General features: G+C 40.7%; 4 protein-coding genes across 6 annotated transcripts; 3 read left to right on the top strand and 1 right to left on the bottom strand.

Annotated features, from left to right (window-relative positions):
- The first annotated feature begins 16,850 nt into the window (after window positions 1–16,850).
- pnoca (prepronociceptin a) lies at window positions 16,851–31,069 on the top strand. The gene is made up of 3 exons (XM_018697433.2): window positions 16,851–17,064; window positions 27,470–27,600; window positions 29,393–31,069. Exons 2-3 carry the CDS (start codon window positions 27,481–27,483, stop codon window positions 30,008–30,010), a joined length of 738 nt encoding a protein of 245 aa, XP_018552949.1. The 5' UTR covers window positions 16,851–17,064; window positions 27,470–27,480; the 3' UTR covers window positions 30,011–31,069.
- A 1,284-nt stretch (window positions 31,070–32,353) lies between these two features.
- On the top strand, window positions 32,354–46,086 carry pdpr (pyruvate dehydrogenase phosphatase regulatory subunit). The gene is made up of 18 exons (XM_018697428.2): window positions 32,354–32,489; window positions 33,164–33,437; window positions 33,765–33,898; window positions 34,372–34,465; window positions 34,740–34,903; window positions 35,092–35,213; window positions 35,402–35,519; window positions 35,830–35,979; window positions 37,572–37,764; window positions 37,996–38,120; window positions 38,494–38,649; window positions 39,578–39,711; window positions 39,917–40,065; window positions 40,150–40,262; window positions 40,904–40,998; window positions 41,126–41,215; window positions 41,345–41,527; window positions 42,300–46,086. The coding sequence occupies exons 2-18, from the start codon at window positions 33,175–33,177 to the stop codon at window positions 42,705–42,707; spliced, it is 2,691 nt and encodes an 896-aa protein (XP_018552944.1). The 5' UTR covers window positions 32,354–32,489; window positions 33,164–33,174; the 3' UTR covers window positions 42,708–46,086.
- A 373-nt stretch (window positions 46,087–46,459) lies between these two features.
- Window positions 46,460–49,137, bottom strand: mrps11 (mitochondrial ribosomal protein S11). 2 transcript variants are annotated; one of them, XM_018697432.2, is made up of 6 exons: window positions 48,965–49,137; window positions 48,664–48,768; window positions 48,477–48,575; window positions 47,934–48,063; window positions 47,123–47,188; window positions 46,460–46,646 (listed from the first exon to the last, which is right to left on the bottom strand). In XM_018697432.2, the coding sequence occupies exons 1-6, from the start codon at window positions 49,051–49,053 to the stop codon at window positions 46,539–46,541; spliced, it is 597 nt and encodes a 198-aa protein (XP_018552948.1). In that variant the 5' UTR covers window positions 49,054–49,137; the 3' UTR covers window positions 46,460–46,538. The 2 variants fall into 2 exon arrangements, with proteins under 2 accessions (XP_018552948.1, XP_050932606.1); XM_051076649.1 differs by lacking the exon at window positions 48,664–48,768.
- A 509-nt stretch (window positions 49,138–49,646) lies between these two features.
- mrpl46 (mitochondrial ribosomal protein L46) lies at window positions 49,647–54,470 on the top strand. 2 transcript variants are annotated; one of them, XM_018697431.2, is made up of 4 exons: window positions 49,647–49,933; window positions 51,031–51,232; window positions 51,587–51,757; window positions 54,067–54,470. In XM_018697431.2, exons 1-4 carry the CDS (start codon window positions 49,673–49,675, stop codon window positions 54,309–54,311), a joined length of 879 nt encoding a protein of 292 aa, XP_018552947.1. In that variant the 5' UTR covers window positions 49,647–49,672; the 3' UTR covers window positions 54,312–54,470. The 2 variants fall into 2 exon arrangements, with proteins under 2 accessions (XP_018552947.1, XP_018552946.1); XM_018697430.2 differs by having other exon boundaries at window positions 49,648–49,933; window positions 54,064–54,470.
- The last annotated feature ends 16,890 nt before the right edge of the window (window positions 54,471–71,360 follow it).

Raw genomic sequence — 71,360 nt, 5'->3', positions numbered from 1 at the left:
TTGTCATGTGACAAGAACTGCATGGAAAAGGCCTGTAAGAGGTACACTGGTTGTGTCCTTCAAATTCTGGCCAATGAAGGCTGCACTTGCAACTGCCTTTGGAAGTGACTTGTAATGGGACAGCTCTTGTCTCTTCAGTGTAGTATATCTGGTTTTGGCATGCAAACTTCCCACCATCCAGCCCCTGGAATGGGGTGCAGAATGGCCCATGGGGGAGCGAGTGAACAGGCAGGAGGTGGGATCAGGTGGCTGGCAGAGTGGGAAACTTGCTGAAGGCGATCCGAAGACAGGTGATGGCAATCTCCATCGCCATCTGATGTTTCATTATCTGAAAAGACAAATGGACTTCAGTGAGACTGACTTACTGAGGCTGAAGGAGTGAACAATGAATGCTCTCAAAGGGCACACGTTACACAGAATACACTTTTTTTTATACATCATTTTCTGTGCACGGTGTAAAATCAAGTATTATAAACATTTAATGATGTATCAATGAAGGTATCCCATCTGTTAGAGCTTACCATTATTTAATATTCTCACTTAATAGGCCTGCTTAAGGTCAAGTTTATTTCATTTTCAGTCCTCTGTGTCCCTACACTGTCCCCTCGCTACCTAAGTGCTGAACAGAAGTAAATGAGGGGGTGTCAAACGATTACTGAAACTCACTGTTCTTATACATAGGAGAACTGAAAATAGCAGGTTTAAACAGAAGACGTGGGTGGGCAGCAGGGTAGAGAGGAGGGAAGGATGTCACAGCTGTCCCCATGACACATTGTAAGTGACTGGATAAAAAATCAGGTAAATGCCCAACAGGACTGTTTACTTTCCTTCAAGCTGGTTAATTTAAAGTAAATGTTTGCTCCCCACAACTGAAGGAGACCTGGAGGGCTGCGAGTGATTAAGAAGAACCCATGGGGTTTTCCTACGTAAAGGGCAAGGGCTTTGAAGAATATTAAGAACACTCCTACTGTTTATATTATTCAATTTCAATCAGCATCTTTCACTCTAGGTAATGAGGAATTAGCCTCTTGTTATCTCTCTCACACAGATACATACAGTAAATACATGGTAAATGAGAGGTCAGTGGTCAACAGGGCAGAGCACCCAGGAAGGGAAGACATGGAACAGTTAAAGGATAATTCTGTCTTATTAGGACTTGACTCAAGTTTTTGTAGTTTTGCAGGAAGAATTATTTGTTATGATATAATTTTACTTACTTTAAGTAATTGCTGAGATCTTGGAACTCAGCTTTATTGCTATTGCAAAGCCTATTGGGACAAAAACAGTGTGCTCAGATGATGAGAAAGGTTGTGATTAAGCAAACAGTTTTGCCAGATTATCTAAACCTGAAAAGATTAGATATCATTGTATGGTTGTACAGGTAAACCACTGTACAAGGTTTTTCAGCTATCCCAAAAATTCAAGGTATTATTAGCCCAACATACAAAACCCCCACTGTGTAAATGTCATCAAATATGCTGCTGTGGAATGAAACAGATTTTTCTGCATTCAGCCTTGTGTGTGTACTTCAGCCAGACATGATGGACCCAGGCCTGGTTGGATGTCTGAAGGATCGCCTATTATCTTCAACCTTCCACTTATTCTGCGTGTCCCCACAGTGTTCGATTGGTCTCACACACTGGAAAGGACAATTTTGTCTTTCTGCTCTGATTTGTAATTCGCTTGTTTGACAGCAAGAATACTGTTAGCAGCTGTGAGGAGACTGTATGTCTGTCCATGTGAACACAGACAACGAAGTTCAAAAAATGTTTTTTAAACTGAGGGCTAATTTTGTTTATAGACACAATCAACATGTTACAACCTTGTTCACTATGCAGTAATGCCATGGATGTGGCACTTTTTTCATTAAGTAACTACTGGATGCTTTTTACATAAATCACACAACCTGGGGTTCATCAATCTCTATTACTATTTCTATTTCTAGATGTATATTTTTCTAATGATTGACTGATTAGTGTGAAAGTGGTGGTGGACATCTTTAAATAGAGCTTTCTCCTACTCTGTATTTATTTTTGCCTTGCTGTGTGTGTGTGTGTGTGTGTGTGTATGTGTGTGTGTGTGTGTGTGTGGATGTTGGCATGGCGATATGATTGATAACGGAGGAGGGGTGGAGGGGAAGGTCTGACTCCTTATCTGCTGCTTCTTTGAGATGACACGATTACAGTAATTGTTCCGGCCACTAATCAGACCAAAGCAGGAGATGGGGTGTGTGTGTGTGTGTGTGTGTGTGTGTGTGTGTATGTGCACATGTGCATGCGTGTGTGCGCTTGTATATGTGTGTTTGTGTGTGGGCTCTTTTTACCATATTCGTGGGGTCTGAAAATCCGTAGCCCACTAAATTTGTGAGATTGTAAGGAGCCAAACGCTGGACCCTACAAGTTTAAAGGACTGTTTGAGGACTAAGATGTGGCTTTAGGGTTCAGGTTAAAATTAGGTTTAGGAATGCATAATGTCAATGAGGGGACCCTACAAACACAGGGTTACAAGAACGCGTGTGTGTTTGTGCTTTGTGTGTGATGATTAGCTAAGAGATTTATCTATGCTGGTCTACAGCCTGGCATCCACAACAGGTAGTTTCATTTAAGCAACCTGATTGTTTGCAGCCTTAGTCCATGCTTTCCATTTGTATGCACAAGTGTGTATGCGCTTTTCAATGCTTGCAAGATCACACGTGCTGAGTTGTCAATAATCTCTCTTACAGATGCATAGTTCCATGGCTTCTCATTAAAGGCCAATTGTATATTTTTGTGTTTTCCATTATTGTAGAGCAAGTGGAACTTGGGTGCCTTGCTCAGAGTCATGCTGAGAGTTGTTACTGAGGATCAGGAGGGCACTGCACACACTTTCTCCCTGGGCAGGTAGTGATAATGTGATATATTAAATGTTCCACATACTGTGGACATTAAGCAGCTTTTCTTGTTTCCTGGTCTGTCTGCAGCAGACAGTCCACAGTCGCAACAGGTTACAGGAGCCAGTTGGTGATTGGAGCACTGCTCGGTTGAATTCCCAGAAGGCTTTGGGAGATCCAGACGGGATGGAAGCATAATTGAGTGATGCTACCCTCCAGCAGTGCACAGTTCCAATGCTTTTTTTTTTTTTTTGATAATGATGTCTGCTACTGAAGACTGCCTTTACTTTTTAGCCCCCAGGTTGGACATTCTCCCTGTCTGTAGCCACTCAGCCCAGGTTAAAAACAAGGCTGTGTGAGACTAATGTTGTCAATCAGATAGACTTGTTGATTCCAGAACTTATCCTCTAGTATTTTACCTGACAGTTAAATGTTTATTGTAAAATAAATCCCCAAACTGGAGACCAACGTCATTCAGTGATGTTTAGCATCTGAACATGATCTGAGAGCAGTCCACTTGAGGACATAGTCACGACCTGAGGGACGTGATGTCATCCTGTCCATTACACAAGGCTAAGCAATGCATCAAACCTCCCTCATCGCCCAAACCTGAACCAAAACGCACCAGCCAACCAAACCCTAATGGGATCTCAAATGGTTGCTTAATATAATTGTCTTTATTGCCTATTGCCTCTGTTGAAGGCATTGTGCCGGTTAGGGCTGCAGTTAGTGTTGGGTGTGTGCTGGGAGACAGGGGGTGGGGGGGTATGAGGTATGACGCTAAAAGCAGAGCCTTGGTCAAGAGACAGTGGAGATTGCTCTTTATGGCCTCAGTGGCAGAGGTCCATGCCAAAATATGGCCGTCCATTACGGCGGGCTCTATTAGGTTAATGACTTTAGCAGCTTTATGGCCATGAGCTCATTACTTAGACAGGCCAATCTAATCAGCATCCGCAACGGAGACCACCGACAGAGCAAACTGGTTGGTGGGTAAAAGCGGACCCGAGGGTGTTCCCTGTACAGCCCGGGAGATACTCATGGTATGTCTCATACTCATCTGTCTAGTGTAGACAGGAATGACTTACCAAGACCAGCACACATTTACATTTACGTACAATGACTCCTGACCACACAGTGTGCATGAGTTTTGATCGATTTCAGTGGTAGACTTTATTTCCAAATGATGTCACATGCTCGTAAGACATACATACACCAACAGAATCATAAAGGTTGTTGAAACATCTGTTTTTCCTGTCTGTCTGGTGTACATTTGTGCATAAACAGTATACAATTGCGTGTGTGTGTGCGCATGTTTTTGCAGACGGCCTCCAACAGACATGCAGGCGGTGACGAAAAACAGCAGCATCGACTGCTCCTGCATCGACTCACCAGCCTGGTTCTTCCTGAGTTGGCAGTGTTCAATACGGAGCTGCAGGAGTTTGTTTGGCTCATCTCACACATCAGCCACTGACAGGGTTATTTTAAACCCAGGGTCTGATGGTACACAGTGGTCTAGAATTTAGGCATGTGGCCTGTGGTGGCCAGAGTAAAATGTATATCACATGCTCAGGGCAACTGATATTCCCCACTTGCCTGATCTATTTCAGTTGCTGATTTCCTGTCTCATAGAGAAACAGAACCTGTTGCAGTTCAACCTTATTGCCAGAAAGAATATTTGTAGTGAACATTCCTTTTGAAGGTTCAATGAAGGTTAAATTTTTAAATATTCAATTTGTTGGGTTCCCCTCTGTCACCGTTCTAGTTTCTCTGTGCTCCTCTCCCTGTGTCTTTGTCCTGTGTGTGTGTGCGTGTGTGTGTGCTTCCCGGCAGGGGCATGGCCCAGCACGGGCTACCTGGCACACCTGTTACTCATCAGCCTCATCAGCCACAGTACATCTACCCTGGTTCTTCCTCCTCTCTTTGCCAGATAGTCAACCTGATTCTACATTTCTGTCTCCATGTTCCAGTTCGCCTGTGCCGATGCTGCAGCCATCAACCTGCTGTGGAGCCTCCCACTCACCCAGACCCACCTGCAAGCAAGTCTCCATTCCCCTTTCCCTCCTGGATCCCCCTGTGAGTCTGAAGCTACTATACTCTACTGTCATTATTATCTCTGTGCCTCTAGTCTGTAGTAGAGACCTACAACCTGCCTCCTTGTGTGAATCTCCTCTTGTTTCATATAGATGGTGTCTCTGAACACAACATTAGTTACGAGTATAAAGAAGCTTAACAGGATGAGGACAAATGTTTGGAAGTGACTGGAAATAAAGATGCACTCACTGATTCAGTTCATCGATTAATTCACAGAGACACACTCACATGGAGGCCAGTCTTTTCTCCAAGTCAATGTCTAAGCCACATGAACTTAAGTGCACGCCTTCATGTTGCCTGTTGTTATAACGGATTTCTCTGATGAACATAAACTTAAAATGTTAGGCTGGCCTCACGAGGAGAGTAAAAAGACTCACTGGTGCTTGCTGCAGTCACAGCGGGAGGAAAAGACTAATTGAGCAGGTCATTCAACACTGATTCAGATTACTGCAAAGTGAACATGAGTCCTGAGTAACAGTCAGCAGATCAAACTGCCAAAATCAGGCTCAGAACTGTAGATCAGTTAAAAAGCCTTAAACACAGAGTTCATCTATGATGTTCAGTTTGTGTTTGTCACAGCGACAGCACTTCAGGTTCAGGAAGCCAGGGATCATGAGGAATATACAACGTTCAGCTGTGTTTCAGTTCAGTGAGTGGGACTAGTCTGAGCCCTGGTCAAGCACAACAATTTGGTGAGCAAGTCCTGTTTAATGAACTGATTCTAGTGATTCAGGACACAGAAGAGAACTACTTTGAATATTACGACTCCACTGTGTAGTCCAATGAAATGTGAAGACTGTTTTCACACTTTAAAGAGGATTTAACCTTAAATTAAGCTCTCGGTGCGACTCACCAAACTGCTACTGGGTGTGTGTGCTCCCATCTGCGTGCGAGCTGTGCATGAGTGTAAGTCAGTTAGAGTTCTGTGTGTGTGTGAAAAAGAGAGAGACAGAGACATGGTGAAGCGTCCAGGGAACACTGGTAGATAACAGAGTGTTTCTGTTCTCCGCTCTGCTGAACACCAATCACTTCCTTTTTCAGATAAAGCCCCGAGGAATGAGAATAGACTAGTGAGTGTGCATGTGTATGTGAGTGTTTTTAGTCTATGCTGGGGTGTGTGACAATGAACCATTTACTGTTTTTAAAGTCCGGTATTAAATATTTCTGCGGTTTTGCTGATCCAGCTGTCCTTGAGTCACTTTTCTCATCTTGGTTTGGACTCACGCTCTGACCAACCTACAACCACTGGGTTGGGCATTTCTCAGTCCCTGATGCTTTGGCCTGCTGTCCACATCCAGATTTCTTAGCTAATGGTTCTGACCTCTATTAGTGCCCTTTTCCATCACAGACCCACCTCCTCCATCCTCCTCCATATATTGGTCTCCTCCTGTTCTATTTCTGACTCCTCCTGGTCCTTAAATGCACAGTTGTCTTTTCAACTATCCTCTCCTCCTCCGAATCTGAGAAGGATGCTGCTGACCGTTACATTAGCAACGTCCGGGCCAGATTACGACACTGGGGTTAAACCATTAGTGTGACACAAAGAATATGAAGTTTGATTAACATAATCTTAAAAATTAACCACTAAAAATTCAACTTCCTTGAAGTGTTGACTAATGTCTTTATGGTGAGGATATGACCTGAAAGGAGGCTTCAGGCTGCAGTTCCCAAGACATGAAGATCTGTACATATGTTACCTGTGTTTTCAAGAAATGTTTTGAAATAAGGGGTCACAAGTGTGCGTGTGTGTGTGTGTGTGTGTGTAGACATGAAAATGAAATCATTTTAAAACAACACTTGATAAGCAGTTGCCTGATTAGATGAATGCATTTGCATATTAATGAGAAAAGCTGTCTTTTTTTTTTTAAAGCCAACAATGCTTTAAAATTGTACAACATCCTTTTATTGTCACTAGTAACGATCAAAGAAAGTTTTGGAGGCATTTGGCGATCACTTTCCTTAATCATCTTTGTAAGTCATCTCTCTTTCTCTTTGTCTCTCTCTTTGTCTCATCCTTCACTCTTCCTCCGCCTACATGTAGCCTAACTCCAAACTTGTGAACAAAAAAGTTTCAACACTCACTGTACAGCACACACTTTTGCACATTTACGAAATTAACATTTTGTCAATACAACTGTTGATTGAGTTGATGCAGTCTCTTCTACATTTGATTTGATTTGAATCCATTTAATATATCATGTTTATATTCACTGTGTTTTGTTGACTTCTCCCTTTTTCATTTTAAATCCCCATCCTGTGGTGTTGCAATGACTATATACATTTGAATGAAGTGTTTTCAGTTTTTTCAGAAGATAACTTATCTTGCTATTCCCTAGTTGCCCCCCCCCCAGGTTGAAGAGTGTTGCTACTGGTCAATCTGCCACCCCAAACCTCCACCTCAGCCTATTAATAGAGACCTTCAGCTCAATCACTGATCTGTCTCTATCTAGATAAGGAGCACTGTGGGCTGGGGAGGGGGAGGGGGAGGGAGCACATCAGTCCATTTGATATAAAAATCCCAGATGTGTCACTGTGGCCTTTTTTATCTTGAAATTGAGGTGCGTGTTAAATTCCGTTTCACCTTCTTTTACTCATCTTGTTTTCTCCATCACTGTTCTATTGAACAACTGATGGCTGATGATTATTGACGCCCTCGCCAATGACCAGCTGATGACTCCCCGCTATGACTTACGGGTATTGCATTGAATTTACAGTGCCATCCTGGCTCTTTGTCATCATTAAAGTCAATGGATGCAACGGGCCGTCACAAGACAGTGATGGGGAAATATATTTATTCAATCATTTGCTCATGAGTTCTGACTGATGTGGCCATCATGGTGTGGCTTTTAGTGGCTGATAAATCAGCCATCTTTGTGGAGGTGGGATTAAAGCCTAATTGGCTCTAGCCTTAATATCTTCTGCTAAAGGAAGCCAGTCACAGTAAGGAGAACAACAAAAACTAGCGGTGATCCCACTGTCGTCATGACAAGCACAAGTCAAGGCCATAAGGATGGAGCACAATTTGTGCTCTCCTGTGAAGACTGACAAGATGACGTGATCAGGACCACAGCAGTACTTTTTAAAATATATTGATTGCAGAGGAGAAAATTGGAATCATTAAATTCAGTGTCAAAGTAAATAAAATCAATAAAATCCTTAAATTCCTCCTTCAAATTTTGTCCAATCATAGCTTGGCAACTGTAACTATGGCAGGCCTGTTAAGCCTAAGATTTCTTCACACTTGTTTGTGTCTAGCATGTCCACTCTATATTATTTCCTGTCTGAAAAAGCCAGATGCTACTAGAGTTAACAGTAACGCTAACTAACAGCTTTGTCCTGCTCTGTATTGGTTTTGGGGAAGTTTACAGTCTAGCAACCTTAGCCAGATTTGTATCTAACAAAGCCTCACAATTGCTTACCACACTGCCAAGCAGCTTTTATTCATGTAATGTTGAATATGAAATATTATGTTGAAGTTAGCTTAATTAGGTAGCTAGCTGAGAAAATCTGCTGGCTGTAGTTGTCATTTTAGCTGACAAAACTGACAGTTGCCAACTAGAAATGAGAAGCTGTTTTGCCTGTCTCTGTCTGAAGTCAAACAAAGATTATTTTACAAATTACTACAAATTTTGATTGGTGAGTCTGTCATCATGCCTCTTGCCCAGTGTCAGCTGATCCCCCCCAGGGGGACTTTTATGTTATAGTTTCTATAGTATTTTAAAGAATCTAAAATGCAGCAGTAAATTCTGATACATTTACTCAGTTTACTCAAATCAAAAAAGATTAATAAGTGGATTTACTTTAGCTGGAATGTTGTTTCTCATAATGATAGCATGCTATAAATAATGCACAAAGGTGCTGTAATGTCTCAGTGGAGGACAAACAGCAGCACATCTTTACATCATCATGAGATGTGACAGTGGTAGTGGCGGGAGGATGACCATTAAGCTTAATCGACAGGACCTCAATTAGATAGGAAAGAATGGCAGCAGTCTGCAGTGGAGAGGAAAGGGGCAGTCACAGTAACCTTTTTCGCATCTTGGTGGGTAGGAAAATGACATGGTCTGACGCCTTCTGAATGAATCACATCTGTGACATTTGGTCCATAGAGAGGTTTTCACACATGGTCTGGTGGCTAGCAACACCCCCACACTGGCAACTAAACAACAACCACAAGGCACAAAGAAGAAAAGTTCAAGATTGTTGAGTTATATACTTTCTTGAACACTTGGTTTAGTAAGTTGTGTCATGCTAACTCTGTGGGCTCAGTTATATTTAAGGGACCAGCTTAAATCTTTTTCACCTAATATGTGCTTTCAAACACATTAACTCATGACAGTGTTGCCTCTGTTTAGATGGTTTTCTTTTGAAATCAGCCGCAAAACTTTGTTCTACCTCTTCCACAAAAAAATCTCGAACTTAAATTAGCGCAACATTCCTTTGAGACAATGTGGAATTTAACAAAAAGAGCCCCCCACCCCTCCATCAGCATCTTTGTTTTCCCCTGAACCTACTTCTTATTGAGGCTTGGGTGTAAAAGTCAATGAATTCTTTTAACCAGGTCTCGATTGGATCAGGCCTCTCAGCGTCTGGCGGGGAGAAGATAAGACCTGTTATCTCTTTCTGACAAACCTGCAACCTCCCTCTGTCCTCCCCATGACTGGACCAAAGGAAGGGGAAAAGAGAATGAAAGAGAGAAAAAACAAAAAAATACATCTATGCACACAACCCATTCATACACACACACACACACACTAACACACTAACACATATAGGTTTAAAAATGGTAGTAATGGTGCTGCAAATTGTACAAAAAATATACTTAAGCAAGAAAATAACGAGAACATTACTACCAGCATGCAATGAATAAAGATAAAATGGAACTTAATGAAAATGGGCTAGGTGCTGCAGCAAACAGAACAGAGCACAGGGGGTGGCATACTAAATTAACAATTGCTGACTTTAACCTCCTGGAATAGAAACTATACTAACTTTCCAACCAAAAATTATAGGCAGAATAATAGAGAAACTGTACAGCTCAGTTCTTGACAGCTGCTCACAAAAAGTTGTATCTTGCAATAAGAAGTTAATTCGCTGGTTGTTGACTTTTTGTGGGTTCAAGCTCTGGTTTCAGATCAGCTAACCATGCTAACAGCCCGGCCAGGAATAAAGGGAGTGAGTAGGTTCTGTAACATATCACAGGTGGTCTTTTCCATTTCTCTTGCAAGTTCCGTAACTTTGTGGAAGTCTAAAACAAAATAACTGGAATGCTCATTTAAAAGTTGCCCTCTGTTAAGACACAGGCCTGAAGGTTATAAAAGGGAGTTTGTTAGGTTGAGGTATCCTTTGGCAAGGCCATTTACTTCTTCAGATAAAGCATGATAATTTCATGATAATAAAAGAGAGAAAGAGAGAGGAGGAAGAAAATGTCTTATGCGTGACAATTAAATGAAGCAAAGAAAAAAAATGATGCTATAGTTATGTTATAGGACTGTTATAGGTGGTTGATGTCATGTAATCCCAGCATGCAACAGTTGAGTTGATCAACAGTTGATCAAAATACCACCATATTGGCAGGAAAGTGTGCTGTTCAGCTACAGACATACCACTGCTAGCAGCTAACTGCTGTTTTTATAAAGACTGAAAAGGGTGGATAGCTGTTGTGCTCCAAGATGCCAGAATAGTCTAGGACAAGCAAAGGGGAGAGCATTTCATCAGATTCCTGAAAGATGACAGGTACAGAATCCAAAGCTTCCTAACTTTGTTATCTTGTTTTCCAACAGTTCTATTTTCATAAAAGGCATTGCTGACAAATGCATTGTGGCATGGGGCTAACTTGTTGCTCACACAGCAACTAGCAATGAGCAACAAGCAACTCACAACATGAATGAATGCTTATATTTGTAAAACTTATAATCTTCCTTAAATTTCTTCTTGAATTCTTCTTCGGCTGTCTAAATACTCGATCACAAAGCACTCTGGAGGCATTGTAAATGTCAGTAATGATTTTATCTATTAAGTTTTGCAAGATATCGTGTCCGTGGATTTTAACTGTGAAATGAACTCGGACGACTTGAAATCAGTGCTGGTGCCCTTCATTTTTGCTCAGGCTTTTCCTGCCAACATGGCGGTGTAAACAAGTTCTATTGTATCAATTCTGTCCTGAATTGAAGTTTTCAAGTGGACATTTGATACATTTTGGCAAGTCAGCATGATAAAATAACAAATGCTAGTGGGTTTAGTCACAAAGAACAGCAAGACACAATGTCTGTGCTTAAATTTTGGCTGCTCTTGTTCAAACGTAAATCATGGTTGTGCTTTAAATTATATTGTTTTTGTCTTCTCGTTGTTTTGGAGCAGACTAAAATTAGCATCTGTTGTGGTTCTGTCTAATTTACTGTTTAGCTATCAGCCATTTCCCACAGGAAAAGTCTTAACGAGTATTTAATTAATGACATTGATTCATTTGGTGGAGGAAAATCTGCTTCATGCATCAGACACTGAGATCAGACACAGTGATGTTGCTCATTGTTCCTCAGTCCTTGATTCAGTTACTCACTTTGTGTTTTACACACACACTATATTTTGTTTATGTCTCTTTATTGTCTTAGACTGCTTTCAGATGGACCTGTGTGTTGCCTCTGCAAAAAGTACATTTCTCTGTGGTGTTGTTTGGCTTAATTAGTGGCCAGCTAGATGCAGTCAGCTCCACAATACAAGCTAATTGCTCACTTAGCATTTTGTGTCTCTTTTCAGAATGCCAAAACACCAGAATGTTTAATCAGGGATGAGCACTCAATGAGGCGAGGCAAATAAGTCAGCATTGTAGACCATCATTACTGTGTGGCTGATCGTGTGATGTCGCTGAGGTTTATTTCTTCCGCTTACTTTGGTCTCTTTAGATGGAGGAGAGAGTAACTTTGAACTGAAGGAGATATGCATCTGATGACTCTGTCTCTGCTCTCATTATTACACATTCTCTGCTCACTGTTAATTTGATTTGTGTGTACGCTGATTATTTGATCTTAGCTAATTTGGGCTGAGTTGAGTTGAGTTCAATTATTTAATTATTTTAGCTCATTTCTGACTGGCAAGCCACCGTCACTGCCCATCAGTTAATTACCACAGTGCATCATCTTTTTAAAACCGACTAAAATGTATCATTCACCTCACTTACTTAAAAAGTAATAGCAGACACTGACAAGGCATTAACAAGCTTACTCTTTACAGTGAACTTTAGGTGATCATAATTCATGAGGTTGCTCATCGTGAGCACTCTGCATTTCATTTTCTTTCAGCAGTGACGGGTGATAGAGTTTCAAGTTTCAATGTGTCTGACATTTCACAAATGTTTATTAAGTGTTTTGAGGTGTATCAAGATATGACATGCTGTGTGGACACTGGGCTGGACAGAAATGAACCTGAGAAGTCTTGAATATAGGACAGTCTTTTGGATTACTTGACCAAGCTGCTGTCTGTCCTCTGATGGCTATCTGCTAATGAACCACTGACAAACACAATAATAGCCTATTGACCTCCAGAGGGCTGTCTTTACTGCTGCAACAACCGCTCTGTCTCAACAATAGTTCCTTGGTTTGGTAGTAGTAAGGTAACATTTTTGACTACACGACTACACAGACACCTCTACCTCATCATTTATAACCTGCTTTTAATAAGAACAAATAACAGAAAGGAATAGTTAAACATGAACCTGGAACCAAGAGACTCTGTTCAAAGACAACACAATCTGCCTACGGGGTTATGTGCGTGACTATTTCTTAAGCAGTGACTTTGTGGAGTATCTGCTGCAGCGATGGCAAGGTTGATTTTACATTTTTACACTTTGGTTTTTGTATGGTTTAAATGAATGAGATATAACATGTTAATTACTGAGCTTTAGAAGACTTTTTATGTTAAGACAGAACTAGGATAACTGTTTCCCCAGTTTCCAGTCTTCAAGCTAAGCTAAGCTCTTTGCTCTTGAACAGTAGTGATCCTTCATCTAACTCTCTGTAATAGAGTGCATGAGAATTTTTCCCAAAATACCAAACTATTCTTTGAAATTAGCTATTTGTTAGTTTTGCTACAGACAGTTTGCTACAGCTAGCTGTTTATCTGCCAGTCTAGAGGAAACGTTAGCTACCTAGCTACCCCAGGCCACTTTCCAATAGCAACTTAAAGCATCCAGACATTCTGTCCTGAAGAAGTAGGGTTGCTCAGAGGCCCCTTTAAAGATAACAAGACATACCTGTTGGCCTGTCCATTACAAGAGCAGGGCCTATGTGTGCGTCTGTGTGTGTGCAGGTAGACTGAGGAGGCAGACCCGACTCAGTTTTTACATCCCATCTCACAGAGCCTCTGTTGACTTAAGGAAACCAAACATGATGCGCACAACCTGAGGCAGGAAATACTCTAGAAATAGTAAACTACGCCAACAGGTTGACAAGAATCCTCATGAGGATTGACCACTTGAAAACCTTATTTTAGGTCGTGCCAGCTCCTCTAACTTGAGCTGTGGGTGAAATACATTTAGACAGCCCAGAATTCTGGTCTGAGGTCTCAATATCATTAACAGCTCCTTCCTTCCTTTTCAAGACTTGTGATTGTAGTCCATTCCACTTCAGATCCCATAGATACCCCATCTTTTTGAATTCTATAGCAGAAGAGTATTGTTTTAGTATATGCATCCTAAGTGAGCTTTTCTGTGTTTTTAGGTTTTACAGGGGCTCTCTCATCCTGGCTCAAGGTAAGGACAAACACACACACACACACACACACACACACACACACACATATATATATAGAGAGAGAGACTGGAAAAAACAGATCCTGAAAACATCTCTCTAAAAATTAAGAATAATTCAAGGAGATATAGTTCATAAATATGAGACTCTAAGAGGATTTCTTATTGTATAGCCACTGAGGATCCTACACCTAAAGTGTTCAAACATGCTGTTGTATAACACTTCTACTGTTCTAACTGTACTGCTGTGTGTAGTGTGTCATCATCAGCCTAACTGATGCACCTGAGCAATCAGCAGACACACCTGGAATTCATATGCTGCTCTTAATCACCTCTGGCTGCTCCTGATGACCTTTTTAAAGTAAAACCATTGAGTAACTTGAATCTTAAAATGCAGACTGATGTCACATTAAAGGAATGACCTGAATTAATTAGTGGAGAAGCATAGTGTAAATCATTTGCTATGGCCTTGACAGTGAGAAAAGCTCATCCCAAGTGAACACAAATGGCAAGTTGAACACATGATGTGTCTGATGTGCACTGTTGCCTGTAAAATTGTGGTAGATGACAGTCAGGCTTTCCTGTGATCAATTCAAAGCTTCCTCTATGCTTTTCGTGTAGGCAGTAACAATTGTGCCGGTAGTATAATGGCAGTGTCACAACACTGTGCCATTAAGCGCAAGCAGCTCATTTTATTACAAAAAAAAAATAATTACAGAAAGATACTATTTTGTCAAACAAATGTTGCCAAAAATGAAAGCAGCAACAGAGGAGTCAGATTTGTCAATTTAGTGAATTGGGACTCAGTGAATGGATTTTTGAAAAATCACAGAATTAAGTGTTTAGTCTAATTTCAAACTTATATTAAGACTGACTGTGGTTTAAATACTGTAGGGAGCTACTGTAGAGATTCCCTGTTTACTTGAAGGATAAGTTGCCATTGAAAGACGAAGTAGACAGAAATATGAATACTGGATTTTAGGGTTCCTCGCAGCTGCTAATGTGAATAGTATAAAAATAAACACTGCACCGTCAATTAATGTGTGCAGAATGTCTATATGTTATCAATACAGTCTGACATTCTTATCATTACGGGTCAGAGTGGCAACCTGCTGAAGTTATGTCAAATCTCATGATAAAAATTCTACCTCGACATTCTTGTTGCTGCCTGTACAAAGCCCATGACTTTGAATTTGACACCTACCATTAAAGTCGGTGTTCCATTCATCCTAATGGCAATCAGATAATCTTAACGAAGTAGATTCAGTTGCCTACAAACCAGTAAATGTTTCAGTTACTTTTGACAAGGTCATACTGTAGAGATCCTTTCTGAAGGCAAACACAAATGATCTGTTTCGTCATTGAAGAACTCTTTGTAAATCTTAATCTTGTTCTCAGTGTTTAATTTCCACTGAAACACTAACAGTGAGTTAGATGTATTAGATATATGTCTTTTTTTGGAAAGGGATGCTACACTTTACTGTGAGCATTTTTTGAAAGTCCCTGCTCCCAGCACACGATCTGTCTTTCCTCAGAGGTTTGCTTTAGGTGGTAGTAACGTGTATTTCGTTCCATGTGTTTTGTTCCATCCTGCATCAATAGGCATACATGGCTAAAGTAAAGTAACCCTAATCAGAGAGAAACAGGACGCATCCCCCTGATAATGAATGCCGGACAGATGCATAATGGGAAACTCTGGAACGCACGCTCGTCGTGATTCTTTTGTTTCCAGCACTGATTTTTGTTTGTGAGCAGAATGACAGTAATACAGTCCTGCCACCGCCTGAAGAGAGGTTGGAGGACATCTGACTGTCACTCCTCCACCACGTTGTGGGAGTGACAGTCAGATGTCCTCCAACCTCTCCGCAAAGCATCTTCACATTAAATATGACGTTTTCTTTATTTTTATCAGGAGGTACCAGTACAGTATATAGTGAGTGTATTAACATAGGGAGGAATAACTGGTTGCATGTAGTTATAAGGAATAATCAGATAAATGTTCAACAAAAACTAAGTGGTATTAGTACCAAAATTCTGGAGTTTTTTAACTTGTGATTTCAAAGTGTAAAAAAAAAACTCACTAAGAGATTGAGTGTGTATCACCGTTAACGTTTCTCCACATACTAACAGGGTGGGGAAGAAATATTAAAATAATGCTATCACAGGACACTGTGCATACTGTGAATATGTTTTTCCAGTGTAATGAAGGAATATTAAAAAGTTTTCAGCAAGTTAGGGAATAAGGTCAGACCAGATACAAAATATAAGCTATACTATATTGATTCCTGTGGGAAATCTGACAACAAAACAAAAGACAAAAATACAGAAATGCAGAACCTTTACAAAACATTAAAGTCCTTCTTCACTAGAATATGTATTTTGCATATTGTCACTTCACTTGGATGTTTGACCTTCACTGTGCAGAGTTTGACACTAGTTTTCACATCTTCTTCCTCTGCTGAGGGGAGTTTAAGATGTGTAAATACAGACGGGATTTTGTTACATCACAACGTGCTACAATACGCATTTACACAAATGTATTGGGGAAACTTGAAACCTCCAGGTCACATACACTGAGAATGAACTAAGAATCACTGACGCAGGAGACATCTTGCGTCTAGTGGTAAAACTTTTCAACTGAAAAATATGCACATTTATAGATTCTGGGTCTTCAAGTGGTGAAACACAAATTATTAATCAAAGCAGAGTATTTTCTCAGTTATGTATTTGATTTGTATGTCGTGTTTGTTTTTAATTTGATTTGTTAATGTTGTTTCCATCACGTAACTCGACCAGAAATACTGAAAAATGAAACTATTTTAACACCCACCAACATAGATGGATAGATCCTCCCTCCTCTTTTCTTCTCCCACTTTCATTTTTTCACCTCTCAATCTCTGTCCTCTCTCTCCCTTCCTCTTTTCTCCATCCTCCCTTCTCCCCTGTTTTTTTTTTAACTCTTTAGAGCCCGTCTCTCTTTTTCTCCTCCCTCCCTTTGCTGTTTACTTTCCCTCCTATCCTAACTCCTCTCTCTCTTTCCCCCTTGCCACTCTCCTTCTCTCCCTTCCACCTTCCTTGCCATGCTCTCTCCCCCATCTTCTCTCTCCTTCCTGATTTCAGTCCCTCCCTCCCGCCCTCCCTGTGATGAAAGAAGGAGTTTTGAAAGAGAGAGAGAGAGAGAGAGAGAGAATCAGAGGAGGAGGTTGAAGGGGAGGGGTGGGACCCTATAAGAGCAGCTGACTCCAGTCTCCACGTAGCCAGAAAGACCACGCTGAGACCAAAAGAGGGAAACATACACTGACGAACCTCAACCTGCACCCGAGGGACCCCTACAGGCACCCACAATCTCACGCCAACACAGGTAAGAAGACTCTGAGGAAGGAGTAAAGAGGCGGAGTAGCGGGAAAAGATATGGCTTGACCTCTGACCTTTGATACAGAGGCTTTTGCATTTTTTAAAGATATTAATGATAACTGATATTTTATTTTGTCGTTAGCAGATTCACAGTCAGGAAGAAATGACCATGTGTAGTATAAAAAAACCCTACTGGCGTCACACTTTGCAGAGCGCGAGGGAACAGTTTTAAATCCCTTTTCCTCCTCACTAATGTGCTTCTAATGTTGATGATGTAGCAGAGCCAATTAAATTTAGAGAGCCCAGTAAATGACTACAATTCAAATGTGAATTCCCTTAAATCAGAATTTGACAAAAACAATTGAACACAAGGGAGGGAAATGAATGACATGTTTGTAAGCTTTATTATGCCCAGTGTATCACTGTCTTCATCACTCCATCATCCACAACTGCTGTGGGATAATTGCTGCAGCTATTGTCACTGAATGTCATTGGGACCCTCTGACCTTTGAGCTCCTTACAGCCGAGTGTCTGTAACAATGCTGATCAGAGACTTAAAAGCTTCATCAGTTGTTGAGCTTGTAGCAGACAGGTGGATAAATCACACGGAGCAGGTTAGGACACAGTCTCAAGTCACCAACAAACCACTAATTCTGTGTTTCATGTAGAATCAATGCACCACCTCTAAAGGAGCAGCTACAGACTCTTAACATCCTGCAAGGTTAACTATGTGTTTGAGAGGGTTAAAAGCATAAGGCAGCAACGATACACATTACAGAGAGCATGAGGTGATGAAGCTCCATCTGTGGATTACACATGCAGTTTGTCACTGCGCTGGTATTTAGTAAAGATGGAAAAGGTCATAAATCACTGGTCCTGATTAGTCATTAATCGTTAAGGCCTGATTTACTGCTGCGCTCCGGTGGCTTTCGTGAATGGAGGGGCAGAAAGCTGTTTGTGTTTACACTGTAGTTCAAGACACAGGGTAATGAAAGGTAATTTAGGTGAGTGCATGTCGGTTAATCAGGGTCAGATTTTCCTATGCTCCCTCCATCAGAGGACTATTTTTAGGTTTTCAATAGTATTTGTCTGAAGGGAACTGAGTCAATATTTTTGATGCAATGTGTTTTTTATCAGCAATTCCTTGTCAAATGATTCAAAATACGTAAATTCCTGAAGTCAACTTATGACTAATTTTTACATGAATAATAAATGATGTGAGCTTTCATACAACGAGGTTCTGATTTCAGTTTGAGTTTAACTTAATTTTAATTAGTTACATTTAGCACCTGGAACCTAAACTAAATAAAGAATCCTCAGAACAGGTAAAAAGACATCTGGCCACATCTGGTCCATAATTTTGCCACAGATTTTCTATGCCCTTTATGAGCCTGAACCGTTCTAACTGTTCATAAGACTGGAGTATTAGACTAAGATCAGACGAAATGTGTGTGATTCAGATCTTTTGTCAAATTTATTTATAGAAATATAAAATATATTCATCATATAGGGTGGCTGTGGCTCAGGAGGTAGAGTGGGTTGTCCAGTGGTTTGATCCCCAGCTAGTCTAGACTGCATGTCGAAGTTTCCTTGGGCAAGATATTGAATGCCATATTGCCCCCAACGCATCATGAATGGGTGTGTTTGTGTTAGATCGTCTCCTGCATAGAACATGGCGCTTTATGAATGTTTGTGTGAATGGGTGAATGTGGCTTGTAGTGCAAAGTGGTTTGAGTGGTCAACATGACTAGAACAGTGCTATATAACCGTAGACCATTTACCATATTTTCAATGTTATAGGTAGCTTATATAAAATGTAAACCACTACATAAAAGATAGAAGTTGCTTTGTTGCAGTAGTAGTAGTAGCAGCAATAGTAGTATAGGTGGCATTAATGGTGTAGCAGCCTATTTCTGTGGTAGATCTGCTAATATTCTTATTCTTATGCCTTCAGGCATTTATATGTAAAACTCATTATAGAGGTACATGCTTTTTTTTCAAGCTGTCAGGAAACATTTAAAAAGTTAGCAACAAACTTTAAGATTGAGTGTCACCTTTTAATTTATTTATTTTACATTGGATAATTAACATAGTGTTTTTGTTTAGCTTGGGGCTCACTTTTCATTTGACCTTGGAAGAAATTCCTTAAACAAAGGCAAGGTTCAAAATGGATGATATTTGAAGTAAGCTACAACAAACTGGCTCTTTCAACAACTACTGATAAAAACTTATTTTGAAAGTCTTGCATATCATCATAAAGAGGCTGATGTAGATCTACAGATAATGTTTAGACTGAAACAAAATCCTTTTTAAGTGATTTCAGAGAAATCTGGAGGCTGCTTTCTTGAAGCACCTCCTGTGACTGCAGCAGATTTGGGCTTGCTTTGAAATTTACCTCTGATTAGCTCTGGGTCTGATTAGCTTTGTATTGTGTTGTATTGTGCTGTGTAGCACTTCTGCATTGGCTGGGTGAAAAAAAGTCATTTAATGTCTTCAGTGGTTGTATGGAAGGAATACAACCTGGTGTAAATACATTAACTTGGATTTAGAATATTAAATGAAAACTGAGTGCTCTGATATACAGCCAAATAGTCAAAGATAGAAATATGGGTGACATGACAAAATAGAATTGTTTTATATTTTGACACTGAAACACAGTTGCTGGTGATAAATGTTCTTCATGGGCAATTTCACTGTGTTCCCTTGGATAGCTGGCCAAACATAGAAGAGGTGACGATGACATGTGGGAATGAGAGAGAGAAATGAGATTTCAACACCTCCTATAATGGAATTTCAAACAGAAAATGTTTGAAATAGCTAACACAACGCTTGAGAACCTTTTTAGTAAAAAATCCATCAGAGACGAAGAGCCAGGTCCACATTCTACTTCACTGTCAAGCCTGAAGAACACTATCAGAAATCTCTATAAAACAACAAGTAAAGCACAAGTAAAAAATTGTGCTTTGATAATGGCAGTGATGTCAGGTGGCATTTGTTTTCATGGTAACTTTGCAGTTAGTGAGACATGAGAGTGAGAAAAAAAAAATATGTGGTGTTACTTCAGTGTAACCAAAACAGAAAAAATAAACACTATGAATGCATCAAACATTAGGAATGCTTTACTGAGTTGCAGCCATGTTTTCACAGTCTATGCCTCATGTGTCCCTAAAAATCCTTTCTAATCCATCTCCTCTCAGTTCCCTCAGTTCCAGTGAATTTGTTGGTTTCCTCCACAACACACACACACCTCATTACCTTTATGGATAAACTTTCCTCAACCCCGGGAAACCACTCTCATTCTGAGGCGTGGATGGGGAAAAATAAAGGAAGGATAAAAGAGTGCTGGAACACAGGTCATACGGCATAGTGCTGGTGTGTACATCTCAAGTGGCTGAACTGAATTAGCTGTGAATGCATGGAGTTAATCTAAAAATACAATGTTCCTGAGACAGCAGGGTCCCTGTCCATCCTTTTGTGCTGAGAGGATTTCACAGATCCTTCTTCATGTCTCCTTGCTGCCCCCAGTGTGCTCCTTGTTTCCCCTCTTTTCACAATAAAGGAGACATGACTCCTGTCAGATGCAGTTGCACTCCTTTTAATTCTGGGGGCAGAAAAATATATTTTCTTTTTCTGATATTGATTACATGATTGAAAGGCCTTGGCATTTACTCAGGCTCTTTGGCTTGTTTTTTCCATGCAGTTTTGGTCATCTAAGAACTGAAGCATATATATATTTAGAGGCCAAAGTAGAGATTGTCAGTCAAATAAAATCTCTGTTTCAAGTGAGGATGTACTAACAGAGCTGGATATACTGTATTGAATCAGTTGTTGCCAGTTGTCCTACCACTGTACTGTGACAAAGAAATCCCTTATTCATGAATATGGCCATCATATTTTTTATTGAGAAAATTGAAATACAGAAGATGACATGTTTGTTAAACTTTCTCAGAACCTCGCTACGTGTGACTATGTGTCACATGCTATGGGACAGGCAGGCAGGCTCAGGGGAAGAGACACAACCACCAAGCTAATTAGATAATAATGAGTAACCAAGTTGGAAAAAAACCCCATTTATATTAGCCTCCTAAGTGTAATTCCAAGTCTGAGACATCAGGAACTACAGCTATAACATCTCCTGCTTGGTGAAAAGAATTACCGGAGGTGTTAACTAATCATCAGCTAACAGCAAAATGGTTGCAAAACCACTTCCACAATTGACTCAGCTGAGTAAAAAGAAGCTATACGGTTTCTGTATGCAGTGGGATTCAGAAGTAAGCTAGGAGGACAGAAAACATTTATGGCAAATCAGGGTTATATCTTGGTTAAAAATGATACTTTTATTCTCAACTTTTTCTGAACTCTCACATATAGTAGCAGATACTCCTACCCATATGGGCTTTGCTCTCTTTCTTTCTCTTTTGCTCTCTTTCAGTGTCTTGGGCTGTACTGTCACATGACAAGAAGTGAGCACGTGGCTCAAATATGTGCAGATTTTACAAGTCAGTACCATGTCACTGTGATCATGCACTCATCTTAGACTTTATTTTTATCTTAGACTTTTGTCCCTTCAAGCTCATGGAGGTCTGGAGAAAGCAAATAATAATAATAAAAAAAGTCATCATAATAACACCTCTATAAATCCTTTGGGAAAATTCAGTAATTTTATGATTGGATATGTATCTTGAGCTGTCATAGCACAAAGCCACAGGTGTAACAAATGACATTATTGATGATTCCTTTCATTCAGGTGCGTGTTAGTGAGGCAGCCACACCTAAATGTAATACAGCCATCAGTGTTGTTATTAGTTACACCTGTGTTCCACAAGGCCTATTGGCTATGAGTTTGAAAATGCCTGCCTTTGCAGAGTGCTTTTTCTAAATATCTTACATGTGTTTGATTTAGTGTGGCTAGCTACACAGTAATAACTGATATTATAGAGACACAAAGGGAAAAATAGAGGACAAACAAATAAATGTTTCATTTGAAATAGAAAAGAAATAATTTACAGGGCACCACCTCATCTCAAAACGTTATCAAAAAATCAATATGACATAGATATGAAATAGATCTGGCATGCCTGTGTAAATGTGTGCGAGCACTGCCCCCAACCAATAATCGACCTTCGGTGATTAAATGCATTGAGAGGCGAAATTGATTTAGTTTAGTGTGTCTGCCTGTAATGGCTTCAACGTGTAATCTGCCGTCATGTTACACACAACCTGACTGACAGGGAACATCTTGTAAAAAAGCACTAAAGGTTTCTTTTAAAGGTTTTTTTTTCTGGCTGGGGATACATCAAAACGCCCACCCTGCAGACACATCTGTTAGCTGACAAGACCTCTGACCACGAGACAAGGAGCTGGATCATAAGAAATAATGTCTTTTGTTAGTAATGGTACAGCTGCACTATTACTGCCTGGTCCTTAAGGCAAACTGTTTCATAGATTGCTCATGTTTGGTGCATATTTATTTAACCCTTAGGGCTTTGACGTGAACTGTGGCATTCCTACCACTAAGCCCCCTCTAAAATCCTGTGCCAATTGTAGTAGTATTTTTGTCACATTTTACATGTGTGAAAGACAAAGAGTAATAAAGTGTACAAGAATGAGTTGGGGAGAGCGAGAGCTTGAGTGGGTGAGAGGAGTGGTAATGACAGATCAATTAGTAGTTAGATAATGTACGTAGGTAGCAGTAGGAACAGGGATGATTAATATATAGATTTGACGTTTTTAATCAAGCTGATAGGTAGTATAGATTTAGTGTCCTGATATGTGTCAAATCAATGACCATTCTGCCATTTCGCCAGCTAGCTATCAATATTAAAACAAAAGAGCACAATGTATTTTGAGTGGGCCTGGGACATGTTGTCAATCAAAGTGACTTTTCTGACAGATGAAGTAGTCTGCCATCTGGCTCCAGGCAGAAGACTAAATAACATTTAATTACCTGTCAAACTGACTCATCAACTGACAAAGCCAACATCATGAATACACTCTAATTATTCAATACTTGGTTTCTTAAATAAGATGGGCCTCTCTCTTTTAAGGTTATTGTTCCTCAGTTTAATTTAAATCTATCATATTTAAAGGTTTGCAGTTTATTAGGTCATTATGTAGTTGTACACAGTAGTTTTGCAGTAGTATCTTTAAACTACCCAGGACTTGACAGGGTGTCATTGCACAGGGATGTTTAAGTATGCACATCCAGTACAAAAATAAAGTCTGACTGTAATTATTATGTCAGTTAAGGCACTATCACCCTGATTTTCTGATGTATTTAGGTTTTTATAGTATATAAGTCAATAAGGGAAACATTGCACTGTTGTAAAATTCATAAGGTTTCAAGTTATAGGGGGTTTGAACTCACATTTAAATTAGATTTTACTTGACTCGTGACAGACCCCATCTTACTGATGCAAGCTCCCTACCACTAATTAGGCACTTGTCTGTCAAATTAAGTGATCATAAGTGTATCCAATTGTGTGCCATTACAGAGCAACCATAAACAAAACGGGAAAGGTTCCAGCCAAAGTACATGGTATATTTATGTGAATTTCACAATATGTGGTTATTACATTTATGTTATGTAATAATCTGCAGCTCAGCTTTTAAAAATAAAGATGAACTCTAAGGCAGATGCACACTGCTCCTCTGTTCAACCACGCGTGAATAATCCGGCTTTAAGTCGCTCTTCGACTGGGAGTAATTTATTTTATACTTCCTGTTCTTGATGAGAAAAATGCAATAATGGGGAAAATAATGGTGGAAACAGTTGATAACATGGTGTGAAACAGTTTGAGAATTTTCTGCTTCAGAGTGAGTTGTTGTCGGATGAATCAGACAGGAATATTTCGTTAACTTTAAATGTACTTATTCAACACTTTTTTCAACTTAACCAGGCAAAGTTTGACAGACATAGTTACACAAATAGAAGCTATACAAGGAGACAATGTAGAGACTGCTGATGTTATCTGAGTATTAATTATATTTTGCTGAACATGGATGACACCATATACCATTGGTGTTCACTGCTCTTTTGCTAACTTTGAATTGTGACTTGGATTAGATGTGAACAGGTGAAATAGCACCACATCAGCTCTTGTAGTCAGGTTAAGCCTGGATGAAAGATACAGCATATTGTATAGAAGTACTGTATCTCCATGGACAGGTATTCCTTTCATCTGAAAGATCATCTACTGGACCATAAAACCTCTATCAGCAGCGCCTTAGCATAGCACAGACAGTAATTACTTAATTAACTGGTTTATTTAGTGGTTAATCAGTTAATTAAAGGCTGAATAATTGGGTTTTAAAAGCTCTCTGGAGAACCTGGCAGACGTCAGTAGAAGACCACAGGAAAGATTGGTCATTGAGAAGTCCTGCTCATTTTGAAGAAGCTTTTAACACCACAGAGTACTTAAATGATGAGAGTACAGAAAACAAGGCTATATTCAGTGTAGTGCATACTTGTGTGTGAATGTGTGCTTGTATGTGTAATATCCTGAGTGTCTGCATCCGGGCTGTATTCATTCTATGCTTTTCTGGATAGGAAATCAGACGTTAATTGTTTTCAACAGGGAAGAGAGACTCAGGAACTGCTAGTACTCAACTTGGCCACAATAGTTGACTGTTTCCTGCATTTACCCCCAAGTGAAGCATTGAGACTGCTCCTTAAACCTCCAATGACAGCTGTCAAAATGTGTTCTGAGGATCATGTTTTGCTAAGTTAAGATTACTGTAAAAAATCATCCTCACAGGGATAGAGAGTTGTCCTGCCCCACATGAACCTCTGCAGTAAACACATAAACATCTAATGTGACATTTAAACAGCTCTAAAACTTTGTAGCAAAGATAGCAGCACGACTCTGGGGATGTCAATATTGGTCTGTTGTTTTGTTGGTGCACCATTTTGGTCCAATATCCCAACAAATACTAAACAAATTGCCTGAAATTTGATACAGACATTCATGGTTCCCAGAGGATAAATCTGGATGACTTTGGTGATAAGCTTTTTCTATCTTTTCCCCTAGAGCCACCTTGAGGTTTTGAGTGACATGTCTCAACAACTGCATTGTCTAGTGATGTGATGAGATAGTGAAACATGGTAAACATTATACCTGCTAAACATCAATATGTTAGCACTGTCAGTGTGAGATGTTTCAAGTTCTAATGTTAGCATTTAGCTCAAAGCAGTGCTGTGGCTAGGTACAGCCTCACAGAGCTGCTAGCATGGCTGTAGACTCTTGGAGACATCATGGAAGTGAATTTGTAAGCATGTATTTCACTTCGAGTATCTTCACTTACTGAATTATGGATACTCAGCACACCTGTGTGTGCATCCGCTGACCTTGTTGAGAATAGTTGAAAACAGATGCAGATGTGGCTCCTTCATGCATTAGCATTATGGCAAGTAATGAGTCACTGACAGGAGGCTGGACAATAAGATGCATTGTGGCCAGATGAACACACCCAAGCTGTTTATCTAAATCTGCCATCTTCAAGTTGTATCCCGCCCTCAGCTGTCCCACAATACTCCCATCTAAAATGGCTCTGCTGCTCTTTTGTCCTTCACTGACAAACACATCCTCTCTCCTGTTTGACTAAGGAAAAATTAAGAAGACAAGACACACACTTTCATTGTTTGCACACAAGAAGACTGATTAACTTTTATTAATTCTGCAGAGTTGCTGTTTTATGGGTAGTTAGAGATTGGAACGAACCGTAGAGCAATTACACTTTTATCAGTTTTTCATTCCAAATTTCTAAGACATTACAAAGTAATGTTGCATTGAAGACTAATTAGTTTTACTTTCTGCCACGTCAGTTTAATAGATAATGACAACCTAGAGAGAAAAGAGCAGAGTAGTAGTATGTGTATGGACATATCTGAGTGTGTCTACTTATGAATTGTATAGTGGACATATACAGAGTGTACATTAGGCGTGTATGAGAATGCATGAATTATATGCATGTGTGTTTGTGTACCGTGTAGTTTTGTGGTTCTGAATATTGTGTATGTTTTGTGCATGTGTGTGTGTGTGTGTGTGTGTGTGTGTGTGTGTGTGTTTGTCAGCAACAAACAGTGACTCAGTATGTTGCCAGAGGCATTAATTGAGGCATCAATTAAAGGAGTTAACGAGTTTGTTTAATGAGATGAAAACTCTGGTTGTGTTTCTGACGTCAGACTCACCAGACTGGGATGTTCCTTCCAGAATAAGGTCAAACAAATTTCTTTTCCTCACTTCTCCATCCTTTTTTGGGGGGTCAGTTTCTGTATATGTTTTTCTCTCTGCTGTGGTATCTGTCCCCTAATCACACTTTGTGTCCCCTTCAGCTCAATCCTGTCATTTTTGCTCTCTTATTTTCCTCTGTCTCTCCTTTTTCCATTAGTGTCAGAAGCCTACAACATTTAGAGGGTTGCTCTTTATCTTTACAAAGATACAACTGAGATACAAAAAACTGTTAGTTCCTGCATTTTACCACTAATATAAAACATGATTAGTTGCATATTAGTTGTGGATCTGTGTGTGTGAGTCATTGCCACTGCCCTTGACACCAAGTTATTTTTCTGGACCAATAATCACATAGATTCTTCTTGACATACAATATTCAAACAGGAGCTTTTCCAACAATACAATTCAGTTGAACTCTATCCAACGTTATCCCCCACTCGACACTGTACAGATGACTGTGCAATATTCATAGCTTAAGAGAATACACAGCAGGGCTACATGACACACTCCCACAGACGTACAGCCTCCTGTTGGAGCAACACTAGCCGAGCTAGCTATTTCTGTGCCTGTAAACAAAGCTAACGTGATTGTTGGAAGTATTGGTGGCTAGCCTGCCAGCAAAGAAGTTACAGCTTGTAAATAGAACCATTTTTAAAGACATATTTTCCTTTATTTCAGTGGAAGCTGACTATTTTTTTGTGCTTCCTGCCTTAATGCTAAGCTAGTTCTAAACCCACCCTTTTCTACTGCTAATTTGATTCTGCACTCAATAGCCTACAAAGATGAACAGCTATTACTACTTTTGTGTGATAAAAGACAAAGGTCAGCACTATGAAAAAAAATGATGCCAAAATGTACTTTACATGTCAGATACCATTTTGGTCTACAGATGGTCTAGAAAGAGTATTAACATGTGCACATTCATGCAGAACTCTTATTTTTATTTCCTTTCTGTGAGTGGCATACAATTCTACCTTAAGTTGGCAGTCGGGACCTTCAATAGATGCTGACACAATGACCTACAACGGTGTTAAAAGCCTTATTGAAAACTGAGACAACCCAGTCAGACACCACTGAATTACAGGGTGGTTAGAGACTTTGTTCGATGAGAGCAAAGATGAGTGTATGGAATTGTTGAGCTGAACATGTGTGTTTGATCTGTTCTGTGTTGTGCTGCAGACGGTGGGACCATGAAGACTGTGGTGGCTCTGCTGCTGCTCTGTCTGTGTGATCCTGGACACAGTGACTGCCAGGCAGACTGCCTGTCCTGCAGCAACATCCTGCCCAAACAGCTCAATTTCAACACCATGGTGAAGAGTCCATATGAACGAACACACACACACATACACACACACACACACACACACACACACACACACACACAAGATTGCTACTGCCACCCAAAACAGAGAGGACAAACTTCCATTGTATCTGCAGGCACCAAAACAAATTTAGATATCCTGTCTATTGGGACCACAAACATGGACTGCAGTAGGGATGAAAAAGACATCAAATTAGAATTTAGATGCTGTTCTTTATCCTTTATCAGGCCCTTTTTCATGGAAGATTTTGTAATGCCACGGTTGGAAGAGCACATGTGTAAATATTGAAACTCATTTTGCTGAATTCCATTTAGCTGTGCCAGTTTCAGGTTCCTGGTATTGTTCATGGCTTAGTGGAACACAATGTCTGATGGGAAGGGTCAATATCAACTCCTTGTTTGGGTAGTAATAGTCATGAGTGGGAAATGTGACAAATTGAAAGGAAAGTGAAATAAGTAAAAAACAAAAAAAACAAAAAACAAAAAAACAAATCATGCTGCAAATTATTAGTTAGCCAATGCTCCAGACAAAACAAGTCTATTCGTCCACATAAATATACAAACTCACACTAACACAATCTGTTCACAGGGCTGTTTTAATTTGGTGGTAAAATAAGTGGAATCCCCTCACCCGACCTCAATGTATTCACCCTGTTCTCTCTCCATCTCCCTCACTGTCTCTTACTCAACAAATTACCCTTTTGGCATTTGAGTTTTAATTTGTTGTGGCTAATTGATTCCTGGGGATAGATGTGTGTTTCTCTTCTCAGTGCTTATGCCTGCTGGCTGTTTCTCTCTGGTTAATAACATATCTGCTTCTCAGACATTTTGGCAGGGAACACACAAGAAGACATTTAAGTGTGCAAGGTTCAAAAACTAAAACTTTGGTTGTTAGTGTTAGGCACTTTCAGTTTTAAGGGACCTCAAGTAAACCTGTGGAACTGAGCTTTTATTACCTTGTACAGATATATGACTGTTTGAAGACATTTGTCTTTTTTACTCTCCACTCTTTTCTAATTATCTCCATCTTAAGACAGTGTTAAGAGCTTTCCACTCAAACAGCACTGATAAGATGCTTTGAGTAATGTTTCATTTTAATTTTTAAGATACATAAAGTGTTTTTTGTCAAAACATACTAGTATTTAAAAAACAGGTGTAATTGATAATATGAATAAATTACAGGACTGGGACCCAGCTACTGTGCATTAAATAATGTATTTTTTATATGTATTTTGTATAAATTATTTACATCTGTACTTTTCCTGTAAAGTCAAGTCAAAATGTGTAAGAGGTGCAACCCTGAATTTCAAAGACAATAATGTGGCAAATAGTCCTAAAAATATATATTGATCTAATTATGTGTTACAAAGACACACATATTTGCTTGTTGAAGAATGTTGCAATTTTGCATTTGGGGTACAATGAAAGATAAGCTCTAGGTGTTCAGTCTAAAGGGTCAGTTCACCCACATCATGACACACAGCTGTTTTTCTACCTCTCCCTGTTGTATCTACCTTTGGAGGTGCCTTTAATTTTACTTGTCAAGGCTTGAAATATCTTTATCAGACTCATGTAATTTAAATGTAATGGTAACCCCCTGGTTACTCACAGTAATTCTAGATACCCACCACAGGTAAAATTAGTCTTGAGTCTGTAGCCATGTTAGTTAGTTAGTGACATTCTCATGGTGAAACTGTTTTACAGATATAAAATTTACCATGCTGACTTGAGCTGATTTCAGAACAGAAATAAAGATGATCTCTTGTTTTTGTGTCTGTCAGGTATGTCTCATTGAGTGCGAAGGGAACATCTCCCCAGCCTTCTCTTGGAACTTCTGCCGTAAGGCACTGTCATCACCGATTTCCTCCCTCAGTGGTGCTATGCAGAAACGATCTCAGGAGGAGGTGGAGGCACTGTTTCCCGAGGAGAAGGAGCAGGTGGAGGGAGGTCTGTTGCTGCCCATTGCATTACAGAGGTTCGATCACGTGACCCGGGCCCTCGGGGTGGACGAGGGGGATCTGGGCAGCAAGGGCGGGCAGCTGAACACTGCCTACAATTCCCAGAATGCCCTGTCCCTTGAGGATGAGTATGAGGAGGAGGCTGGGCAGGAGGAAGGGGATGCCGACGTGGCAGCAAGAAGACAAGGTGATGTAGGGCTGAGTGTCTCCAAGAGGTTTGGCGGCTTCGTCAAAGGGAGGCACGGCTACAGGAAGCTGATGTCTCCGGGAAGATCATACCAGAAGAGGTACGGCGGCTTCATCGGCATTCGGAAGTCAGCCCGCAAGTGGAACAACCAAAAACGTTTCAGCGAGTTTCTGAAGCAGTATCTGGGAATGAGCACACGGGCCACTGAGTTCAACAGCATGTCAGAGGATCTCACCCAGCAGAATGAAGTTTAGCAGAGTGCACCTTTAAGCCATCGCCATAAAACAATTCCCTGATGTATTTTCACTGATCTTGTTTTGTATTTCAATCACCAACGTGTCAAACTTTAACTGGTCTCACCAAAGTTGACCTATTAAAACTAAGTAATTTACCAAAACATGAAAAATCCAGTGGAGTCACTAGAAACTCCGTAATCCCTGGCATCTTCCAGGCCCCCTGTCCAGCTCTAGGTGCCCTGAATCATTCAGACCTCCCATTTGCTGCCCCATGTGGGTTGTACCAGTTAAACATTCATGTTTCATTTGATTAGCTGCCCAAGCACTTCATGAGATTTGAGGCAAGCTCCCAGTGTGGGAATCCTTGAGAGTCCTGGAGTGGTTTGCAGCAAATATAAAGGATTTATTTTACTGTTTGGTGTAATTTACGAGAAAAGTCAACAATAAAAGTTATCATAGTCATTGCTTTTCTGATCCTCTTTATTATGTAGTATATTTTACACATTGATTTCTGTGCTGGGTTACGTGTGATAAGTGCTAAATCTTCTTACAAAGAGGCCTCTGGCTTTGGCAAAAGGCATAGCCCGGTATCTGTTAAAGGACAATACCTGTTTTCATGTTTTTGGCATTATGGGTAGGCACTGTCAGCAGTAATGTATTGTACACTGTATGTGATTTGTGGTAAATACATGAAAACTTGCAAAAAAAAAAAAAAAAAAAACCCAGCTAAAACTCACTGATTTATCACTGTGCCAAAACACACTGGGGACATGGCTGCTGAGGCAGGTTTTGTGTAAAGAGCTCTCCTTCAGTTTGGTGCAATGGTGAACTGAAAGACTACACAACACTCAACATTCATGCACATATGCTGCTGATCTGTCTGCCAAACTGATGTAGTGTACAAGTGAGCGTCATCTCCGACTGGCTCTTGTGTTCAGATGCCAGATTCCTATATGTACAAATAGTATTTGGTATTTTTTCTTTTAACTGTAATGGTGTGAAATGTTTTTGTTGCCCAATATGAGAACTTGTAAATAGCTGAATTTAAACATGTCAATAAAAATAGTTTACTATTTCCTTCGTGGCCTGTCATGCAACAACTGATTCTGTGTCATGAGGTGTTTTGTTCTCAGAATTAACAGCACAGGCAGTAATGAGGGTCAGTGTCATTAATCTCTTTACCTCTTTGCGTTACTTTTAGATGTTTTGCAGCTACAATACTTTTGCAGATCAGTTATAAGTCTTTTATAAGAACAACATTATCATATCCAGGTTGCGTAATACTTACTTGGCTGGTGTTTGCGTTTACTATTAAATAATAAAGCAGTGATAAATGTTGGTAATCCATTAATAAATAAAGAGAGTTGGAAATATTAATAAGTTATTTATAAATGTACTCTGATGCCTTGATCTCTTTTCCAGTGGGTCACAGAGTAAAGGATCCATAGGGGTCTACGTGATGAACTAAAGGGATCTGGCAGCACCAAAATTTGTTCATGTGAACGCCTTTTAACTGATCTATAAGGCTTCAGTAGCATGTATTAACCATTAATAAGACCATTATTACTGATACCTGTTATTAAGGATGACTCATTAGAAAGTGGATCCAGTTTGATGAATTATATTAATAAGCACAGAAAATTTTGTTGTTGCTTTTGTTATTGCCTTACAAGTAAAATCTCAAGAGACTGATCCAATGATATAAAGGCAATCTGTTGCCTCATCTGCTGGTAGGATGTGGAGTACAAGAAGCACCTCTGAGTACTTCTGAGAACTTATTCTATTTCCTTCTTTTCTGAGTATTGATACAGGGGGGTGTGCATGGGAGTTTGTTTATCATTCAAAGTTTAATTAAAACACCACAGCAACCATGCAGACAGTACAGTGCATCTTTCTATTGTACGCAGGTTTTTGGTGCCCCTCAGTGGTCACTCCTGTACATGCCTTTCTACATCATAGTATCACATGATGTCAGTTTAAATGCACATTTCACTACACCGTCAGAGTCATCACTGTAGACTTGGGGTGGCACTTGATCTAGTCCAAACCTCAATCCAACTGAGAATCCGTATCATGACTTAAAGACTGCTGCACACCAAAACAATGCATCTAAGATGGAGCAGTTTTGCCTTGAAGAACTGGGCAAAATCCTACTGGCACTAAGTTAATACAGATAAATCTCATACAGACAAGGGCAAGGTCTTCCCCTTACATCCCAATATTGATCAATGGATACAAGCCTTACTTTGAATTCACTGTAGAGCACCAACATTTCCAAAGCTTTTCAAGTTGACTTGTTACTTCGTTACAAGAGAACACTCAAACAGTCTGAAGGCCTTCATTTTGAAGGTTTAGACCGGAAGTAGCGCTTGTTATTGAAGCTAGTTTGACGGTGGCACTGAGCGCTGCTGCAGCCAAACAAGACTTTCTGTCGTATCACCCACTCGTATTCACTTCTGTCATTAACATATCACAACGTCTGGACTTGGCTGATTCTGTGAGTTTTCTGCCGTCATAACAATGAAAGAAGCGCAAGGGGAAAAGTTTCTCAACACGGTTGACATGTAGCTACTGGTTTAGCTGAATAATTAACATTAGCTAGCTTTTCGATAGCCGAAGCTACGCTCGCTAGCTCCAGTACCTCTAATGCTAACTGTAACTGTAGGAGCTCAGAAAACAGAACATGGCAGAAAAGTTTTACGAAACTTTTATAATCTACAAGTCAGACAAGACCCCTTACATTTTACAAGCTAAAATGCCTGGATAATTGAACGTATTGCACGCTTAAGCTAGCTAGAGGTGTAACTCCAGCGATGCTTGAGAGCTAATATCAGTCCGAAATTTAATTGTGACAGCTGAAGGACTATTGCAAGTTAACCTTGTCGGCTTCCCAGGCCTCATCTTCAGCACTTTATGTGTTGAGTATTGTATATCATGTCAGCCTGCGCTGGTTGAGTTAAATACAACTTGATGAATAACACTCGTAGTGTCCTGAAAAGTATAACAGAATTAGTAGTAACACTGCATCTTCGTGTAACCTTATAGAAATCAAACTCTGACATTTGCAGTGTTGACAGTTTAATTTACGTTTTAGTAACCTTCAAATTTGAATACATGACCAGAATGTAACACTGTGCATGTGTTTGTGTGTGTGTGTGTGTGTGGTTATAGAAAGCACAGCTATGTGCAGCTGTGTGCGGAGCTCCAGGGCTCTCTCCCCCGTCCTTCTCCCCAGGCTGCTTCTTCCCCACACGGGGTACAGATCGGCCAGCAGGGGCCTCTGGACTTCACCCCACTGCATGACTGTCAGTGGAGACTCCCAGCTGCTCCCACTGCCCAGCCAGGCCCGGGTGGTGATCTGTGGAGGAGGTATTGTGGGAACATCAGTAGCTTACCACCTGGCCAAATTGGGATGGACTGACATTGTGCTTTTGGAGCAGGGCAGGTGAGATAAACGTCTTAAAAATGTTATGTCATGCAAATGTTTGAAGGTTTAGAGATGTAGGGAGGCGTAATAGATTGTAAGGTAGCTCTTCAATTTAATGAACCATGGTTAAGCCTCAGTGTTGGCAGGCCTTGCGAAGGGCACTGAATCCCCTCTAGCGCAACAGTTCCTGCTCTGTCACCAGCGGTGACCTCTTAAATCCTTGTGGAAGGGGACAAATAAAGACAGTCTCTACATTAGGAGGTAATAGAGGATCAGTAAAAAAAGAGCTGTTGTCTAGATGTTTTTCTGTTAATGCTGTTTCATGTCCTGTTACCCTGTTGGCAGACTTGGTGCGGGAACAACCAGACTATGTGCTGGCATTGTCAGTGTGGCCAAGCCTATTTCCATTGAATGTCAAATGGCCAACTACTCCAATAGTCTTTACCAGCAGCTGGAGGAGGAGACTGGGATCAAAACAGGTAAGCCACTTCGTCACAGTTTGCTCACATTTGACTAATCCTGATGCAGTTCTTGAAGAGAATAGGCTAATATATGACTAATATTTTTAATATTAGATATTTTCAAGATGATTGTGACTACCTGCTCTTTATTATATTCAACTGTTTTTAATCTAATCTACCATTAAAACATTTATCCCCCAGGGGGATCTAGAGGTATACAGTGTAACCTGCTTTTCCAACAATGAAGCAAACAATTACTGCATTTTCATAGTATTGTATTTCAGCGTAGTAATTTTTACTGCAGCAATACAGTGCACAGTGTACAGTGGTGCACTTCCTGTATGTTTTGGCCTTTTCCAAAGCTAGAATAATAATTATTCTACAGTTTTGTGTATGATGATCATTTTCATTATGACTCTGTATTTGAGGGGTATAAGCTTGAGTAGTTTGAGACATAATATGGAGTTTGGTGTGTGTTTTTTGTGTTTCAGGATATGTGAAGACAGGGTCTTTGTGTCTGGCTCAAAATCAGGATCGCTTTATCTCTCTGAATGGCTCTCTGAAGCGCCTGGCATCTCGACTAAAGTAAGACCCAAGAACCTCAAGTTCAACAATTTTATCGCTGGCAGAAAATCACATCTGCACTCAGTTCCCATATTTTCGCTCTCTACTTCAGCTGAATGTTGTGAAATAATGGCTCTCTGCAGCTGTCTTTTTTCATGATATTTTATGGTGAAGTTACACTGCCCATGCCTTTGATTCAAATTTCTGGAACCAGACTAGATATGCAGGATCTTTAAAATATAAACTGTGTATCAATAATAAGACTTCATCTCTATCTCCCATTCTCTCCTCTCAGGGTGATGGGGATCAGCTGTAACATCATTAAACCTAAGGAGGTGGCCAAACTCCACCCTCTTGTCAACATTCATGACCTGGTAGGGGCACTCCACCTCCCTGCAGACGCCGTGGTGTCTCCACCTGAAGTAAACCATGCCTTGGCTGTAGCTGCTGCTGGACAAGGTAAGTCAGATTCACAACTTGCCACTGATAGATGGTTAATGAATCACTTTAGGAAATGTGTAACTAGCAGTACACACATCTCTCCCTCTGCTGGTCCTCTTCTTCACTGTCATCATCTCCCTCTGTCCTCCTCCCTTTTCTCCTCGTTGCCTCATCCTACATCTCTTCATCTTTCTCATCCTGTCCAGGCGTTCAGATCCTGGAGCGGACCAGTGTTCAGCAGGTTCTGGTGGAGAAGGGTCATGTGATGGCAGTGGAGACTGATCGGGGCTCCATTGAGTGTGAATATTTTGTCAACTGTGCTGGACAGGTAAACCCCAGAGTAGGACTGTGGGATACAAATCAGCATCAACAAATCCCAGAACCAGCTTAAGAGAGAGTTTGAGAGGGAAAACCTTAAGTCCATAGTTTTGAATTTGAGTCCCTACTATAAACAGCCAATATGCCTGTCATCTTAGCAGCAGACAGACATATTTGTTCCCTGTGTCTCTGCTCCAGTGGGCTTACGAGCTAGGCCAGGCCAGTGAGATGAAGGTGTCGGTTCCTCTTCATGGCTGTGAACACTTCTACCTCCTGACGAAACCTCTCCAGGAGCCACTCCCACCCAACGCGCCAGGTCTCACACATCAAACTCACAGGAAAATGAACTTTTTCTTGCAGCACACACATTTACTAATGGATTTTAAATTCCAATCACATGCTCTGTTTTGCCAGCTAACGAATATGTCTGTAAAAGAGAATTAATTTATTAAATTTATTGTCTCTCCATTCAGCCAGTTGGCTTCCTGTGATAACTGATAGTATATTCTGAAAATGAAAGCCATTATTTACTGTTAAAGTACATTTTTCTGCATGTTGATGTACATTACCTGAGGCTACAAAAAGCCCAGACAAATTGATCCAACTGATTTGTGTCTTGTCTCTAGTGGTGATCGATATGGATGGCAGGATATATGCACGGCCATGGCAGGGAGGCCTTCTGTCGGGCGGCTTTGAGAAGAACCCTAAACCCATCTTCACTGAGGGCCGCAACCAGCTGGAGATCCAGAACATGCAGGAGGACTGGGACCACTTTGGTAAAGGAGAGGGAGGGAGGGGAGGCCACAATGAGGTGGCGAGAGGCAACGTAGCTTTAAATTAGCTGTGATAAAAGAAACAGTTGTTTGGCATGCCTTGTCATTCCTGTGCATAATGTTTGATAGATTTAAAAAATATATTATCTGGATAATTGGCCAAATGTAAATTAGATGTCACAATTAATTTTTTTCTGCACAGCTTCATTTAATCAGAGACAGAAATCTTGTGATCAATTTATGTTAAATGTCAGGTTTTGTTGTTGGCGCCTCTGACTGAAATTAAGTGGCAATCTTGTGTATATTTTAACTTATTTTCAGCAATTTCACAGAGACAAATTAGTTGTAGGCAAGGCAGACTCCCCTCCACTCAGCTGTCAATAATGTAGCACAGGTACAAGGTGTGTTTTGTTTTGCCTAACAGTAGGGCGTCTCAGTTGTGCTTCACTGATGTGTACAAAGTCATTTATTCTAACATAACATTAGCAGTTGCATCGCAATGAATCCAAATCACATTACATTTATACAATTGGCTTTTGTTGTTTTAAATGACATTTTATATGGAAGCACTCTGTAGTGTAGCCTGTCTTGTTTTATATATGTTTAGATATTTACATTTATATTTTTTTGGCAAGGCTAAAGTCATGGCATTCAATTTATTTTAATTGTTTATTTTTTTAATAAAGAGTCCCTTGTTGATTAAACAACAAAATAGCTAGGTCAGTTCAGGCTTCTTGGGAGACCAGTGTTTTTAGGTGTATGCTGATTTTTGAAATGTTTATATCACGTTGTAAATTGGACTTTTAACTGTAAGAAGTGTCCTACACCGAACTCAAAGCACACCTCTAAACAGACACACACACACACACACACCTGTCCCTTGGCCTTGGCCTTATGCTAGTAATCTGAGATTCCTCGTGCAGCTTAACAGGCTGTTGTAAAGACAGCAGTATATCACCAACCAACCCTCAACCGCAGCAACATACAGACTCAGACTAATCCACCATGGGTTGTTCTATAGTAGCAAGTTATTTTTCACATTTGCATATTGTATCTTAAAACTAGTACTTGAAAAATATTTGTGTCATGAACGTGTATGAATAAAAGTGATAAAACTGAACTCCAACACATACTGCTTTGACAGTGAGTGCGGCAGGTAAAAATTCTATAGTTTTCCTTTTTATTATGCTGTCTTACAAACCTGTGATCAAATCTAAGAGACAAACTGATATTGAAATGTGTAGCATCACAAGATTATCGCATTAACTTGCAGAATTAGATTAAACAACAGAAACACATTATGTGTTTTCTGCTGGTGCTGCACTTTACATTTGCCACAGGGTCAGCTTTCATGAAAGAAAACCTGATGTACTGTTTATGGCATGACATGGGAAAAGGTTACAGTTCCTGTTGTGTGGCAGAAGATCTGGCTTGTTAAATTTTGTGCAGCAGTATGCCTTTATCAAGCCATTCCTTGTTTCTGATAATTATTTGAATATGTCATTGATTTGAAAATAATACACACTGTTGTGGACATTTTGGGAATTTTTAAAAAAAGAAAATGTATTTTAACTCTTATCGTCTTCTACCTCCAGAACCAATGCTTTGTGCTCTGCTGCGGAGAATGCCTGGCCTAGAGTCAGCTGAGATTCATCAGCTGGTCAACTGTCCAGAGTCCTTCACCCCTGATATGCGCTGTCTGATGGGGGAGACGCCGGGTGTCTCTGGGTACTATGTGCTGGCAGGGATGAACTCCTCTGGTCTGGCTTTCGCTGGAGGAGCTGGAAAGTAAGCATGGATTTGCTAGAGGATAGCTTATGGTATTTGTGTGGACAAACATTTCTAAATGGTTTTGAAGACTAGACTGCACCAGAAATACAACACATAGGAGTATGACTGAAATATCTTTTACTCAGAAAATAATTCAGCCTCTAAGTGTCTTAATGGCAGTGATCAGCATTGTGATGTTGATGTTTTGATTACATTGAAGCACAAATGGCACGTTTTTTTTAAATCAAGGTATCTGGCAGAGTGGATGACCTATGGCTACCCCACTGCCAACGTCTGGCCACTGGACATCAAACGCTTCGGTAACCTGCAGAGCAGCCGAACCTTCCTGAGACACAGAGTAATGGAAGTCATGCGTGAGTAGTAAACTCTTTCAGTGTAGAAATTAATCAGTGAATCACTTAGGGAAGGGAAATTGCTGTAGTTGCGACAGGCTGCTTAAGCCATTTAAGACATCTTAATCTTTTATCAAGAAGATAATAAAACATGATACACTGAATGATTGACCTGTTCTCTCGAGTCTAAGTAGCTAATTAATGACCTGTCATTTACACATAAAAGGCCATACTGAGGGAAAAGCAGTATTCCATATTAATATGTATTTAGTAATAATTTTGTAATCCTTGTGTCTGAAAGGTGCTAATTATTATAAGAATGTATATTGTTTTTCAGTTTTGCTCTGGTATGATTAGGTCTGTGCTTCCAACATGTCTGTGTGTGTCCGTCCAGCCCTGCTGTACGAACTGAAGGTTCCTCGCTGGGACTTCCAGACTGGGCGTCAGCTGAGGACCAGCCCTCTGTATGACCGTCTGGACACCCAGGGAGCACGCTGGATGGAGAAACATGGCTTTGAAAGGCCTAAATACTTTGTTCCTCCAGGGAAAGGTACAGATTACTGAACATCAGTACTACAACCTACATTCCCTTTATCTTGGAAGTCATTAGGGAAGCTTAAAAATCTATTTTGTAATTATTAGATTCATTAAAAACTGAATTTTCAAGTGCAGAACAGGTCAGTAAATTCATGATGGTTGCTTTGTTTTGTAAGTGCCTGCCTAAGTAAACACAACAAAGTAATGTTGTGACCAGTATTCCACAGGAGGCTGCTGAAAAATTTCTCTGTGGCTGTAATTGTTAACAGAAGTACTATGTTATAGCTAGAAGCTGGCTTGGAAGTGAGTCTTGAAAATCCTGGGTAGTGTGGTATGCAACAGTCATTAGCCATCATGGCTTAAGAGAAACCAGGTTTTCAAAATAAAACCGACCAAAAACTGACAATATCTTATTACACTCTTAATATTAGTCCCTCTTCTCTGGCAATTGGTGTACAAAACAGTGAAATCACAGGTTACTTGGTTGGAATAAAACCTGTTGTTAGTGAAGTTCCATGATTGATAAACACTAGTATACAACTGATTTCTTAAACAGTTTATGGTTATTAATAACATTGTACACTATGAGGGGGCTGGCTTTTATGGCTCTTATCAAACAGATGAGTTCCCTACAACAATATACTGTGTTTTCTTATCGACAGGCATGGGAAATCTCAATTTGAAAAGGCTGCTCACAAACTCTATTAACATTTTCACTGGTGTAAAGGGTTTTAAGAACTCTTTTACTGTAGATTTCTTAGTAGGAAGTGGGGAATTTGAATCTAATGAAGTGTAATGAAGGATATCAGTTTAATTTGTAATTTGTTGAAGTAAAAAACCTGTGGATTCTCAACCCCTGGTAACACATGATGAACTATATTTTCCCTAAAGCATGCCAAGCTGAAGCTGATTTTATGTATGTGTTATGTATGTGTTTGTAGATCTGCTGTCTCTGGACCAGAGTAAGACCTTCTACAAACCAGACTGGTTTGACATTGTTGGAGCTGAAGTGAAATGCTGCAAAGAGGCTGTCTGTGTCATCGACATGTCCTCCTTCACCAAGTTTGAACTGACTGTGAGTCATGACGCACTATGGACAGCTGGGGTTAATCAACGCTGGATCACATAGACAGAAAGTTACTCATACACTAACTACACTTAACCTCTGAGGCTTTAAACTTAAAAGCATACATTACTCTTCTGGTCACACACAGTCAGTGATGTCAGCATGTTTTCCAAGTTTTCCAAGTCAAATCTTTTGGTTTGTCCTGGTGTCCCAGTCAACAGGAGACCAGGCCCTGGAGCTCCTGCAACATCTGTGTGCCAATGATCTGGATGTTCCTGTTGGACACATCGTCCACACCGGCATGCTGAATGAGAGGGGAGGCTATGAAAATGACTGCAGTGTGGTCCGCCTCAGCAAGAATAGGTTTGAAACGCCTTAAGGATAACACTGTTCACATGTAGTTTATAATGACCTTCTAAAATAACTCACATTTTGTTCCCTGTCCAGTTTCTTCATCGTCTCTCCGACAGACCAGCAGGTCCACTGCTGGTCCTGGATAAAGAAACACATGCCCAATGACCCACACCTCCACCTAGAGGATGTCAGCTGGAAGTACACAGGTAAGTATTATTTAGGTCCTGCGGTGATATCGCCATCTACTGCCCACACAATATAATAAAAGAGTGGAAGCAATGCACCAGCATCACACATCCACTTTCTGCTCTTAACCCAGTTCTTACAGTGACCTGATTTTGTTTTTTCCTTTATGTTCAATAAAACACAAGTGGGACCAAGTGGGTGGTTAATTACACGTCCAGAATTTAATTTGTATATTTGTAATGTAATTACATTAAGCTGTTAACCTGAGAATCTCGCTCCCAAAACCTCCATGCATAGTATGTCTCCTATCTAATGAACAAAATATTTATGTGAAATGCTAATAATTTCAGACAAAGTTACAAGTAGAATTAGCTCAGGTTTTGAAAAAAAAAAATGAAACACTCACATGAAACTTCTCTAACTTTTCAGACTTTCGGACATTAGACTTCAGACGGCTCCTTTGCAGTTTTTAAGGAGGGCAGCCAGTGAACACACTTGAAGCTTTGCTTTGAACAGATATTGTTATTATGAGTTAGTATTATTAACACTGGCTGTGATCCAAGTTAGGAAACCTGTAGGATGATAGTGCTCAACTTGGGCTGAGCCTTTGTTAATCAGGCAGTCTTTCTAAAGATGTTTATAACTCATCTTTTACCCACAGCTTTAAATCTTATTGGACCCCGTGCAATGGATGTTTTGGCTGAGCTGTCATATGTTTCCATGACACCTGACCACTTCCCCTCCATGTTCTGTAAGGTAGGAAACAAAATAGCTGAAGCAGTAGCAGCAGTACTTCTCTGCAAGTTACTGTTTGTACCCAGTTATAATTCCCACACTAGCAGGAATAGCAACTGACTGTGTGTGTGTGTATGTATGTTTACAGGAAATGAGCGTGGGCTATGCCAACGGGATCAGAGTGATGAGTATGACTCACACCGGGGAACCAGGTTTCATGCTCTACATCCCCATAGAGGTACAGCCTGCACACACACACAAACATTACCTAGTTACCATTCCACAGGATGATTTGTAAGCTTTCAGAAAATACTTCTGTATATACTGTATCAGGTTTAATGTTAGTGTTTTCCACTGCTCCCTACAGTACGCACTGCATGTGTACAACGAGGTGATGTCAGTTGGTCAGAAGTACGGGATTCGTAATGCAGGGTACTACGCGCTGCGCAGCCTACGCATAGAAAAGTTCTTTGCCTTCTGGGGTCAGGACCTCGACGCTTTCACCACCCCGCTGGAGTGTGGACGAGAGTTCAGGGTTAAGTTTGACAAGGTCAGTTGCCAGTTCATCTGTGTGACCACATCAAACTGCATGTCTGTATGTCTGTATTCTACTTCTAGTGAGTGGGTACAAAAAACATTTTCTGGCATTAGGGCGTTTCAGTTAGCAGCAACTTTTCACTGTTACCAAGGTGGTTTTGGTGAAAAAGCTCTTAGGTAAGTTTTACTTTACCTTACTTTAGTTTAAATCTGTAAGAAGATGAGACTGGAGGAGAATAACAACAGCCTCTGTGCCATCTGCTTTACTGAAACCTTCAACATATGGGTTGTTGTCTTTGCCGGGACGGGGAAGAATATTTGTCACCATGCTGCACCTGCAGGCGCAACAGGTGGCACTTTACACTGGCAGTGGTAAAGTTTACCATCAGTCACATTTTGATAACAGTGGAACATTAGTGTGCTGTCTGCTGCATACATCCATAATGTCAGCATAATATTAATGAAAGGACCCCACAGTGTAAAACTGGTTTCACAGATTGCTTTCAGATGATTCATGTCTTTATTGGGTTATTGAAAATACGTCCCAACAGAACTGTGTTGTGTTTAAAGATGTTTATTGTTTAGAGGCCTGGCTTCATGACCTAATGGTGCTCCCTTGTTTATCTCTCCTTTTCCTCATCTTTTATTTCCTCCTCTACTCCCTGTCTTTGACCTTTTGTCAATTTCTCTCACTACTTTTCGTTTTACCCTTTTCTTTTTCCTGCCACATCTTCCTTCTCTCCTGTCATCTCTGTGCCTCCGTCCTGACTTCCTGCCTCCATCAGGACACAAATTTCCTTGGCCGTGAGGCGTTGCTGCAGCAGCGTCAGGACGGTGTGTTTCGGCGGTTCGTCATGCTGGTTCTAGAGGATCACGACACTGAGCTGGACCTGTGGCCATGGTGGGGGGAGCCCATCTACCGTAACGGTCAGCTGGCCGGGACGACCACCAGCAGCGCCTACAGCTACACCCTGGAGCGCCACGTCTGCCTCGGCTTTGTGTCTCCGCCGCCGGGCAAAGAGGGGCTCCCCACACCCATCACCCCAGACTTCATCAACCGCGGGGACTACGAGGTGGACATTGCCGGCCAGCGCTATCCGGCCAAAGCCAAACTCTACCCCTTCAGCTCCCTCTTCACCCAACAAAAACGCCGCAAGGAAGACATGGAGCTCAGCAACCTCCAGGGGAAGTGATACAGGGTAATAGAAAACCCTTCAGTCGCCTCAGCAGGGGCTTCTGTGATACTCCTCCTCCTAATCAGAGGGCTGTTTGCACAATCACTCCTTGTCCCTCTAAAATTTAACTTCCACATTGCATCTCCCTCTTTCAAAGTGCAATATTCATAACAGGCACCGAATGCTTGAGCCGTATCATATCCAGAGATCCTCTGTCATTAAATCCTGCAGTTCTTTTTCCGCCTCACTCTCCTTTACACCCAAACACAGTCCACACAGTCTCAAAGGCTGCTTTACTGGGACAGTCTGCGGTTAAGTGCCTTTGTCAAGGCAACATCAACACTAGCTGTTGAGAACTTTTTCCACTTAGTTCACTTTAACCCATCCAGAGGGGATAGTGACCGACAATCTTCTCCAAGTAGAGCTCCAGTCACTGTAATGTTTCCACGCTGCACAGTCTGGAAGAGTCTGAAAGACGTTCAGTGCTGATTGCCTGCACGGTCAGTGTAGATGTTGACTCTGCTGTCATATTACACATTGTAAATTTGCTGCTGTAAAGAACATGAGTAATGTGATGTGATGGGTGTGATGATACTTTATACTGTTCACTTTTGTCAGCCCCACTATATTATAGTTAACAATGAAGGAAAATGTCCTTCCCAGTCAAGGGAAAAAAAGGCCTGGAAGCATTAGGAAGCCTGATATAATCATCATAATCATCCATTGTTTTTTGTGCCGCCCATTACTGCTCTTTCAGTCCTGTTGAAAAGGCTTTCCAGGCTCTCCTAAAAGCCTCCAAGCACATTTTTTTCCGATTTAATCGTCAACTTTCAGCTGTTCTGGTGTTATCGCTGTGTGTCAGCTTGTCGTAATGTATTTACAGTAATATAATCCAACCTGTTATTTATGTTTTGTGTCTGTTTGGAATCAGAGTTGCTGTTCTGATGCTCAAGTTTTGTTTTACTGATGTGTCGTTGAATGTGTGGCTGATGTTAGGCAACCCATAGATGAGGGAAGCTAAAATGGGGAAAGTGGCGACTGGAGCTTGGTGATGTCAGTTTTGCCTGATCCAGAATTTAGATGTTTGTGTAAAGGAAAGACTTCATTGCAACTTGGAAATAAAGCAATGTATTTTTGTATAGCTAGTGTGTAAAAAAAATCTCTATTTTCTGTACTGCGCATTTTTTCTACATCCGTTATAAGTTATATCAGTTGTATGAATCGGCAGTTTTCTTGTAGTTGTTCTTCTGATTGCACATAATCTCAAATGCTTTCCAGAATATTCTCTATGCGTAAATGTAATTGCTAACAACAGCTTGATGTTTCCCTACATGTGCATTTATGTAGATCTGTAATGTCCTTTGGTCCTGTTGTCTCTTGCCCCCATTCAGAGATCAAAAGTCAGGGAGAGCTACAGAGCAGCAGACCTGGGGCTGGTAAAGATTTAGTGTGTTGCTCAAAGACACTTCAGCAGCATTGCTGTAAAGAACAGTGCCGAGGTAGTGTTTCATTTCAGTGTAGGTCACTTGGTGTCAGCAGGCTCTGCATCAAACTGTTGTATGATGAATGTTAGCTTGAGTGGCTAATTGAAAGAGCAAAAGTCACATTGGTCACATACACTGTGGACTTGGCTTCAGCAGGGTAGAAGATGTTATAACTAAAGGCAAAAACTGTGATCCAAACTTAAGTGAAAGATCCAGCACCATCAATCTTGCTATCACTCCCCAGCTCATTGACAGGTCTGTGAATACACATTTCAGTAGTGGGCAACAGCCGGATCTAACTTCATTTTATTTTTTTTAATTATTATTATTTGTTAATGGCCTTTGTTGTATTTTTTCCATTTACAGTGAATCTACAACATTTTGTTTATTTGATTTAACAGTTTATTTGGTTGTAAAATTACACATTGATCTTTTGAGTATTTGTTGAAATGAGATATATTTGTTTCCTTTTTCTGACAACCCTCTTGATCTCAAGTAGCAGCAGCAGCAGCATTTTAATTTATTTTGGGGCCCGTCTGAAGCACTTTTACCTCTGATGAGAGGAAATTGCAGTACCTTTCAGTTTGGATATTTCAGAAAGCAACTGCTGTGTTGACAAAACAGGGATAGAGGCTTCATTAAATCTTCAGTCTTGTTTTAATTTGACTCGGGTATTACTCTGTTGCTAACATCTCAGGCTTTTTCCGTTGCATAGGACACACTACATTGAGGATGAATCCATAAAATGTCCAGTGTACAGTTACCATTAATGAGAAGAGCAAGTCTTAACAGCAGGACAATAAAAGTGCATTTCTGTACATTTTAAAACATGGCTGCTGCATGACTGCTACCGTGTGGTTCAGACAGGGAGCGGGAGAAGTTGCCTGTGCTGTGCCTAAGAGACCAGCTGCAACAGGGAATCAGACGTTGCTCATAAAGGGCTAAGTTTTCCTCACATGTGCACTTATGTTTGTAAAAAGCTGTTAATATTAAATGATGCGTTTGCATGTGAAAGTGCAGTGAATCAGTCTTTGTATCAGTGCAGCCTGGATTCAGTCAGTTTCAGTGCACTTGCTTTTGCAGCTTTGATCTCTGTGCTATAGAGCCTGGAAGTGTAGTCTAATGTTGCACTTTATCATTTCCAGAAGTTATGTTCAGTTCATATCTGCAATGCATAAATAAGGCTGCATATATAAAGAGTTCAAGCTAATCCTCTCAGTTACAGTTCTACCAAAGGAGCTTGTGTACTTCAGAATTTGCACTTTCAGCTGAGCTCAGCAGCTCCTCGTCTTTTAATCATCACAAAATGCTTCATATCTGAGAATCCCGTAGTTTGTTGAGGACACGCGCTCCTCACTGCAAAAACCACTGCTCTGCTGTACTCATCACATGATCTGCTAGTCATTTCAGCTGTGGTCATTTCTCCTCCTTTTTTTTTAAAACTACCTACAATGGCCCCAAACATTTGCACTAGACAACATCGGCCTGCTGTTTTTTTTCTTTCTATTTTTTGTGATGGAGTCACAGGGTTTCTCTACAGGTTTGATGTGATTAATACGAGAAGTATTTGGAATTTGAAAGGTTATTTGAAATTTCAAAGGATAATAAAAGTGCAGAGAGCTATAGTCATATTTTAAGTGTAATTTACTGTGTATCATCCTAGAAGTTGTATGACAGCAAGAGGTCCAGAAAACTACTGTACATAAAGAGAGGTCTGTTCTCTTGATGACTGATCAGTTGAAGGATAGTGATTTTGTCTCTTTATTTCATGTTCCCACTTCAACACTTCTCATACTGGACTCATCTGCAAATGCCAGCCTTTTCTCCAGAGCTTTACACTGTTGTATTTATATCATGTTTAACAGTTGTTTGGCTGTCTGATGTAAAATATAAAGAGGACTTTGTTCATATCAGAGGGTTGAATTTGCTTCATCTGTTCACCTCAGATGTGTGTGTGTGGGTGGTCCTGTGAGTTCAGTGGTGTAGTGAGGCTTTAGGCCAGATCCAAGGGTTCAGTCCCCATGGTTACCAGCTGTGTACAGTGTCGCTGGTGTGAAACCTTGTGCTGTTTTCTCTTCCTACACAAATCCCTTGGTCTGTTTCTGTGCTGTCTGCAAACATCAGTCTACTAATGAACATCTGAATGCCTGCAGTGAGACTGAAGGTTTATTCATGTGTCAACAGTCGCAGCGGAGGACTGACACACCTGTTCTCTGCTCATTAATAACACACTCTGCAATTATTTCCACAGATGAATTATAGAAGGGCAGCTCAGAGCCTGGAAACTTACACAACAAAACACTTTTATTAGCATATTACAACACAAAGGCTTCCTCCTGCTGCTGTGCATTCTGCTTCGTGGAGATCACGTCCTCCTGGCTTTGCGTGGGCGGCATCCATTGTGCGGCACGGGGGTGTTGTCAGTGATCGATACCACCTCCAGGCCTCCCATCGTCAAGCCTTTGATTGCAGGCTGCACAACAGAGATAAATGCATTCATTCATTAACAAAAATAACGAGAACAAAACAAGGTGTTTGTGGCTCCATAAACAGCCTTAAACTACCCTCATTATTAGTCTGATATGAATTAGAGGGCTTTGTGCAGTGACAGGTTTATTTGTGCTGCCCACTGTTAGATCAACACACCACAGGGTCAAGTAGAACAAAATGCAAAACATGTTTCACTTTTATCCCGTTATGTAATTATTCCACTGTGCCCCTTAACACTCTCTAAACCTTCTCATGCTTACCTGTAACTTTAAAATATAAAATCAATATTGCAAAACTGAGAAAAGGAAGCAACAACATTCAAGATTTCTAAAGGATGAATAACAACTTTTACAATGATTTAAGGGGTCTTTTGGGGGTCTGCAGATACACTTTAATGGGATCCAATGCAGCAATGCACAATATAAACAGCAATATACTGTATTTTCTTCATGTACTCACCAGACGCCCAGGACCAAGACCTTTGACCACAACACGAACAAATCTTACTCCCTTTGTTGTGGCTCTCTGTTTAGGGGAAGAGACACACTGAGCATTAATCTGCTGTTTCTGTCTCTCCTGTTCACACCTGTGGAAAAAGTTACATTTGGTAGAACTTTCTAGGCCAAGAGATAAATAATTTTATAATGAAATAATCAGAGGATTAATAGATAATGAAAATACAGATTAGTTGTTGGCCTGTGGTATAGACTAACTTGACATAGAGGTTAACTAACATTACTTTTGAACATTTTTTCTACCACTAACAAATCTAGAGACAATATTCTTAGAGAATGTCTTCTTCTCTTTTTATTTTCAGCTGTGGCCAAAACCACAAAGTGTGAAAACAGTTTAGAGGTCAGAATATTTTAACCATTTGACGATGTACAAGACTATGGCAGCCCTAAAATCAGACTTAATTTCTCCAGTGTGTTTACTGCAAGGAAAAAAAACTGTGTGACCTTAACTCTGTTTGCCAGCAGTCTCCATAAATCAGGCTAAAAATACAAAGTCTAATGAGCTATTTAATACTGACTGCTCCACTCTGTCAGAGTCCTTTGAGAGGGCAGCTTATTTACAACAAACATTTAATATTTAGGAATTACATGCTAAACAGAGCAGAGAAGCAGCAGGGGCTGAAATAACAGGGTGTTCTCACAATTAGACACAAAAGTCAAAGCCTTAACGGTCAAATGTCCTTGAGCAAGACACTAAGCCTCCGAGCTGCTGTCTCACACTAAGTTACGAGTGTCAGAGCACCCTGAGCACTTACCGCAGCAGCAGAGATGCCTGCAGTCTGAGCAGCGATGGGTGTCGACTTCTTGATGTTCTTGAAACCCTCCATTCCGCAGGACGTCCTGACCATCGACTTTCCCGCGCTGTCTGTCAGCTGGATGTGTGTGCTGATACGGGACAGTACACTTTACTGGGTCACTGACTCACAACTGATTGGCAAGTTTAATTTCTGGAATGCTCCAAAGAGTGTGTTTTATACACTGTCACACTGATGACAAGCTCTATGTTCCCCTTAACTGATCTGACTACACCACAGAGCTGCTCTGTCCTCTGTAGGACTCTGCATTATTTACACCACCGTCTTCTACTTTGACTTCTGTCCTATAAATCAGCTTCTGCTCAACTCACTGCCAGACTCCCAACAACCATTTACCAATGTATTTATTTCACAAGGGACACCAATATTGGCTTTACTTACCTAATTTTATCTAAATGATTTGAGAAGCAAAATTATCTAAATGTCTAGCACCTAATATCAATATCCTCAAGAAGATTGACACTTTTTTCAGTTTCCACTTACTTGTTGTATGTGGCTTTAATATGAAGGATTGGTAACTCCTCAAACTTCACTCCACCAAATCTCAGTGAACTTTCCTGGCCAGGCAGTGGGGGGAAAAGGCTGCGGGATAAAGAAGATTTCATTAACTTTATTCTACTGCAGTAAGTAGTGCTGCACATAAGTTAAAGGCAAATCCTAGAAATCTGACCTGAAGTCGTCGGAGGTTTTCCCAGACTCGGTGGCGGATGCTGCGGTCTGTTCAAGTCTGACAGCACTGCTAAATAATGTTCGCTGCAGGCCGCTGCTTCCACATCTAAACACAAAATGTTGTCAGTGACACCTTCACAAAACTGTGTGCATTTCCTTTTAATTGAAAACTACTCTGTGCTCTGGACATGATGTACAACTAAAGACATGCTGCAACTGTCTGCAAACAGTAGATTTACTTTATCACAACTTAGCCGTTAGCTAACATGGATGCTACTAAAACACACCAGTAAAACACTTACAGAGAGCTCCCATTTGCATTTAGAGAGGCAGCCAGCTGTCGACATACGTTATTCACAGAACTAAGTAATATGCAATTTAATTTATACATATTTAAGAGATTTATACACAAACTCGCGGTCAGATCTTAGGCTCACATTCACACAACAAACGTGACATTGACGGTTCTGTAATTCCTGACCAGACCAGTAATACCTTTATTTTTTGAGGGGTGGTGAAGTTATAATGACATTATTATTACATCAACAAACAAAAGCGTCACTGGTAAAATTGATCCTAAAATTTAAAAATTTCAATTAAAAATCTTAAACTGAACTTATGTAACACGTATAATGATATATTTCAATTTTTCAAATTACATATTAATGTAATCTTACCCAACTTTTTATCAGAATAGACTGTTCGTTTTGCTGCAGAGGATTGTGGGTAGAAGTAGGGAAATGATGCCTTCATGTACTTCGTAAACTCCCGTAAATATGACGATACGTCGGGGTATACTCACTTGAAGCCCTCGTGTAAACATCTACCTTATGCAGATCAACAATGACAAGAGATCAGTTTACACCAGGCACCAGCGTTAACATTTCTATTTTGAATTTTGGTGTCGTCGGGTGAATAATCTGGTTGAAACCCCCACTTCCAGCCTATTTTCGTCTGCAGTCGCCAGCATCACAACTTCTTTGCATTTACATTGAACGTAGCAAAAGAAGATGGCTGCGCCGTTTAGAAGGATGGCGAGTCGGCCGCTGTTACAGTTTCTGTCTTGTTTTAGCAGGACAGCGACTGGGAACACGGGGTTTCGCCAGTTTTCCAGTACTTCTCTTTGTCGGGCGACTTTGCCGACCGACCGTGTGACAGAAAGAGCGAGTTCTCCGTGGACTTTGATGGCGGCGGTCTGTCTGCAGAGGTTGCCGGTCATTTCAGCGGACGACAGCCCCATAGAGCAGCAGTTCAGACAGTTGATGCAGCAGGTGAGTTTGTTTGGCCTGAGAGAGGAGCAGACAACGACGTAGGGAGAAATAAAACGATTAACTACTCTTAACAAAGCACGGGGAGTCAAGGGAGGGAAGAAATACGGTCCACATTTCTCACCCTAGTGTTACAGAGACATGTGTAAGCAGACTGTACAAGAAATTGGCAGAAAAAAACGTGTCATATGCTCTTGTTTGCACATTTGTCAGACATTTGCCCCTCAGAACATCAACTATGACAACCATGTAAAATTGCAAGACCTTATTTTAATTGTGCTCCTTTGTTATGTTTTATCTAATTCCTTTCAATATTTCTGTGGTAAGTCATTAACTCACAGATAACTTCATAGGAGACTGATTGCTCAGTGTTTAAAATGTGTTTAACATTTCTAGCATCTTTTGCTTAAAAAGTTACTGTGTTTATCAAAATTGTTTCCAATTAATTTTCTGTCACTCTAGTAATCCATAAAGCAAATAATGATTCCAGGAGACAATGAAACTGCCTTGTACAGATTGGGCCTCTACAGGCGCAACAACATTTTTCCCACTGGCCTGTGAGGAAGTTAATCCAGCCATGCTTTTTAATCACTCATACCTCACTCAATGTGATCACACAGTTTCTGAATATTTGTGGAGGCTTCAATGCAGTAATTCCACTATATCACTCTTATCTTAATATTTATTTTTCTTATATTCTGGTATAGATTCTTGTTGCCTGAACTAATAACAAAAGACAAATAAGAGAATTTTTAAGCTTCTAATCATGAAAGTCTTTACAATAACATCTAATTTGTGCATATGCTGTCAAATGTCATTATATTTAAATAAGTAATGTAGGATTATCATGCTATTTACTTTGGCCATATTTCTCTGTGATATTGTAGTTGCTGTAAGCCATCTATGCTGACACTCTGTTATTTTACATATTGAGACATCAGCTGTCGGAGTTTAATGTTGAGCAAGGACATGAGGAAGAGTAAAGGGTCGATGTCAGTCACATTTCTCCACCACAATAATCAGATGACACCCGGCAAGAATTTCCGAATTGAAAACTGTCCTGCAGTTTGACAAGGAGACCTGCCCTGACTTGATTTCAGATGGAGCTGGAGAAAAGCCTGCTGTCGGACCACGAGATCAGACTGCTTGAAGATGCTGAGAGGTTGAGTCGTAAGCAGTCAAACAGCTATGACTCCGATGAAGAGGAAGACAGCAGGAACCAGGATATCGTGTTGACACAGGACCTGGAAGACTCATGGGAGCAGAAGCTGAAGAGCTTCGAGCCAGCACAGCGGGTCAGAGGTCAGTATAGGAAATGCGTGAAATCTTTCAGTGGTGGGGTAAACAAGTGAAGCAGAAAATACACAGGATAAACTGAAATATTACAGATGTTCCTGATGAAATAGATGTAATTGTAGTAAATTGTTCACCCTTTTGTCCCAATTGTACAGCTGAGTTTCTAGTAAATCACCAGTGAGGGGAGAGACTTGTGTTATTCTCCATGAAGGATTCTGATGTTTTTTGACATTCAGAAAAATCGATATGCGCCAGCACTTCCGATTTGCATTTCACTCCCTGTGTAAAATTTTGCTCGACAGTCAAGAGAGAGACAATGCTGCTGGTGTGAAACAGCTGACGGTTCTGTCTTTTGTTTAGCTGATGTAGATAAGGACTTGACTTCAGTGGAGCGTTGCCTGGCCGACTCGCTGGTTCTTCTGGCCGAGCAGCAGGTCGGCAGCGAGAAGCTGTGGCTGCTGCCTCATATTCAGTGGCAAGAGGGAGAGACCCTGCGACAGACGGCTGAGAGAGCCCTCGCCTCCCTGCCAGGTACGAACACGTTTTCTGTTAAAGTGATTCTGCATTTGATTGAGAGAGATTCTTTTTCTAGATACTCAAACGTGTAAATCCTACATGTAGCAGTTTTTAATAAAAGCTCTGTTTGACACTGACACATCAACAAACAGAGCTTTTTGTGTAAATACAGTAACAAGACTGTTACCAAAAAAAGACAGTGGTGAATGTAATTGCTAATAGAAACTATACTGAAAGGGCCACTGATTTTACACATAAAGATCCTCATTCTTTTTACTCAGTACTTCAACGTTTGGGGGAAAATAGCTGTATAATGTCCTCTTTGGCTCTGGAGTGATATTTCTTTTAGATTAGATTAGATAGATACTTTATTAATCCGCAAGGGAAATTCACAAGTTCCAGCAGCATCTACAGACTTAAGATAAAAGGCATGCAATAAATACTGAGAATGACAATAATAACAATACTGATAAAAACACAGTGAAGAACTTCAAAGTCCAGTGCAGTTATTAAGTTTTTAAAATTTTGGGGCTCAATACTTAATATTTTTGACAGACCACCTGCATCATGTTTAAGTTGCATTATGGGTATCGCATGAGTCAGCCTTTTTGAAGCTCGACTCATACCACAGACTAAAATTCAGGATATCTCAGCCTCTGCTGCCTGATGTTCCTGACACGTTCTTAAAATCGATCTTGTGTCATTCCCCCACTCTCTCTCCCTGTTTCCTGTCTCTTCACTGTCCTATAAATAAAGGCAAAAAAGCCCAAAATAAAAAAACCTAAATACTGGAATACCCCTTTAACCAAACACAGAGGCCCGTGTGATATCTCTCAACTGTTCTCTCTAATGCTACAATCAGCGTACAGCACACTATTCCTAAAACACGTTTGTCTTAAGTCCGCAGCTTTCCATGTAAATTGTAAAATATAGTAAAACATGGCGTGTGAAACTGTGTGAATGCTGTTTCCTATGTCGATATACATTTCTGCACTAATGCCACTTAAGATCACATTAAGTTCAACTGACAGACCTGATGCTTTACAATAAACAACGCTTTATTTTCCTCTTTACTACAAGAACGCTTTACTGCCTTGCTGTGAATTAATGGTCAAGTGTAGCATTCGCTGACTCAGCACTGTGGAGATAGGTCTGACTGTGCGAGACTAATAGAAAATAAACTGTGCTTCAAAATATAGGAAGAAAAAAGGATATTGGAGACTGAGGAGGGCATGTGAAAAGTGGTTTAACTGACCTCGAAACTACTGCATAGGGCAGGATATAAGGTATATCCATACAATAAATATTAGCTGTAAAAGGTTATCTTATTGTCAACAGGCTTCATTTGCTGCATTCTTACTTGATCTACAATCTAATCTCTTTTGCTGTAATGACCCAGTTTTATTCTAGGGATCATTAAAGTTTGATGTGATGTTATCTGAAGTAGCTCTGTGATACTTAAAGTACAATCATCTGTATTATCCATAACAAGAGCGACTGACCATCCTTAAACCCCACAACCCTCAGCTCGTTTACATACTCAGCATTTTTAGACCAGTCACGTTCCACTGGTTGGTTCCAGGCTGTCGTCTCCACTTAGTTCTCCGATGTCAGCTCTGGATTACGCTTCAGTTCATGGATCAGCTGCATTACGAGCTACAGATAAAGGAGGAAGATAAAGGTCAGAGGTCATGGCTTGAAATGAATGGAACAGATGTTTCTATCCAGTGACCCCCTCACACAAGATATTTAACATCAGCTGGCTGGTTGCTCATATTTCCATCCCTACATGTGGTGGAATGAGGCCTTTAAGCTCTTAAGCATTTAAACACGACGCCAGTGACTGAATATCTTAAACTGTTTCACAACATTGCTTATGAACTATTAATGTGACCACTCCATCACTCACTTCCTATTAAAACTTTCCAGTTGACACTAACGTGTTCCATTTGGTGGAGGGTTTTATTTAAAGTGTCTCACAGTGGCAGGAGTTGATCCATTTTTAATATAGCTGGACTGAGTGCAGATTGAATCTTTAACATGGCCATGTTAGAGCCTTGCTCTGCGTGCTGAGCCAACTGGGGCCGTGGGATTTAGATGACATGAGATTAGATTAGAACTTAATTGAGAAAAGAATGTTGTTGTCACAGAAGAGAGGGAAAAACAGAGGATTAAGATAATATAACACTTAATTATCGCAGTCACAATACGACTGCAGCGTCACATGATCGGCACAGCTGCTTAAAGTTTAGGAACATTTGCACTTCAGCTCACCTTTTGTCTCCAGCTGCAGGAGCTCACAGTTTGTTCTCTTCCTGCAGCAGCTGGTTTCAAGGCGACTTTCCTTAGCAACGCCCCCTGCGGAGTGTACAAGTACAAATTGCCCAAAGCTGCTCGGACAGAGAGCTCTGTGGGAACAAAGGTGTTCTTCTTCAAAGCCATTCTGTCAGACAGCGGTCCCCCTGCAGCCCCAGACTCTTCTTTTGTGTGGCTGAAGAAAAGTGAACTGCAGCAATACCTGAAACCAGCGTACATGACCAAGGTGGGCCGCTTCATTCTCGACCTGTGAAGCCTAAACTTACACCAGGGACGCTGACGTACAGAACCATATTTATGAGGCTCAGAAAGTTATCTTCATCACTTATCTGTTGTCTTGTATCATAGAACGTTCTTCCAGTTAATATGACTATGTGTGTTTCATTGTATAAATAAACTGTTTTTCCACACAGTGCGTGCATCATGGGTGAATCTTATGTAATACTTACAGTATGTATGAAACATCTTTAGACTGGTCCTAAACTTTGACTCATCAGTGAAAAAAATCTTGAAGGCTTTGTGTAAAGAAGCTAAAAGTGTGATCTCAGTGTGATTCTGTCACTGAGTGGTTAAGGGTAAAAAATATAGTGCAGTGCTGGTAGCGCTGCATGCTGGGAGAGTGGAACTAAGGAGGGTGGTGGGTAAGGCGCTTGGTAGGTAAGGTGGTCTGGCTCGGTTGGGATCCAGGAGCCTTGTGTAGCAAGTCTAAGTGTGATTCTTTATTGGTGACTGCAGTGACTCCTCAGTATAAATTAAAAGTTACGTTATTGATTGATACAGACGTGGTTAATCGTGAGTGATTGTATCATGCTGAATCAATCACGTTATGAACTTTTAAAAAGTTGTTTGGATAGTGTATCTTATCAACTTATCATCCTATACAGGTATTTCCAAAATATGGAAAGAGTGTAGCTGCTGCCTCAGCTGATGACTCCTAACTGACTTAGGAGACCTCTGAATTTCTCCTGAGTAATTCCAGGGCAGAGACCAAGGTTTAACTCGTAAGAACATTTATGAATGGCACTTTTACTTATTGTAAGAATAAGGGCAAATGCAGTTAGGAGTGACTGGCAGATGGCTGTGTTACTGCGCAGAGGCAGAGGACACACGCTGTCCAACAGGGAAAAAATAATTTGGAAAGAAATGATCACACGCTGGTAAACAGATACAAGGTCTGTTCCAATAATCACTGTACCCATACAACATGAAAAAGCTGAAATGATCAAATTTATGACATGATGGATTCAGCAAAAATACAATTAAATGTTTGCAGACATTATGAAGTGCTTCTTCTTAATGTTCACATTCACAACATTGATTATAATACAATAAGAAGTCATGTGTCTGTAGGGTGGGGTATGAAATAGAAGAAATGTGCTGGGTTTGAAAGAGCAACAGCGAAGGAAAAAAGAGATTAAAAATGGCCAATGAAACCAGTTCAAAATATATGATCATGTTTTTATAGAAATGTTTGTTTTTTAGGTCATGAGCTGTGATAAGAGCTACGACATGACACCTCAGGAGGCCTGTTGTGGGCTCGAGTGTCTGCTTGAGTGAGGGCGTGACAGTGGGTAGACATGATCATAGTCCCTAATTACTGCGGTCATCACTGAAGAATCACATGTAGACTTAACTAACTTTTTACGAAAAACTTACTTTTAATTAATCAAAGTTTAGAGCTTTAGAGTTTTAAGCACTTAATGAGTTGACATCAAGCAGTGAAGCACCAAATGTTGCTGCTGTTTTGAGTGCACACTGTGTGGGCAGGCCTGCTCGAGGTGAACTGTTGAGCCCCAGCAGCTGGCCTGTTCTCCTGGTCTAACAGTAGATGGCAATATTTGCACACCAGCAGCAGAGGAGCACTGTGAGAAGCTGTGTAATTATGCCTGTGTGTGTGTGTGTGTGACCTCAGAGGGGGACTGCAGAGAGAGCTTTTCTGATCAACTTGGCTTCCTCTTACTCATACTGGAAATATCCATCATAGCAGGCTAATGTTCTTTTGGAGTAGCTACGATAATTTGTCTTAGGTAAGAGCATACTGGTGTTCCTGACCCATTCTCTGCCTGCGATCAGCCTGTTCTATTTGTATGTGCTGGGATAAGGAGTTATTAATGTTGTGGACATTGGCATTAGATTTTTCCATCTTTATTTTCAGGGATTGTTGAAAGCCCCGTGGCCCGAGCTGTTTGTGAGATTGGCAGCGCAGCCCTGCTCTGTCAGATGCGATGTGAGGTGTGAAGGTCAGGGCGAGCTGATAAAGGCCATTTCTAAACTGTTGGACAATTTGGACACACAACCAGAGGTTACTGTTCTGCTGGCTGACAATGGCCTCCTGCTGCTCCCAGTCCAGCTCCGTTACCTGACGTCATATCAAGGTGTAATGACAGGTACAGAAAAGAGTGGCAGTCGCTGCTTTCATCTCCAAGGGGAGTCTGATGAAAGTGTCTTTACCCAGTTTGCGGTGGAAGGCTTTGAGAAATTGGCTTGGGTTTAGAAGGTTGCCAGTCTGAATCCTGAAACCATCCTGGAGTTGTAAGTGACCAACTTACCTTAAACCAGTACCCTAGAGCAAGCCACTACACCTCCATTTTCTCTCATAGAGCTGCTCAGTAGACAACAAGAAAGATAATGAGAGATAAAGTTTGGAACAAGCTACTTAGGGAGGGTCTAACTAAAAGACCTTATCAAGTTGCATTATGGGAAGCACAGGACAGGATATCTCAACCTCTGCTGCTTTGATTTTGATAATCCCTTTTAAAATCTCTCTTGAAAGTCCCCTAACACTAAGGAAGTGCAACACCAAATCTCAGGAGCACTTCCTAAAGGGGCACTGCACAGATTTTACACATTTAGTTCACTAGTCATGAGGAGTACTGCTCAACTAGTGAAAAAAAGGTTATAAAATGTCCTCCATGTCTCTGGAGGAGTTTTGTCAAGTCTCAGAAAATAATTACGATGACTAATTAGGTAGGGTCTGACTAAATCATGCCATCCAGTTGCATTATGGGAAATGTAGAGCTCTCATCCTCTGCTGCTCCAATTTTGAACATGTGTCTTTTATAAATCGAGTGGTGTGAAAATGTGAAAACATAAGAAATAAATAAATAAATACAAAAAACAAACAACTTAAGTTTTAAAAAGATTGGTCAAAAATGAACCAGCAGAGTCTGGGAAGTTAAAAAAAAAGGTCCATAGATCCTATGTTTCCCATAATGCAACGCCATAGTATTTTTCATTAGACTTGTCTTTCAACCATGGTGGTTTTAATTTATTTATTTTGTCCTCACGCACAATGTGAGATTACCCTGATGACATCACTATGACATCACCAGGGTCACTTTAGAGAGACGATTTTCAGTGTTCACAGGCCGAGTACACAAGATGAATAAACTGACATTTTTGTGTGAAATTGAAAGTTACTCTCTTGGTTTCTATAATTATGAAGGTGTCATTTTTCATATAAAGGTACAGACATGCAAATACCAATGCACCTGACCCGATAAAGACAGGGAGAGGCAGAAGATCATGACTTCACTCCAGTAAAGTATCTCACCTCCTCTTCCTGCCAGAGGCTGGCCCACAGTCTACCTCTTCATCCAATTAGATAGCAGATGATAGCACCAGGATAACAAATGTCAGAGGAAAGGTCTCGCAGTTTTTCGCCACTGGAAAGGGTAAAAGAGAGACGGTAAATGCCGAGGATGAGGCACGCAGCTTGGAGGTGGTTGATGGCCACTTTTCATCCCATGCTGCTGCTTTGGAAACATCTGCACGTAGAGCAGAGGATGTTGCTACCGCTGCTACACTGTCACATTCACACTGGCCTCGTTCTCACTGGGGATTTCAAACTGATTTTAAAGCAGCCTCTGAATTTTTTAACCTTATTCTTGTGATCCTTTGAAGTTCAATACACAGAGTGAGGCTCTGCCAAGCTGAGGGGCTCAGCTCCATTGGGGTGACCCGTGCTAATAATAGTACACTCACTTATGGCACTGTCAGGCACTATCAGGAGTAAAAGCTTCCACCAAATGGTACACTGTATCTCCTCCTCTGTGATGCTGCTGTTGGATGCAACAATTTCCCCATTGTGGGACTAATAAAGGATTATCTTATTTTATCATGCTCATATATTGCACAGCAACTCTTATATGAGTAGCTATGAAAATATACTGAACAGATCAAATCTGCACACTTTGTTGCAGTTTGGCAGGGCAGCGAGACTGGGCTCAGAGCAACAGAGCACAAAGTCAAACTTCTCCACTCTGGCCTGTCAGTGTCATCTGTAGTTATAAACAAAGCCTGGCTCCAGAAGACAGCAACCATCTGTAGAAAACAGGGCAGCTGTGTTTGGAGTCAACCTGACTTAGTGAGAATAAAGGACTGCTCCACATCTCCGCTCACATAAAAAATACAGCAAACCCTCCCCTCCCCACCTCTCCTCTCAAATGTGTTTACACACTGCAGCTTTTTTTTTATTTTATGCAAATCTCTTATGACTGAGTGGGACGTAAGCAAGCCAGTCGTTCACAGCAGCTTACCACAACATTTGATAAAGAAGCTTATTAAGACTCTTTATGTAAGACACAATAAAGCACATGAACACACAGGTAAAGGAGTGAGCAAGGCTCCTGGATCCCAACCGAGCCAGACCACCTTAAGCGCCTTAACCACCACCCTCCTTAGTTCCACTCTCCCAGCATGCACTGCTACCAGCACTGCACTATATTTCTTACCCTTAATCATTCAGTGACAGTCAGCTAAGCACGCACACTTTCAGCCCCATCCCGCTTTGCCTCTATACAGCTGCACAAGCTGAACAGACATCTGCTGTGGGAGTTTTACCTTTTTGCTAACCACGGTTTAAGTGCACTCACTCACCAGTGTTCCTACTACCTAAGCACCCAGCAACAGATTAGATTAGATTCAACTTAATTGTCACTGCACGCAGTCAGTACCAGCACAAAGTACTGCAGTCAAGATAAACAAATGCACTAACATATATAATACTACCCCACTGCAGCACAGGCCAGCATACACGCAAATTTGCCTGTTTCAAACTCTGATGGTGGAAAGAAAAATTAACCTCTTGAAGCTTTCATAAAAACCAACAAAACATCTGACCTTTTACTGATAAAAAGAAATATAAGTCATGATATAGAAATTCCACATTCAGGAACTTTAAAATAGCTCTTTTAATTCAGCGTGTTAGGAATCAAAGCTGTGAAAAACCCATGTTTTTCTCGATGACATTAAATATTCACAAGAAGCAATAATTCAAGTTAAAAACTAATTTATTTCCTTATTTAAAAGTCTTAAAAACTCTTGCTTGCTTTACTCTGCTTTATCAGGACTGTGTAGGTTTAGGTTTAGTCAGATTTCACTGAGAAACCACCAACTCAGACTCTGATTGAAACTGAAACTGATTGAAATGTTGCTGAATACTGATTGGCCCACAGATTAATGTGACATCACTGCACTCGAACTGAGCCCCGCCCACTTTAAACCAGGGGAAAAGCAGAGAAAAGACTATTGAGCGCATCCTGAATATAAGCTGAACCCACTAAATTTAAAAAGAAAAAAAAAGTACACATATAGACCACACTTGTCTATAAGCCACAGGTGTCTACGTTGTAACATGAGATATTTACATATTTTCACGCTGACGTCTCCAAAGTCTCACCATCGATTCACTGATGCCACACTTACGTGCAGCAGCTCTATTTCCTTTTTCGACAGCCAGATCGATTGCTTTTAACTTAAAAGCTGCATCATATGCATTTCTTTGTGTGTTTTCCATGATGAGGGTGTGTGCATTAAGCGCAAAATGACTGATCTTAAGAATTTAATGTGAGTACGTTTGATCTAATTCGAGCAATTTCATTGGTCCACTGTGACCTGTTCGGTAATTTCATTGGTCTGATGTGACGAGGCTAAATGTTTTGGCGGCATGAAGCTTGTTAGCCCGTAAAAATCTAGAAATTTGCTGCATCGTTGTTTAAGCCGCAAGGTTCAAAGGGTGTGAAAAAAGTAGCAGCTTATAGTAATTACGGTAACCTAGGGCCTTTAATAGCTTAAATCAAAACAGAGTAAATCTTCGACATTCTTGACAGAAGGCATGGGTATATTGAAGGTGAGGAGCTTCACTATTCTGACTTTCTTGAACTACTGTTTTTTTCAGTGCACTACCACCGCCGTACAAACACCCAGAACCCACTCCTTCTACCCGAGTAGTCAGTTTTACAGCCTCAGAAGACAGTATATCTGTGCAGCGTGTAGAGAAAATGCAACAAATGCAGTGCCTGCTGCGTAGCTGAGGGCTTTCTAACAGCCAGGCTGGCAGACCGGAGGAGGATGAGGAGGTGGGAGGAGGAGCTGGGATGAGGTGTCGTACACTGCGATGGCTGGGATCTGTGACTGAGCGGGGGGGTGATGTGAGCCATCTGAACTCATAGTCTACCATCAATCATGTCAGAGAGGCACCAACAGGGGCAAGCAAACAGAGGAAAACAAATAAAAAAATGTATTTGTAGCGACCTGTTGCTCTTGCTAAGGTCTGTCCTGTCGCAGAGATGTGATTTCTGTCTCTTCAGTGGTTGGGAAAACAGCTTCATCTCCAATCACGAGTAGACGGTCAAAGCGGAGTATATTTTCCCGGATGTAAAAGCAGTGGTGTCATTTGGAGAACAGTGTGATGGAAATTGTTGAGAGGCAGGTCGCAGGTTTTATCCTCGAAACAGGCCACCATATTATTTCATGTATATTTGCATTGAAGCCCTCTCTGCTCTCATTGTTCACTGTGAATTTCATCCCTATTCCCCAATGATATACATTGTACATACATTTTAGAATAGTATTTAAGATATTGCTTGTAATATGGACTGTTCAATAAAATGTAGTACAGTATTTATACTGGCTGGTGACATTCATATGCTACTGGGACAAACTGCTATGAAGAAGGTCTATACTGTATATTTTCCAACTAATAATAAAATTCTGGATTAACAATTTTAAAGGAAAGTTTTACTTCTAGTGGTATCTCGATATTTTTCTTTCCACTCCACTATTATGCAATTATTTTTTATTCATTCTCATCAAATAAAAAAAACAAAAAAACAAAACAAACTGAACCACAAATGTCTCTAATGTCCCAATTACTCTTGATAAGTGGCCTTTGATAAGTTCTAAAAATACACACCCCTTTTGACTTTTCAAAAAACTTTTTTTTTTTCAATGTTTTGAGCTGTGCCAGTAAAATACACTTAACCTCTGTTGTACTGTGGAGGTGGCAGAAGCTTTGGAGGAAAACATCTCAAAACCTCTTCAAATAAAACAACTGGATATCACTAATGTTAACTGACACAAGTGGAACTGACAATTTAAAGTGAGATTATGTATCCACTGAAAGAAGAAAAACACACTCCTCCCCTGCTACATACACATTAATTCATAAGCAATAAAAACACCTTTGCTAACATCAGTAAGCTCTAATGTTAGCTAATGTTAGCAAATTTTAGCTAGTGAGTGAATAATCTGACTTTGAGGCTCTTTTGATTATGCTACTGTCACATTTTAACACGTCACAGATAAATATAATGATGTCTTTATGCACACAATAACACTTGAAAAAGCACATATTTAAAGTTGATGTACATTACAAATATGTATACTTAGAAAAAACACATTATTGAAGTTGAATCTTGGGCCATGAGTGTAAGTCCAATATTCATATGTTTATCAGCTAGTTGCTAACTTTGTCTGTCTGCAATTTGGTGCTGAGCAATTAGTATAATGTTACAGTGAGTTTTTAAAGCTTTTCTACTGAAAACAGCTGCATCCTGTGGACAAAACAACGAGTTAAAAGTGGCTAAAATGCTGTAGGCACCTGCAGTTGGGTAAAAATTACCAGTGGTGTTGTCACATTTAGAGCAACACCTCTAACATTACTTAGTCATTTGATTCATTGTTAATATAAAAATATTTTCTATAAGCAGCTATAAAGCCACACAGTAAAAGTTACATAGTTGTGCTAAAAGCAAACTGTGTAAGTTAACAGGCAGAGGTCATAGCACTTAAATGATCTAGTGTTCCACAGAAAGGTCATACACGTTTTAATTACCAGTGATAAATGGGATTTTTTTTTTCAAGACCATACTCTTTATTCTATAAAGTGCATATGTTTTTTTTTTTTTTTTGGAATGGTTAAATTTAATGCTGAAAAATGTAAATGTGTGAATTAATGCGTAAACGTGAATTCATGAGAGATGATTTATATGCAACAGAGTAAGTGTACTGTGATGCCATATCTTTATTTGAGGCAACACATTAAATCATCAGACTAAATGTTCATATTTCACTTTTTGGCTGTTCCTACTTTGTGTTAAGTCCAGCTTGAGTGAATCTGCATGTATTAGGAAAGAGCGAGAGATTGTGCGCGATGTTGTTGGGAAGGAACAGTTGGAGATGGCAGACGCTCCTCCTGCTTCCTCCTGTCCCAGTCTCCACTCTGCAGGAGGAAGCTTTAGTCCTCCACACCTCCGTCTATCCTTCCTTCTCGCCCTCCTCCCTCCTATCCCTCCTTCCATCCCTCCATCTAAAGCTGTGTCATTTGCATAATGAATATATCATAGATTTTTACATTTGTTTCTCCTGCTGTGATTTTTTAAACCATGCATATGTGAATGTAAATTATGTTTCTTTTTTATTTTGTAAATTTCTGCAAAGTGTTACAGTGGATAGCTGATATAAATTTCTTGCCTTTTTGTTTATCTTTCTACTTATTTCTCATTTCTTTTTTCGCTTATTCCCTCCGTCTTTCTCTCCACAAACCCATCCAATCCTCCTCCCCCTCATCCCTCTCCTCCTCATCTCTTCCAACAGACACACTGGCATTTGCACACACACACAGACACACACACACACACACGCAGATCCGCTCATACTGTGTCTGGCAGGCAGACCTCCGGCCTGCAGGGCGAGTCCTCCTCCCCTCCTCTGACTGTCTGGATCTGCCACCTCCTTCGTATCACCCACATCCTTCCCCCCTACCCTGGGAGCTGTCAATCCAAAACAGACTGTTGAGTGGGACTGGGGGAGTGGGGGTGCAGAGGGCGGTAGAGGATGGATGGATGACAAATGTGGTGTTGGGGTTGGAGGGGGGGTGAGGAAAAAGAGAGTGTGAATGGACAGCGGGGGGGGGGGGGGGTTAAGGTCACATCCTACTGTGCGCTAAGATGGCATCATGTCAGGACGGACAACCCCTCCGCTGACCCCAACTTCCTCCATCACTGTCACCCCCTCACAACACTCATCCTCCTCTTCGTCTAGCTTGAGAGACATCTGATTGGCTGCTGGGGTTAGCAGTTCACCACCAACCACCAGCTGGACCGGAGTGTCATCACACCTCCAGGTCACTGGTAGCATATGGAAGGAAGGCTGAAACAAATCCTCTGATTCAATATTGTATAATAATGTATGAAGAAAGGAGACAAAGATGTTTGATTTTACTGCGATCAGAGCAACAAACATGGAACAACTGCCAACACAAAATCAAATGAAACAAAATCAAATCCGATAAAAATGGAAACCTCCCACATTCAATAGAGATCAAAACTAGAGAATAATTCTTAAATACTTGATTTCTCTCTCAAATATTGTTGACCTTCATCACTCAAAAATTTAAGTAATATTAGCGGTGGGTATACTGCTGTTCTGCTAGCATGTTTTTCAAAATAAGCAAGGCCATTCAACAAAAACCTTTGTATTGTGGAAAATAAAGCCATCACAATTAGAGAAAAGTAATGACTGTAGCAGAAAAGATGCTTACAGATTGAATTTTTGATGGTGGCAGCTTTCAAAAATGAGAAGTGTGTATAGAAGCCCTTTGCACTGAATGACTAAAGCACATTTACTACATCACCAGTTTCTCACACTGCTCTAGTTTGATCTCGTTCCACACGTAATACACTCTCTTCCACAGGCCGGTAACTGTAGTGGAGTTTTTTTTTAGTCATGACTTTGTCACCAGTGATGTTCCAGAGATTCTCACTTCAGGACTCTGGGCTGGCCGTTTCTCTATTTCAGTGTTCTCAGCTTCGAGGTGCTTTACCTGTTTTGCAGTGTGACAAGGGGGAAGCACTGTCTTGCATAAAAATTGCTGGCTGATTGGAAGATGTTTGGAGAGAAGGAACCGTGTCGCCAAAGGAGGTTCTGAGAAACATTAGCATTCACCTTGCCATGCAGCTGTGTAAGAGGCTCAACTCCTGCTGCAGAAAACATCCCCCAAACCATGACGCTTCCTCCTCCAAACTTAACTAACTTCTTCGCACACTTTAGGTTCAGTCTTTCCCCAGCTTGATGCTGAACATAATGTGTCCCATCTAACCCAACTAAATTTAGACCAGCTCTCGTCACTAAAGCATACTGTGGTCCTTCTCCATCCACACGACATGCTCCTCAGCAAAGGTTAGTCTCTTCTTGCTGATGAGAGGTTTGGTTTCTGGAGAGTGGACTTTGAGTCTGGATTCTTTCTGGGGGCAAGACACTGTATGCTGTGACAGGACCTTCACCCGCTCAGTGCTGAATCTGTGAGCATTTCCAGCTGCAGAGTTGGACTGACTCTACACTGAGAGTTCACATATCATCCCATTCTCTCTTGCGTTTGTCTCACCGTTTTTTGGGGGGACTTGAATGAATTCGTGTGATTGTAAAGTTTCAATATTCCAGAAATCATCATTACCAACTTCAGGGTCATCCCTTCGTTATTCATCTGAATGACCTGCTGTGACAGGGTTTCAGTCACCATAGGGCAGCGCGCCATCTTGTGAAATGATTACAAGTGTTGCCAGATAAATAGAGTTTGTCACATAATTGAGGAAATTAGCAGCAGATGTCAGATTAACACCAATAACTGTGAAGTATCCCAAAGTGTTCTCTAATTTTGTTAACAAGTCTTTTTCAAATGTTTTTACATCTATGTTTTCTAATACAGAATGAAATATACTTCAACTACATCTATTCATGTTATCATAATTTGAAATTGGTATAAGCAGTGACTTTAACACTTATGAGTATGTAAGTTGTTCTATAATTTTGATCTCTTCTGTACACTCTCATGCAGTATGTTCATTGATTGGTGTGGATATTTTGTTGGCAGTGGCCTGTGAAGAGGCGAGTCCCCTTCCAAAGACCTTTCTGATGACGATCAATGGTCCCTGAGGGATTTCTGAGCGACTACGCTTTGGCAGCAACACCCGCCTGACGTCCCCCGAGATTGGAGGGGCAACAGCTGCGATAGCACGACCAAACATCTGGCAGAAAGGTAGGAAAGTCAAAGTCTTGTCCAGAAGGTTGTTAGGAGAGACAGTGGCGCGGAGGATCATGATCATGTTAGACGGTGCTGTCATCGTTAACAGAGACTGCAAACAGCATGGCACACTGCTCCCCAGACGGCAGAGTCATCTGTATCTTTCCTTCAAAGTGTTGTGGAACATTTCTGCAATGATAAAAGACGCAGCGATTTTGATAGGAAGGCCTCAGGGACTATGTTAGACTGTGTTGCATACTGCATGCATGGTGGCAGCCGGTGTAGAAGGCCCATTTTTTTTAAGTGCCTGCCAGCTGAACTACTGCTCCACTTTAGCTTCTTCCCCAAGAGGAATCAGTCAAAAAATTACCATGCATGTATTTTAACCTCTTGTATGTTGTTTACACCTTTAAGGTCATGTGGGAGTCATCAAAAAGTAAGGTTTGATTTGTCCAAAAAAAAAAATCACACCTGGCAGTGAGATACTCCCACAGGAGACGCGCTCAGATCATGGCGTTTCTCTGCTGCTGTCCACGCAGCGTGACTCAGGCTGCCGATGACGACTCTCAGCACCTAAACACAGCCTAAAGTATATTTGCCCTCTCTGGCCCTGAACATATTCATCCTCACGTTAAGACCATTATAACATATTGATTGCATTGCCTCCTGATCTGTTCATTCATTGTTTTCCATTGGAGCCGTAGAGATGTACAGAGAGATGTGACTAGGAGGAACACAGAGATATGAGAAACATCTTTAAATAATAATGAAAATTTTGGGAGAGAAAGTAACAAGCTGCTGCAGAAAAATTAAACATAATAAGTGTTTGATATAAAAAGGGAAAATATTCCTCTGTAAACTCATTCCTCAAATACTATCACCCAACATAGACTATCCTAGCATGCAATAATATGGGCTTACACATGCCTAGCTGTTCATTTCATGCTTGTTTTGTTTCACTGTGGATTATATCTATAAGCTAATGTATTGGTAAAATAAAAAAGGTTTGAGATTCTCTGTCTACCAGCCACAGCTTAGAGATTCACACAACAGCGTTTCCATTCATATGAGATGTATGGTTGTGATCCTCTTAAACAATAACAAAACAAACATCTCTGACTGGTAAAGGCGAATTGACCTCAGGACACATGAATGTTAATCTGTTTGAAGAAGGGTAATAGGAACTTTGATTGCAATTCTGATTCAAATGCTCAGAGTTGGAGTGGCCTTAGGGAGCACTGGTGGGCCGCCACTGTGATTGACTGCGATTGTGCAGCACCAGCACTAAAACCTAGAGGTTTTTTAGTTACTGTGTTAATTAGTGCCACTGAGTTGCAGTTATTAAGTGTTGTTGCAATTCATTATAAAGCGAGACACAAAAATGGTTGCAAAGTTGAACACAGTCTTTTGGAAAAGCCGCTGTACATTCACTTGTCCTGGGCAGCAATAATCACACACACAAAAAAAAAAACTCTCAGTGAGATCCTGGAGGGACTGATAAGTTACTTTCAGCTCAGCAGAACTTTAAATACTCCAAAGTGAGGCAACACCTCATGCAAGACATCTGCCAGCGAAAACTGCCAGGGCTACAAGAAAGATCAACTCCAGGCATTTACTCCGCCTTTGATAACGATTTCAAATACCGTTTCTGGTGATGTCAGTGTCTTGTAGCTTTCATCCCATCATACACTATGCATTATTATAGCTAGTCAATGCTTTTCCAGCCATTTTTATTTCATTTGCCCTTGTCAGTGCTTCCCCCTCTTCACTCTGATGGAGAAGTTCCACAGGAGGTTGCTGAGCATACATTCTTAACAGAATCCCTTTTCAAATTAAATTTAAATGACCCCCTCAGCTCATAAGCAGAGGCTCTCCTGACAACTTAATTCATAATTCAGTGCTGAGCCAGGGCCTTGAGGGCCATAATGACGGCCTAAATGGAGGAGAGATGCTACTAAATGGGCTGTTTGTTTGCACCTAAACCTCTTTACAGGCTGCAAGTCCACAGCTCAGCACTGTGGTGGTAAGGGCTGATGAAGAGAGGCGGTGGAGGGCCGAGCCGATTTGCTGACCAGCCATTTTCCTGTCTCGGGTCACCGTGGGCTGCTTGACCGCAGCAAGGTCTGGGGAGGTTTTGCGTGTTTTAAAGTGCATCTCCACTTGTAAGATACGCGTGAGTTAATGGTTGTGGTTTACTTGTGCATTGGCGTAGGCGCCAAACACATTCATGAAATATTTATGTCAGGGAGAAGACGGTGTTAATGGTGACACAGTTAAGCCACCAAACCAGGCCGACAGTTACAAGATTTAGTTAATGGGGAAGGGAGGTGCATCAGAGTCCGCCACACAGCCCCCACATTGTGACAGTTGAGCAAAATGCAACGTATAGATCCATGAGGAGAAGGTGGAGAACCATACTGAGGAGGTGGTGATGGTGGAGGATAAGAAGGAGATCACTGTAAGCGGAGAGTGTGGTGTAAAAGATGTGGAGGAGACTGCTGATAGAGAAGTGGGGAAAATTGCAAAAAGGTAGCAAACACTGGTGGCAACCACTGCTATTTCTTATATATAAGAAATAAATGGGAAAGTGAAGCTGTACGCTAATGGGACTGGGTAATAGAAACCATACACTTACACTTGTCTCTCTCTCTTAAAAAAAGAGAAAAGTCAATACAATATTGATATGCTGTTGCCACACAAAAAAACTACTTCTCTCTTATTGCCGGGCAGGTGTGCATTAAAACTGAACAACAGAAAACCTCAAAAGATGCAATCACCATTCTAGATGAGTGTACAGAATCGCCCATATTAAATTACTGAAGTAATTAAATTACTGAACTTGTGTCTAAATAAAGAAACACAAAGAAATATGTGATTGCAAACCAACCAACCATGAGAGCAAGAGAACAGAGAAATGTGATTTGCATCCCATTTGAAATCATAATTTCAGTGTGACTGTTTTGTTTGCCTATTGGTATGCTGTAATGTGTATTTTTTAGTTGTGTTCTCATGGTGTTATTAGAACGTGGATCTGCTGCCCTTCTATTGGCCAGCTGTCGGCCCTATTCACCAGGAAAACTTGGAAACCCTCTGGAGAGTTCTGATCATGGATTTATTAGGACAGCAGGCATTCAGGCAATATTACCAGCTAAAAATTTAAATTAATATTAGGGTTAATATATTTGTATAATATTTTGTTTTACTGCAGCCATGTTTAAAACAACCATCCAACTTACTGGCATTTATCGACAGAACACTGGATAAAAAGCTTGCATGTGGGCAATTGTTCAGAAATTTGTTAGCAATATAGCAAGCTAACTTGCTAGCAACTAAAAATATCATGTGTTGCTAACCAATGAACCAATGACCAGAGAGATAGTGAGAGGTGCAGAGAAGCCTGAACTTTAACATGCAATGTTACAGTACATAGTCTGCAAACTATATTACTTCGCCACCAGCAGCTCACACACAAATGAATTAGACGGCTAAAGCATCTAGTTCAGCTCTTTTGCTTATTTGGCCTCACTTTATAGCTATTGTTGATTTCATATCACCCAGATTTCAGTCAAAACCTTGTTAAATGTGTGATTGAAATTAGTTTTACACATTATCAGCTATAATTTCATGACTGATTAAACCTGCAAGCAGTGTTGATTGGGCCCTTGCAACTTCGCACATGGCCCGTCAGGTTGCTGGCAGGACACCGGGCGACGCAGCCATACACTTTCGTAACCATGGGACGCTGCACATACATCTAAATATCAAATGTCCCTGTGTCTACTTTCTTCACAGAGAAATTAATATGTGGAGACATCTGTGAAATCGCACACGTAGGCCACTTGTGTGAAATGACAAAAGCAAGATGTCTCCAGCGTTTATGTTTTCCTGCTTAATTTGACCTAATGTCTTAGAGTGGATGGGAATGATTGACGCGGCAATACAATTATGTGACTCATGATATGGGACGGGGTGTAAAATGGCACCCTTGGTGCTAACACCAACATGTTTTAAAGACTGTTCAGCTTAATATTTTCAACTGAGTTTACAAGCTGTTAGCGTACAATATTAAACACTGACTGCAGGACTTAATAGTGTTTTTTGGTAAGAAGCTGCTGAACAGGCAAATGTTTTGTCAAAACCCATTGTTCTAAATGTAAACGCCACCACCTCTGATTTGTTGTCAACCCATAGACTGGGTCAACCATACATGAATCTCACCATTCACTACTCCTGTGAATAAACGCCTGTGAAGATCTCACTTCCTTGACAGCCACACAGGCAAGGTTGTTGTCCATGACCTAACTGAGGCATTCTGGGGGCTGAGTCAAGACAGACAAGTCTGTATTATAGCTGACAGCAGGACAAATATAGTGAAGGCCATTTAACTAAACAACTGGACCCGACTACAGTGCTTTCAGCAATGGCTGCACTCAGCAGTTGGTAAGTGATCTCCCATCTCACTGCTTCATTTCCTCATTGCCAAATGTAGAGTAACAATAAAAATGGTAATAAAATTTGAAAGAATGTATCAGTGCAAAGAAAGATAATGTAGTGTTTAAAAGCTAAATACAATTCAAGGGGCAAATTATATTTTATTTAATGTTATATCATCTCTGAAATGTTTTATTTTACTTACTCTGACTTAATGATGTTTAACATTTTAATTTACCTCTCTTCCTCAAAGAGCAGACAAAGACAAGAAGTGAACTGTTGATGTCTGGGAAAAGAAATGGTGGATACTTTTACTAACTTCTGGAAAATAGGAGATCAGATAGCTGCTGAGAAGGATCATCATCTGCCTGTACTCAAAGCTGGTGGCAGAGTCCCCAGCCAGGTGGGACACTCATCAAAAGACAGCCCTGAAGCAACACAAGGTCATCTCACTCAGTATCGACAAGAGGACCAGGCGCTTGATGTGCTGGAGTCTATGAAGGACGCCTGTTTCCCTCTTCGGTGAATCATACCTAAGTGTATCCAACCTCAAGTCAGAGCTCCATCTCTTTACAAAACAGATTCTGAAAAGCTCAGCGGACAATACACATCTCAAATACAACATATCAACTACAACACAAATACATCAAATCTTGATGAAAACAAATGCTGACCCAACAAAGGACAACCCACTTAGTGTTGGAACATCAGGTGATCCACAATTTAAGACGCAATATATCAGCCTAGATAAGGCTGAGGCCACTATAATAAGAGCAGTCACTAAAAATATAGAGGCAAAGCGAGGTATTTTCACCTCACAGTGTTCAATCAGAGAGGAGGAGACAGAAGAAGAACAAGGAGCTGCTGCAGCTCTGAGAGGAAGATGAAGTCACTGTTCAGTTTCCGCAAGAAGACACTCTGCTGGACCTGAGGACACGGTGACACGCAGGCAACTGACTGACAGCTGGGAAACTGGTTACAGACAGCTGAAAAATAAGCTTCAAAGCTATGAGTCTGACAAAAAGCAAATGATGTGTAGTGACAAAATTTCTGATTTTACTTCCTGGTATTTTGTGAAACACTCCTTTGCACAAAGACTGTATGCTGTCCAGAATCCAAGTGTCTGATATTTTCTTTTCTTTTTTTTTTTAACTTCTTTTCTTAACTTGATTTCTTTGTTTTCATATAAGGTTGCTATTTTGCAGCAAAGAACACTTCACGATAAGATTTGGAAGTTTAATTTATTTCTTTTTTTTTGTAACAAGGAAATAAAGTTAATAATCTGACTCCGTGTTTCTGTTGGCAGTCATGCTCCAAAGGGAAATCCTGACAGAATTGTTAGTTTAAAGGCCCTGCAGGCTCTTTTAATCTATTTTGCCTGATTACTGATTATTGGTAGAAGTTGGTGGAGTTATGATTGGAGTTTGCTTATGTCACCGAACTGCAGTTGTCCCACAATAAGAGAAGCAACAAAACTTGGACAGCCAAGGAGACATTAATCAAGTGCAGTCTTTGATGTAAACACAGTCCTGAGTAGAAGTCTGATCAGACAGTTAAGTGAAAACAGTT

This window comes from Lates calcarifer, linkage group LG2, assembly GCF_001640805.2.
Source record: "Lates calcarifer isolate ASB-BC8 linkage group LG2, TLL_Latcal_v3, whole genome shotgun sequence".
In the NCBI taxonomy this organism is placed as follows: Eukaryota; Metazoa; Chordata; class Actinopteri; family Centropomidae; genus Lates; species Lates calcarifer.
The sequence above is the reverse complement of the archived record's forward strand: the minus strand, read 5'-3'. Positions and strand labels throughout refer to the sequence as shown.

What these genes read in the sequence shown, in the direction of transcription:
- mrpl46 (XM_018697430.2), top strand. Translation starts at nt 49,673, where the DNA reads ATGGCTGCGCCGTTTAGAAGGATGGCGAGTCGGCCGCTGTTACAGTTT. An exon ending in TCAGACAGTTGATGCAGCAG is followed by an intron (nt 49,934 to 51,030) that starts GTGAGTTTGTTT and finishes ACTTGATTTCAG; the next exon opens with ATGGAGCTGGAGAAAAGCCT. An exon ending in GCCAGCACAGCGGGTCAGAG is followed by an intron (nt 51,233 to 51,586) that starts GTCAGTATAGGA and finishes TCTTTTGTTTAG; the next exon opens with CTGATGTAGATAAGGACTTG.
- pdpr (XM_018697428.2), top strand. Translation starts at nt 33,175, where the DNA reads ATGTGCAGCTGTGTGCGGAGCTCCAGGGCTCTCTCCCCCGTCCTTCTC. An exon ending in TGTCAGCTGGAAGTACACAG is followed by an intron (nt 40,263 to 40,903) that starts GTAAGTATTATT and finishes TTTTACCCACAG; the next exon opens with CTTTAAATCTTATTGGACCC. An exon ending in TCCCCTCCATGTTCTGTAAG is followed by an intron (nt 40,999 to 41,125) that starts GTAGGAAACAAA and finishes GTATGTTTACAG; the next exon opens with GAAATGAGCGTGGGCTATGC.
- pnoca (XM_018697433.2), top strand. Translation starts at nt 27,481, where the DNA reads ATGAAGACTGTGGTGGCTCTGCTGCTGCTCTGTCTGTGTGATCCTGGA. An exon ending in AGCTCAATTTCAACACCATG is followed by an intron (nt 27,601 to 29,392) that starts GTGAAGAGTCCA and finishes TGTGTCTGTCAG; the next exon opens with GTATGTCTCATTGAGTGCGA.
- mrps11 (XM_018697432.2), bottom strand. Translation starts at nt 49,053, where the DNA reads ATGTATAAATTAAATTGCATATTACTTAGTTCTGTGAATAACGTATGT. An exon ending in AATGCAAATGGGAGCTCTCT is followed by an intron (nt 48,769 to 48,964) that starts GTAAGTGTTTTA and finishes TTTTGTGTTTAG; the next exon opens with ATGTGGAAGCAGCGGCCTGC. An exon ending in GTCTTGGTCCTGGGCGTCTG is followed by an intron (nt 46,647 to 47,122) that starts GTGAGTACATGA and finishes TCTGTTGTGCAG; the next exon opens with CCTGCAATCAAAGGCTTGAC.